The following is a 72,089-nucleotide window of genomic DNA, read 5'->3' as shown; positions in this document are numbered from 1 at the left end:
CCACCCTCCCACTCTGCAATAGTACAGGCTTCTCCAGTCGCCGAGTTTTACGGGGCCAGGTAGGAATTTTTTCATCTTAACTGATTGGCCATGGTTAGGATGTTTTTCGCCTACCTTGTACTGTTTGCCTTGAGGTTGGGTTAGGTTTTGGTAACTTTATTTGGTGGGAGTTTAATTAGGTATTCAGGTATTTGGTGTGCACCCATGGTTTTCCTGGTTTTTAGGGAAGTAGCGGAATTGGACAGCAGCGGGGCTGTACGGCTCTCTGCTGTCTTGCCCGCTATAGGGTTCCCTCCTCTGGCAGGCCGTTCCTGGGTGGGCGGCAGTACCACTTGGGGGTATACCCGGCCAGCGCCGGCCTGGCAGCAGCCGGTTTAAACGGGCTGCTGCTGGGGGCTGGGTGGCTCGCCCATCCAGACAGGGAAGTGTCTGGTGTGTTTCCCTTGGCCTGTCCAGCAGTTTTTAGGTTGCCCCAGGCTGTTCTGGTTCAATAAAGTTGCCCTGTTTATTACCCAACATACCGTGTTGTCTCTATCTTCCAACTGGGGGGGCAAAGAGTACATTAAAGCTCTTTACTATTATCAATACAAACATGCTTTACTCTAAAACTTTTCATTCATTTGTTTTCATTGCCAAACAATTTGTTATTGACCATTCATGAACATTATTGATTTCAAGGAAAAGAACAAACTTGAAAAAACCAATCAGCAGTTTTAAGCTCATCTGATTCTCCCCTCTCCACCATGGGAGTAAGGGAATATAGCATCTGACAAATCCTATTGTGTTTATTGAAATTCATCCTGAGAATGATGCAGTCTATCCATGAAAGAGTGTTCCATTGTGTGGCATGTTAATTGATATATTATGTCTGCTGTGCCATTACAGGCAAAATCTCAGATGATACTGTCCTTGAAACTACAGTGTTGTGACTTTTATTAGTATCTTGATATATTAGAAGCTACACTGTTGTTAATTCAAATCAATTTTTGAAATTCGGCTATTCTTTGTCCACATTGCTTTTCATAAAATCCTCAATGAAAAGTCACAGTGCTTTAAAGCCACAGCTGACAGGATTCCTTTCTCAGTTTAGCAACCCTACATTGCCCCCTAACCATAGTTTCCATTCCTTCCATAACTGTCTGTCTCCTTCCATCCCCTGCTTCTCATTGGCAGGGCCGGCCCTAGACTATCTGGCACCCTAGGCAAAGCTATCTTCTGGCACCCCCTTCTCCCACACTGATAACCAATGTTCAAAAACAGATGAATTGTGAGAAAAATGAAAAGCACAATACTTGAAATTCCTTCCTGACCTGGATAGCTCAGGCAAGTCTGATCTTGTCAGATCTTGGAAGCTGAGCAGGGCCAACTCTGGCAAGTATTTGGATGGGAGACCTCCTTGAAATAACAAAGTTGGGAGAGCAGACTCTATTCAGCCACCTCTCTGAATATCTTCCAGGCGCATGCAGAGGCAGGCAAGGGTCATGGGCAATGTTCCCTCTAAGATCTGTGTGCAAAAATTTTCCTCATTGTTATTTCACTGAGTCACATGGGGGTGTCCAATTCAGTGCTCCCAGAATCACCTGGTTTGCCTGGCCCTGCTCCTTGGCTGCTCCTTTAGTCAACAATATGCTTTTTTCTATCTTCTGTACTCACAGATTCTTATCTTCTTATCCTCAGATTCAGGCCATTCCAACTTTATCTTGCTGTCTTCAGTCATCCTGTCTCCTGATTAGTTCTCCTAGCACTCCTGTCTCCAGATCATCAGTGGTATTAGCTTCTGTTTACTACATCACTTTGCTTCTTCTAGCTTTTCATTCATGCCTTATGACCAACCTACTTTCTTTTAGGTACTTTCCCTTAATTTAGTTTCCACTGTGCACCCTTTATTCAACCTTTTTGCTTTGACTTGATCTGTCCCATTACTTAGACATGATCATACTACAAATGTAAACTATGGTTCTTTATGAGTCAAGATATGAAGAATCACCATATAGGACTATATGAGGATGATTTTGCTCACCTAAGTAGCTCTTTGTAAAATCATAAACAAATAATTTTAATGTACTTACGCAAGTGCTGTGAAGTCGTAACTTACTTATGGTGACCCCAACAAAGGGCTTTCAGTTGGCTTCCTTCAGGAGGCGCTGCCATCTTTGGTCTGACTAGTAATTTTAGTGTTATCTATTGTTATCTATGTTGTTTGTTTTAATGTTTTAACTGTTCCATATATTCTTATATAATTTGCTGCAACCTGCCCTGAGCCAACTTGTGAGGGAGGGCAGGAAATAAATAAAATCATCAATAAACAAAAAAAGTGAAAAACAGAAATGGTTTGCCATTGCATTCCTCTGATTCTTTTTAGTTACCAATGTCTGATGAGTTTGGGATATACTATGCTGCTTTCCCTCTCATATGTTCCTTTATATATCTCATAGTCCATCTTGATTTTCTGATTATGTTGCCTTCTAATAACCAGCACACCTGTGAATGAAGAAAAGAATTGACTAACCTGGAGGGTGAGAACTTTCTCCCTGGAAAATTATGGCTAGACCATGCCACCATAGAAAATACTGGGACAGACTGGCCAATGGTTTGACTTAATATAAGGCAGCTTCAGATATTCATATTTCCTCCTCCTAAGCCCTGGTGTCCAAAACCACTGAGCATGAATGGGCCTGAGTGGGTGGGAGCAGAGGAACATGTCTTTCATAGTTTACTGTTTGCTTCGCTGTTTGCTTCGCTGTTTGCTTCACTGTTTGCTTTGCAGCAGTGTTGTTTGTGTGTGTGTGGGGGGGGGGGTGGAGACAGACTGTGTCAGCTTCTTACAACAGGCCCTGAGGGGAGGCAGTAAAAATCATTAAGGCTCCAGGAGAACCTCTCAGCAGAGAACTATCTCATTCAAAGGTCAGTGGCCTTCTGATAGGGTTCTGGCCTGACAGGGCTGGCAGTAGGCGGGTCACAGAGAGGCTACTCAATGATAAGGGGGAGTGGTGACAGAGTGAAATGCCACTCCTGTGGTTGCCACAACTTTCAGTAAAAATTGAGGATTGAGCCAACACGTTGAGCTTTTATTATAGCTACTATGATGTTACATGTCAAAAAGTAAATGAGGTTGACAGGAACACCTCTGGGAAAGAGATGTTCTCTGTTTAACCCAGACTTATAAGCAATTTAGCAATTAACAGACAGCTTTTATTGCTTTATGACACTCTCACTATCATTCTCCCATTCTGACATGTTACTGTTTTATTGGTTTCCCATGCAAATGCTATCCAGACCAAATGTTCTTTCAATATGTTAATTTCACTATTTTGCTATCGGATTCTAACTTTGTACCACTTTGCTTTCTTAACCACTGCCCACCAGCTATATGTAGCTCTGCTCACTGTACCTCATTCCATTGTCTGAAGAAGTATGCATGCATACAAAAGCTTACATTCTGAATAAAACTTTGTTGGTCTTAAAGGTGCTACTGGACTCCTACTTTGTTCTATTGCTTCAGACCAACACGGCTGCCCACCTGGATTTATATGAACATGTACGTTGATTAATTGAATTGCATTTATGATTTTTGGTTTAATTATTGTGGTCACAGCTACTGTCTAGCCTCTAGGCGGGGCCTAGAGATCTCCCACTTTTACAACTGATCTCCAGCTGGCAGAGATCAGTTCCCCTGGAGGAAATGGCTGCTTTGAATGGTGGACTTTATGGTATTGTACCATGCTGAGGCCCCTCCCCTCCCCAAACCCCACCGTCTCCTGTATCCACCCCAAAGTCTTCAGGTATTTTCTAACACAGACTTGGCAACCCTAGTCTGTTGTGGGGAGAGGAAGGGAAGGAGATTGCGAGCCACTCTGAGACTCTGAATGAAGGGCAGGGTATAAATCCAACTCTTCTTCTTCTTCGGGAAGTTATGAGCCACTGCTCAGCATGGTCCCACATCCCCAAATTCAAATACCTGACTTCCTTGTTTTTTACTTTAAGAATATTCCTGATCGCTAGTTCCCATTCAAATAGCTGATGGATATGCAATAATGTGCAGCACAAATTTAATCTTACCAGAGTGTACTTCTAAATTGATGTCCACCTTATTATACAAGTACTAGGTTTTTTGCGTCCCCCTTCCCTGATCTACCAAATAAATTAATGGCAACATATGTTGTGGAAAAATCCTAAAATAGGCTTTTGCTTATGGAAATCCCCTCCTTCATTTTTTGTCATCAAGTCAAATTGACTTCTGGTGACCCCTAGTAGGGCTTGAACATAAGAACGTAAGAGAAGCCATTTTGGATCAGGACACTGTGGCTAATAGCCACTCATGGACCTCTGCTCCATATTTTTATCTAACCCCCTCTTGAAGCTGGCTATGCCTGTAGCTGCCACCACCTTCTGTGGCAGTGAATTCCACCTTTTGGGTGAAGAAGTACCTCCTTTTATCCTTTCTAACGACTGCTCAGCAATTTCATTGAATGCCCACGAGTTCTTGTATTGTGAGAAAGGGAAAAAAGTACTTCTTTCTTTACCTTCTCCATCCCATGCATAATTTTGTACACCTCTATCATGTCACCCCGCAGTCGACATTTCTCCAAGCTAAAGAGCCCCCAGAGTTTTAACCTTTCTTCATAGGGAAAGTGTTCCAAGCCTGTAATCATTCTAGTTGCCCTTTTCTGCACTTTTTCCAATGCTATAATATCCTTTTTGAGGTGCGGTGACCAGAATTGCACACAGTATTCCAAATGAGACCGCACCATCGATTTATACAGGGGCATTATGATACTGGCTGATTTGCTTTCAATTTCCTCCCTAATAATACCCAGCATGGTGTTGGCCTTTTTAATTGAAAATGCACACAGTCTTGACATTTTCAGTGAGTTATCTACCACGACCCCAAGATCTCTCTCTTGGTCAGTCTCTGCCAGTTCACACCCCATCAACTTGTATTTGTAGCTGGGATTCTTGGCCCCAATGTGCATTACTTTGCACTTGGCCACATTGAACCTCATCTTCCACATTGACACCCACTCACCCAGCCTCAACAGATCCCTTTGGAGTTCCTCACAATCATCTCTGGTTCTTACCACACTGAACAATTTAGTGTCATCCGCAAACTTGGCCACTTCACTGCTTACTCTCAACTCCAGATAATTAATGAACAAGTTAAAGAGCATGGAATCCAGTACTGAGCCCTGAGACACCCCACTGCTTACCGTCCTCCACTGTGAAGACTGCCCATTTATACTCACTCTCTGCTTCCTATTAATTAGCCAGGTTTTGATCCACAAGTGGACCTGTCCTTTTATTCCATGACTCTTGAGCTTACTAAGGAGCCTTTGATGAGGAACTTTATCAAAAGCTTTCTGGAAGTCAAGGTAAACAATATCTATCGGGTCTCCTTTGTCCACATGTTTGTTCACCCCCTCAAAAAAATGTAACAGGTTAGTGAGGCAAGATCTTCCCTTACAGAACCCATGCTGAGTCTTCCTCAATAACTCGTGTTCATCAATGTGCCTACTCATTCTGTCCTTGATAATGGTTTCTACCAACTTTCCCGGTATTGAAGTCAGACTGACTGGCCTGTAGTTATCTCCTCTGGAACCCTTTTTAAAGATGGGGTGACATTTGCTACCTTCCAGTCCTCAGGAACGGAGGCAGATGTCAATGAAAGATTACATATTTTTGCCAGAAGATCCACAAGTTCAACTTTGAGTTCTTTCAGAGCTCTTGGATGTATGCCATCCGGACCTGGTGACTTATTGGTTTTTAATTTGTCCGTTAGTTGTAGGACCTCCTCTCTTGTCACCTCAATCTGGCTCAGGTCTTTCAACACCCCTTCCAATAGAAGTGGTTCCAGAGCAGGCAAACACTTCTCATCTTCCACAGTGAAGACGGAGGCAAAAAATTCATTTAGCTTCTCAGCCATTTCCCTATCCTCCTTCAGTAATCCTTTGACCCCTTGGTCATCCAAGGCCCCCACTGCCTCCCTGGCTGGTTTCCTGCTTCTAATACATTTGAATAAATTTTTATTGTTGGTCTTTATGGTTTTTTTTGCAATATGCTCCTCATAGACCCTTTTTGCCTGCCTGATTTCAGTCTTACATTTGATTTGCCATTGCCTGTGTTCCCTTTTATTAATCTTACTTGGATTAGCTTTCCACTGCTTAAAGGAGTCCTTCTTACCTTTTACAGCTTCCATTACTTTGTTTGTTAACCATGCAGGCCTTCTCTTATACCTGTTTGTACCTTTCCTAACTTGTGGTATATATTTTATCTGTGCTTCTAGGATTGTAGTTTTAAATAGCCTCCAAGCTTCCCCAAGGGTTTTGACCGTATTTACCTTTCCTTTCAGTTTCCTCTTCACATGCCTCCGCATCTCAGAGAATTTACCCCTTTTAAAGTTAAACGTGGTTGTGCCGGTCTTTTGGGGCAACTCCCTATTATATACAAATGGTGAAATCAATAACGTTATGGTCACTGCTCCCAAACAGTGTGATCACTTTTACATCACTCACCAGTTCTTGGGCATTACTTAGGACCAAATCCAGGATCGCCGCACCCCTGGTAGGTTCTGTGACCATCTGTTATTGTGACGGTCATTGAGAGCATCTAGAAACTCAGTCTCTTTCTCTCGACCAGAACACATATTGACCCAATCAATCTGCAGGTAGTTAAAATCACCTATGACAACACAATTTTTTCATCTAGCCACCATCTTTAAGCCTTTTGTCATATTATAGTCGTCCTCTGTCTTTTGATTTGGTGGGCGATAAACTCCCATAGTTAAATTGCCTTTTGGGCCCTCTATTTCAACCCAAAGCATTTCTATAAGGGAGTCCAATTCTCTGACCTCAGTCTTACTGGACCGTATGCCCTCTCTGACATACAGAGCCACCCCACCTCCAACCCTTCCCTCCCTATCCTTCCAGTATAACTTATATCCAGGAATCACCATGTCGCACTGATTCTCCTCATTCCACCAAGTTTCTGAAATTCCCACAATGTTTATGTTTTCCCCCAACACTAAACATTCCAACACACCAATTTTACTTCGAAGACTTCTAGCATTTGTATACAAACATCTATAATTTCCCAGGCAAGCTAGGCCTGCCACCTTCCTCCTGCCACCTGGAGACTCTGGCAGGCAGTCTATTCCATTACCTGGTAGAAGAGTATCAGCTAACCCTTCATCTCTTTGAGATGAGTCTTCACGAACCAGAGACATTTCATCTCCTGTCGGCTTTCCCCCTAGATTTAGTTTAAAAACTGCTCTGCCACCTTTTTGATTTTAAGCGCCAGCAGCCTGGTTCCATCCGGGGACAAGTGGAGACTGTCTTTTTTGTACAGCTCCCACTTGTTCCAAAAAGCATCCCAGTGCCTAACAAATTTAAACCCTTCCTCCTGGCACCATCGTCTCATCCACACATTGAGACTTCTAATTTGTGCCTGTCTCTCCAGCCCTGCACGTGGAACAGGTAGCACTTCCGAGAAGGCTCCCTTGGAGGTCCTGGCCTTAAGTCTCCCACCTAGCAGCCTAAATTTTTCCTCCAGGACCTCACGACTGCATTTCCCCACATGGTTGGTGCCAACATGCACCATGACCACTGGCTCCTCCCCAGCACTGTCTATCAGCCTATCTACTACACGCGTAATGTCCGCTATCTTCGCACCAGGCAGGCAAGTCACCATACAATCAGTAAGCGGTTTTGCCACCCAGCTGTCTACTTGCCTAAGGATCGAATCACCAACTACCAAGACCCTCCCTCTCTCCCTGCCCAGGGATGGTTCCTTGGTGCGAAAGGATACCCGCTCACCAACCGAAGAAGAGGTCCCTTCTGAGGGTGCATTCCCCTTATCCTCAGCCCGGTGCCCTGTTCCCTCTCGACCCTCATGCTCCCTGGCAGCAACGGGGCTGCCATGTTCAGAGCGGGGCTCAACTAACATGTCCCTGAGAGTCTTCTGCGAGTTCCTAACTGACTGTCTCTGCTTCTCCAGGTCAGTCACCTCAGCCTCAAGGGTACGAACTCGTTCCCTAAGGACCAAGAGCTCCTTGCATCAAGTACACACCCAAGACTTCTGTCCTGTGGGCAGATAGTCATACATGTGACACTCAATGCAAAACACTGGAAAGCCCCCACCCCTCTGCTGGCATTCTACCTTCATGATAGCTTTTTAAAAATATGCAGTCCCCTTTTAAACCCTGTTTGTTTATGTGGCTCCCACCTGGAGAGTCTACTTACCTTATTGTGAATGCAAGGAAAATAGGGATCTGGGTTCCTGGTCCTTACACAGCCCCCAGGCCAAGAGCCCTTTAGCTCTCGCCCTTCGACTCACACCAAAGGCTCGCGCCTCTGGCAAGGTACAGCTTAATAATGCAAAGAGGTTGGGCAACACAGCCACTCTAATCAATCAGCCACAATCACCTTCACCTTCAGCCCTTCACACGAATTCAAAAGTTTTCAGCAATTCCCCCAGCTGCCAAGGTCTCTGCAATGTGCTCAGTCTCTGGCAAGGCACAGTTTAATAATGCAAAGAGGGTGGGCAACACAGCCACTCTGATCAATCAGCCACAATCACCTTTGAAGGCAAAGGGACATTCAGAGGTCACTTGCTATCACCTGCCTCTGCATTATGACCCTGGTAATCCTTGGAGTCACCCTTCCAAATACTAGCTAGGACCAGCCCAGCATAGCTTTCAAGTTCTGATAAGATTGAGCTTGCCTGGGCTTGCTTATGAAATCTTGTGTCACAATAAATTCATTAGTGTTCAAAGTGCCACAAGGATATTTGCTATTATGTTCTTAGACTATAATGTCTATTTCAGCACAGATTCAATGATCATGATGCTCCCTGTCAACCTTCAAGCCATCACTCCCCCCCAAAAAAGGTCACATGAACTGGCCTTTCAAAAAAATCTTCACTGACAAAGAATGCCTATAGATGGCACAGTCAGCATATAGGTCTTAGGTTAATGTTAGACGCTAGGATATCCATGCCATAATTTGTTTCAAGAATGTAATAACCTAATTCGGTGCATGTCCAGTACATAAGTCAATAAAGTGATGTATAATGAATTAGCTATCTTTTTCAGTGGTGTTTTTGGCTTAAAATATGACAAGTCTTGTACAAAAAATGACTGGTTAATGAAAATCTCTCTTGAGTGTGAGCAAATTGAATTATCAATTAATATGGTGTCTCCAAAAATCATCTTCTTTTACAGCTCCCCTTCAAGTTCCAGACTCATTTGTCAAGATCCAGTGATAGATGCCCATGTTGTGCAGTGAAGCCTGCTGCCTGATGAGTGCCATTTTCAGCTCAAGATCCAAACACAAGTAAGCTCAGATAAATCAGTCTCACGAAATAGCATGTAATAGAAACAAAGCCAGAACAAATGTTTCTTTGGGTTAATTTGCTTCCAAGTTGAAACTTCTGGGTTGAGGCTATAGGGTTTTACTAGTTGGCATATACAAACCATTTCAATGTACCCAAATGTATCCTGCTTTTAAAAAAGAAAATACAGATCTAGCTGTAGCTTGAATTAGCACTTAAAAATTAACTGATTTATCACTGTCAGCTGTCAAGTTTTAGTTTAATGCAACATGGTTTTACTTTGGATGATGCAGATGATGTTGTAACAAACATAATTAGGCTCTTTCTTCTCTTGTCCTGTGCATAAGTACAGCTGCAGAGATGCATATATGGTTCGTTCTGCCACAACTGAACAGAAACCTCACGCCATTCCTGTCCAGTGCCAAAAGCAGCTGTGTCTCCTACCTGCTCCAACCATGGGGTCACATTTCCTGTCTATCATTTGGAAATACTTCCATGCCCTCCCCAGTGGCCCCCATGTGGTGAAGTGCCTGGTGTGCCATGCCCATGCCCAGAGGGGCAGGAACATCCAACACCTATCCTCCAGCATTCTCCTGAGGCACCTGCAGAGGAGGTACCCTAGAATGTCAGCAATGGAGGAAAGAGTGGAAGCCAGGGGGTGGTGAAAGAGGCTCACTCCCTCTCAGCAGGGAGAAGCAAGGGGAACAGGAGGCTAAAAGAAAGGCTCTGGGTACCATGACCCCAAGGCAGGTCACCCTCCAAGAGGTCATGCCTGCAGGGATGCCAACACTGCCAGGCAAAAGGACAGGGGGGGAAGGCTAAGGAAGCAGTAACTTGTCTCATCGGTGAGATGATTGCCATGGATGGTCAACCCTTCTAACTTATGGAGGGTATAGGCTTTCACTAGATGTTGCACCACCTGGCTCCCTGGCATCCCATGATCACATCAAGAATGACCATGAACTGGCAAGTCTTGCCCACCATGCACACTCTGTGGTTGTGCAGGTCAAGTCCAAACTCTCCAGAGTGCAAGACCAAACTGTCCACTTCATGCCAAACCTCTGAAGTGTCTGGCAACATCACTACCCCCTCATTGCCCACTGGTAGCAACTGGAGGACCTCGCTGTCCAGATTGTCAACTCCCATCCTTAGGAGGGGATAGTTCTGCTATTTGGCTACAAGATCCCTCTGGGATGGATGCAGACCACACAGTGGCAAACATCACTACCATGATCCAGAGTAGCCTGAGGGAGTGGTTGGATGACACAAACATTACTTGTGGCTATATGGTCATGGATGCCAGTGTCAACATGCAGGCAGTGAGGGCTGCATGGCCTCAAGGGCATTGTCTGCCTGGTGCACATGCTTCGCCTAGTGGTGAAGGATGCTCTGGGGCTTGGGACAAACCAAACTCCAGAACAAACCCTGGGAAAAGCCTTGACTATGCATAGCAATCACCTTGCCAGTGGGGCAAGTTAGAGGCTGACTCAACCCTGAGTCCACCCAACACCCAAATCCAAGCAGGAGGGAGGGAAGGAGGAAGAGAGAGAGAGCACTGACATTCAGAAAAGGTGGCTCAAACCGGCTGCCAACTTCCAGTTTGGGAAGGGTCTGCAATCACTTTGCTAGTGATTTAAGTAAAAGGGGATGGCTCTGGAACGATGAAGCTAAGGAAAGACCACAGACTCATGGATGTAATATGTCATCCTCCCCACCCTCCCCCCAGGCTCTGGCTTGCAACTGGTATAAGAAGGATGCAGTCACTCAGATTTACAATCCCCAGCAAACACCACAGAAAGATTGGTCATGCACTCCAAACACCCGGCCAGTGACATGTGTAAAAGGGGATGGCTCTCGAGCCCTGGAACAAATGAAAAGCCCTCCATACCAAACACCCTATGGGTGTTTTTACATTCAGTTTGATCCAGAGTTTTAGAGTCTTCAAATCACCTGCCACTGTTCCGCTTTAATTATTTTCCTTTTACATTTAAGCGTTTCAATTTGGGGGGGTGGGGAGTCTCTGATCAGAGGGCAGCTGGTGATTAGTTAAATGTATACGATTGCTTGGAAATTGTGTCAGCACTGCAAAAACAATACAAATTTAAATCACTAGATGAGGCAAGCAATGATATGTAAAAATTTAAAGTGCTGTTAGTTCTCATGCAAATTACTGCACCTTGTGGTGGCTTTTGGAGGAGTCTTTTAAAATGCAGGAAAACGTTTACAATACAAGTTTGAAACACCCATAGAGAAAAGACCAGACCAAAACTAGTCTCAAGAAAAATGCTGTTGTGGTGGCTTCAAAACCCATCTCACTGAAACAAATGTAAATGCCTTGGGAAGCAACGATGGGAAACAGTTATGAGAACATTATGTAATGTAAAAGGTGAGTTTACAATGTGAAGATAGAGAGTCGCAAACTGCCAGTGTAAAAAAACCCTATGTTGTACCCACCACCTATACTCTGGCTTGCAGCCATATAGGAAAGATGTGGTGGCTGTGACTCAGACTTGTGAACGGCACTGAACATTCCAGAAGGATTGGTTATGCAGTGCAATAACCTTTCCAGTGGTGCAAGTGAAAGGGGGTGGCCTAGAAAAACTCCCAAATGCCCTATGTGTCCTGGGTCAGCCAAGGCTCAACAATAGTGAAGACTTCTCAGGAGAAGAGGAGCCTCATGTAACCAGCCTTGAATTAACAGTTGACCAGCAGGAAAATGAGCTGCAGGCTTGTCAAGATTCACAGTCAACTGCTGGTGTAGAGTCACCAACACCCTCCAGCCCTGATTTAAGAGGTGAACCTATTTGTTTTAGAAATGAGACAAAGACCTGTGAGATGACAACCTAGAACTGGAAGGAATTTATAGGTCCAGTGAAGGAGTGAGGTTCATAGTGCAATCCTAACCAGGTGCCTAGACTTTTCAATTTTTTTTTTGGGGGGGGGAGGCTGGGGCCCAGCCAGAGGCATTTGATCCAGTGACATCATAGGGAGGACTCAGTGACATCACAGGGAAGGGCCTCCATTGTCGCTACCTATGAATTTATGGAGAAGCCCCCCCAACAATGCTCATGGACCGGGCCAAACCCAGGAAAAGGTGGGGGTTGGCCAGTGGTTATAATGGTATCTCAGAGGTCTCTTGCTATCTCCTGTTTTTGAAATTCACTTTTAGAATAGTCACTTTAAGATCTGCAGGTATACATATCATGTGCTCATAGAATTGGACCCCTTGGTCCAATGTTTTTGAAACTTGAATGGTGTTTTGAAGAGAGGCACCAGATGCTATGTTGAAAATTTGGTGCCTCTACCTCAAAAACCAGCCCCTACAGAGCTCCAGATACCCACAGATCAATTCACCATTATACCCTATAGGAATCGATCTCCATAGGGAATAATGGAGTGTCCAGCAGACATTTCCCTTCCCCCTGCTGTTTTCTGATGACCCTGAAGCAGGGGAGGGCCTCCAAACTGAGGGATCCCCGGCCCCCAACTAGGGATTGAGCAACCCACAAAGAGCAACACGGATAATAGAGCAGGGAATAAAGGTGAACACCTCCGTGAAAACCAGCCTCTAAACTGAATGCATAAATATCACAGTTTAAACAAATTCTAGAAAATTATTCGAAGTGTATTCAAAATCAATAAACATTACTACAGATAAAGAACATATACCCTCACCCCAAAGTCATTCAAAGACAAACCGGTGTCCACAAATTTTCTGTCGCTGGATGAAGGTAGAAATTCGAGTGATAAAGTCTCATATGAAGAACGATGCTTCCAAATTTTCGATGAAAAATACCATTTCAGAGAACTCTTCTTCTGTACAGCAAGATACAAAAATTGTAAAACATGATACGGTAGTACTCAGATTCCGCTGCTGCTGAAGCATATTGTAAGCAGCAGCATTGTAATGGAGTAAAGATTTGAAGAATGCTTGTAGAAGCAAGAGTGCGAAACGTGGGATCTGAGTACTAGTAAAGGTTTGAAGAAAGCTTGTAGAAGCGAGAGTGTGAAACATGGGATCTGAGTACTACCGCATCGTGTTTTACAATTTTTGTACCTTGCTGTACAGAAGAAGAGTTCTCTGAAATGGTATTTTTCATCAAAAATTTGGAAGCATTGTTCTTCATATGAGACTTTATCACTCAAATTTCTACCTTCATCCAGCGACGGAAAATTTGTGGACACTGGTTTTTCTTTGAATGACTTCGATGTGAGGGTATATGTTCTTTATCTGTACTAATGTTTATTGATTTTGAATACACTTTGAATAATTTTCTAGAATTTGTTTAAACTGTGATATTTATGTATTCAATTTAGAGGCTGGTTTTCATGGAGGTGTTCACCTTTATTCCCTGCCCAACTGGGGATTGGCAACCCTATGCCTAGATGGTGAACAATTGTCAATACACACCTACTTGACCAAGTATTTAAGAGTGTAGACATTTTGAGGGAGAAAAAAAAAAGGCTTGCTGGGGCCATTAATTTTCAAAAGGATCTGGTTCAACATCCACTTAAATGAATGTAAACAATCACAGACTGGAAGAAGACACAAAATATCTATATGCCAAAAGAACCCCAAAATACTATAGTAATATGTATGTAACATAGCAATACAGTGTTATTCCTCCCCCCAACTTCTTCTCCAATCATTAACTAGTTGAACAAAGTTTGAGCCCAGTAACACCTTTAAGACAAACAAAGTTTTATTCTGTTTTAGCTCAATTAGCATTTCTAAGAAGCTGAGGTTGTAAAGTCATTAATACCACTAACTTCTTTGCAGCCCAGAGGGAAAATCACACGTAGATTCTACCACCCCTTTCATGACTTTGAAGATAATGATCTCTCCTCCTTGAAAATTTAATTTGGAAGCCCCCAAGTCCTGTGTTGGTTGCTTGGAAGGGGCTCAGCCCCTGCCAGGAAAATCTGGGGATGGGGGCTCAAGCCCCTGAACCCTTGCTTAGTTTATGCCTATGATCCTAACCAGAACTATGCCCCTCTAAGCTGATTTCAATAGATGTAAAAGGGTATAACTACCTTAGATTGCACTACTACTCTGTTCTGGTAAGACCTCACCTGGAGTATTGTGTTCAGTTTTGGGCACATTTTAAGAAGGATATAGACAAGCTGGAATGGGTCCAGAGGAGGGCAACACAAAGATGGTGTGGGATCTGGAGACCAAGTCCTATGAGGAAAGGTTGAGGGAGCTGGGGATGTTTAGCCTGGAGAGGAGGTGACTGAGAGGTGATATGATTACCATCTTCAAGTATTTGAAGAGCTGTCATATATAGGATGATGTGTAGTTGTTTTCTGTGGCCCCAGAAGGTAGGACCAGAACCAATGGGTTAAAATTAAATCAAAAGAGTTTCCAGCTCAACATTAGGAAGAACTTCCTGACTGTTAGAGCGATTCCTCAGTGGAACAGGCTTCCTCCGGAGGTGGTGGGCACTCCATTCTTGGAGGTTTTTAAACAAAGGCTAGATGGTCATCTGACAGCAATGAAGATCCTGTGAATTTGGCGGGAGGTGTTTGTGAGTTTCCTGCATTGTGCAGGGAGTTAGACTAGATGATCCTAGAGGTTTCTATGATACTAAGCTACTAATAGGACATTTTGGGAGCCCGAGCAATAAAGTTATTAAGATGGCTGCTGCTTCTACCATAATCCAAACATTGTGTTGATTTTCTCCTTGCATCTTATGCCATGTATCATTATGTAAGTTTTTCTCTAGGAAACTGTATGAACTAGAGTTTCCAATTAATGTTTTTTAGATAAATTATATTTTGCTAATATTAAATTACTGCCTCTCTAGCATGGAACCTGATGCAGTTGTTGGCCCAATTTTCACTTAGGTTTGTGTTTATCACAAGCACCAACACAGTTAATATATTGTTGTATTGCACTGGACATTAATAATGAGTAGTGCAAAAATCTGTTTTTCCAGAGTATCTGTCCACCAACACCCCTTCCAAAAAACACTTCCTACTGTCTCTTAATTTTTGAATCCCTTTACCTTCTGGCATAGCCTAAAGATATTTTGAGCATTATTTGCAATAAGAGTGAAAGGTTTCTCTTGGGATAGTTCTGTGAAGCCATGCAGTGACTCATTTTTTCTGTATATCAAAGACTGGAATAGATCAAAGGAAAAACAGTATGAGAAATGTTTCACTATCTCTTTGCTTCTGACTTGGAGAGGTTGATATATGGTTGTTTAAGAAGAAAAAATGACCAGTCTGTGTACCTGACACATTGCTCTTGTCTCCACACTATGATTAAGAATAATATCCAAAACCATTTTCAGACCCAGTTAGTTTCATGTGCAATTTGGACCATGATTCAGATTGATACATGGTACATTATTAATTGCATACTGTGACAGGGATCATGTTAGACCACTGGAGGTGGAACCTCTTGAGAATGTCTTGTCAGTCAGAATTGTACACTGAAAAGATACACTGAAACAAGAATATTGGTTGAGGTTTTTATTTTGCTATTACCTATATTGCCTATGCACCCAGAACAAAGACACAAGCCTCAAGTTGTTGAGTTTAAAAGAGGGTTGATATACAACAACAAATGTTTTTATATACAACAACAAATGTTACTTTTCCAGTACGTGTTACTCTATCCTTCAGGTAACTTTAGAGACTAGATATATCCTAGTGTTTTGATTGCCTAGGCAGTCCCATTGAAGTAGGGGTACCAGATCTTTACCTCTCACTGGTGGGGGGCTTTGGGAGCATTTCAGGAGGGGTGGGGACATCCCCATCATGAAGACATCACACATAAGTGATGTGATCATGTTGGGGATGCAGCCCCTTGGAAGGTGCCCGCAGTGCCCACTTGCAAAAAAATATTTAAAGGGAACATTCCCTTTAAATGGTTTGCGAGCAGGGCTGGCACTGTGCACACCTGAACATATTCACCATTTGGAATTCAGGTGCTGGTGGCCTCCACTTGGGAAAGAAAAAAAGGAACCTTCCCTTTAATCTGTGTGTGTGTGTGTGACCAGGGGCAGCCTCCTCTTGAACGCCAAGTGGCAAATTAATCTCTTGGAGTTCAGGCATGTGGTCAGCAGCCACCCCTTCCCTCCTGTGTTTTCCTGTGAGATTTAAAGGGCTCTCTAGCTGATCGATGGGCATGTGATCTCACTGATCAGTTGGAGGACCCTTTAAATCTTGCAGGAGGGGAGGGAGAGTGGTAGCTGCTGGTGGTTGCTATTGTGGGTAGGACTTCCCTCACTAGGCAGCTGGCCGGTGGCAGGCTGGAACTCCAGAAATTGGGGGAAACCTGGACTGGACTGGGGGTCTGGCAACCCTACATTGGAGCTCCAAGCTCAGTACAGCACATGTTTTGTACCTTACTTTCCATTGCTTGTACATCTAAAGCTATGGCAAGAGGAGCACAGTGGAATGATCCCCCTCCCTAGACTTGGTATGTAGAACAGATTAAACAAAATTGCATCCCCTACCCCTAGAAAATAGAGACTGAAGTCCCAGAGATTCCTGCTTGGTCCATTGAGTCTGTGCTTAGAAGGGTGGCATATGTGCCCCAGAGGCAAAATTATTAGCTGGGCTGCATTAACCTTCATTTTCAGCAACTCACCACTTATATCTTTGTGCCATCTTCCATTTAAGAGGCCATGGTAAGACTACTGACCCACATCTCTTGGCAGGGAGCAAGATTGTGTCAGTAATTATTACAGTACCTTGCAATAAAACCTTCTCTTTAAAACTTAGTATTCAGACACTGTACTCTATTTTTATTTACTCCCTGTTTATGTAAAGGTGAAACTAGGTCTCTGGTGCTTTCCATTATTTAGAATGGGAAACATTCATTGGGGAAAAAAAACCTGATTTCCCCATTTTAACCCTGCAAGCAATCCACAGAAACCTGCCAATCAAAGGGATTTGATTTTTGCAGAGTATTTTAAGAGCAGAGAAGTTAAATGCTGGCAGAAGAGGTCTAGGCTATAGCTAAAAGTGCACCATGTTGCATTTTGGCAAGTAGGAGACAGGCTCTGCCATCCCTGAGCAACATAAGTACTGGGAAACTTTTTTAAAAAAACCCTGTAGAAATGTATACAAATATAAACAGGGTGAGAGCTGGCTAAATACTGTAGAATTTCAGCTAAGGATTTATGTGTAACAGAAGAAAATAAATTGAATATGAGCCAACAGTGTGATGCCTTTGCAATAAACCAAGTAAAGGTGGCACTAGAACCAGTACTCAGGAAGCACTATAATGATCTCACTGGAACAATTACACTCAGTTTAGGGACTCATGCTTCAGAAGAAAGCTGGCAAACTGACAAAGATTAAAATGGAGGGAAGATTAAAGGGATGGGATATGCTTAGCTTACAGAAAATGTGGGTTAGGGATAAATATTGACAGCTTTCAAATGTTGAAAAGGATGTTTGTAAGAAAGGTCTGAAACACTATTAGCCACATCCACTGGGAACAAGGCATTAAATAATATATTTAAATGAGACAAAATTTTGGCTTCAATTCCAAGAATTTGTACTAGGAAGGGGGAAAAAAGGATTTACTTTTGAATTACCAACATATAACCAAGTCTTACAGCAGAGTCTGGCAAAAAAGTCCAATGAGAATTAGTTTTTGTTGTACATAAAGTGGGAATCTTTGAACAAAGTTGTCCAAAGTTAGCAGCATCACTCACTGAAAACCTTGCCAAAACCCACCTCTTTCTGAACTCTGGTGATCACCCAGTTGCCCTTGATTCCTATCAAATGGTGGTTGCAAATGTCTTGGTAACACTTCATAACTGTCATTGAAATCCTGTCCATAGATTACAGAAACCCAAGAAACTGAACAGTATACTTGACAGCAGCCTTTAAAAGTATTGGAGCAATACCTATTACTGCCTAAGAAGATTGCCTATCAAACCCAAACTGTGAAAGTTTACTCAACAATAATTCCCTGGGTTCAACAAGGATTATTCTCAAGGATCTTTGTCTAAAAACAGCTTGTAGCCTCTGAGAGTTCATCCAAAAGAAATATATATACCTATGAGGGATTGTTTAGGTACAGGAAACTTATTTTTCTAGATGACCCAGTTCATTTACTATGATCTTTTTCACACAGCCTAAGTATTCCGGTATGCCAGCTGGTGAGTTACTGAACAGTAACGGGTTTCTGCTGGCATTTCAGACAGACCCGATTCAGTAACTGGCTGCTACCAGAATACTCTCATCTTTTCACACAGTCCCGCGGCTGTCCCGGTAGTGAGGCATGCCTGAGTCGTTACTAACAAAGAGCAGCTTCTTCCACTTTTCAACCCCTTCTTCCGGGTTGAAATCGCTATGGAGTGCTGTGTGAAATGTCCAGTATCTAACCCGGGAGCAGTTTTCACGCCCTTTTTCGCCCGCCGGCGCGTGCGATCTCCGGCTTTTTTTTTTTTGGAACATCGGGCTAAGATCGCTATAGTGACGTATCACAACAGCATCACCTTAGGGATGCCTGGGCTCCATTAAGATGCCAGATATCGCCGCCACTGAAACCTGGTAACTTATCTCAATAGAGCCTAGCCATCTCTATGGTGCTGCTGTTGTGATACGTCGCTATAGCGCTATAGAGATCTTTGCACGATGTTCCAAAAAAAAATAATAAGCTGGAACCGGCAGGCAAAAACGGCTGGCGCTGGTGGAAGCGAGATAAGAGCGGAACAGTGTGAAATGGCTCGCTTCAATCACGGAACCCTATCGGGAAAAAAAACATGTGTCTGAAAACTCCCATCCCTGTCTCGGATTACTGCAAGGCAGCACAATACCGACTCCCTTCCGGCTTCCACTGGTAAGTGTGAAAAGGGCCTTAAACTATTTGTGTCTCTTCTTTCCTCTGGAAGCCTTGGGACAAGAACACAAGTTATTGAGGAAGACTCAGCATGGGTTCTGTAAGGGAAGATCTTGCCTCACTAACCTGTTACAGTTCTTTGAGGGGGTGAACAAACATGTGGACAAAGGGAACCCAATAGATGTTATTTACCTTGACTTCCAGAAAGCTTTTGATAAAGTTCCTCATCAAAGGCTCTTTAGTTAGCGCGAGACTCATGGAGTAAAAGGACAAGTCCTCTTGTGGATCAAAAACTGGCTAATTAATAGGAAACAGAGAGTGAGTATAAATGGGCAATCATCGCAGTGGAAGACGGTAAGCAGTGGGGTGCCGCACGGCTCAGTACTGGGTCCCATGCTCTTTAACTTGTTCATAAATGATTTGGAGTTGAGAGTAAGCAGTGAAGTGGCTACGTTTGCAGATGACACTAAATTGTTCAGGGTGGTAAGAACCAGAGGGGACTGTGAGGCACTCCAAAGGGATCTGTTGAGGCTGGGTGAGTGGGCGTCAATGTGGCAGATGAGGTTCAATGTGGACAAGTGCAAAGTAATGCACATTGGGGCCAAAAATCCCAGCTACAAATACAAGTTGATGGGGTGTGAACTGGCAGAGACTGACCAAGGAGAGACCTTGGGGTCGTGGTAGATAACTCACTGAAAATGTCAAGACAGTGTGCGATTGCAATAAAAAAGGCCAATGCCATGCTAGGAATTATTAGGAAGGGAATTGAAAACAAATCAGCCAGGATCATAATGCTCCTGTATAAATCGATGATGCGGTCTCCTTTGGAATACTGTGTGCAATTCTGGTCACCGCACCTCAAAAAGGATATTATAACATTGGGAAAAGTGCAGAAAAGGGCAACTAGAATGATTAAAGGGTTGGAACACTTTCCCTTTGAAGAAAGGTTAAAACGCTTGGGGCTCTTTAGCTTGGAGAAACATTGACTGCGGGGTGACATGATAGAAGTTTACAAGATTATGCATGGAATGGAGAAAGTAGAGAAAGAAGTCCTTTCTCCCTTTCTCACAATACAAGAACTCGTGGGCATTCAATGAAATTGCTGAGCAGTCAGAGTAGAATGGATAAAAGGAAGTACTTCTTCACCCAAAAGATGATTAACATGTGGAATTCACTGCCACAGGAGGTGGCGGCGGCTACAAGCATAGCCAGCTTAAAGAGGGGTTTGGATAAAAGTATGGAGCAGAGGTTCATCAGTGGAACTGTCTGGGGCAGTGATGCTCTGTATTCTTGGTGCTTTGGGGGGGGGGGCAAAGTGGAAGGGCTTCTAGCCCCACTTGTGAACCTCCTTTTTTTTTGGCCACTGTGTGACACAGAGTGTTGGACTGGTTGGGCCATTGGCCTGATCCAACATGGCTTCTCTTATGTTCTTAATCACTCTCTGCTAGAGATCAGTAGCCATTTGTTATATATGTGATCAGTAATGTGTCTATTATACAGAGTTCTTGCCGGGCAAAGAAGTCTTGCCTGGCTCATTGGAGCCTGTATGACTGAGCTTGAAGACTCAGGAACAATGGGCAGTAGGATCCATATCCCTGTTGCCCTGCTCCAATCACGGGCCCCCTTTTGGTTTGAATGGTCCAATAGGACGCTAGCACAGGGAACATGGAATGTATATATAGTTGGCCCTGTTGAACCTTATCAAAAGTTAGTCTTTGAGTGCAGCCGTATGTTATGCTGCACTAAATAAAGAGCTATGTTCACTACCACCTCACCTCATCATTGCGTGGAACCCACTACATTATAGTGGCTACAAGGATGGGAACCTGGTGAGTGAGTCCAGCAACTGGCACCACACTACGTCTCTCTGCATCTGCATCCAGCTCCGCACCCCGCATCACCATCGCTGGTGAAATGGCTGCTACACCAGGAACGATTCCAGAGTTCAATATCGCCAACCCCGAGCGATGGGAGACCTGGCTGGAACATCTGGAAAACTACATACAATATCATGAGGTCGAAGGGCCCAAGAAGAAGGCACTGCTGCTCAGCTCTTGCAGCATGAACACCTTGGAGTTGGTGCAGGGCCTCATCACAGCCATCACGCTCAAGGCGGCAGGCTTTGATGACATCATCTTGGCCCTCAGGACCCACTTTGCACTACAGCCAACAGTCCTGGCATGCCGCTTCGATTTCTCAGAGCACCACCAGCAACCCAATGAGTCCATGGGAGACTACATTGCTGCCCTATGCTGGCTGTCGCTCCGCTGCGATTTTCCCCAGTTGGACAAGGCTCTCAGGGACTGGTTCATCTTTGACCTGGAGGACAAGAAGCTTCGGCCAAAGCTGCTTGGTAAAGATGACACTGACATCACCAAGGCCATCAAGGAGGTGACCACATATGAGAAATCATGGAAGGAGTGAGCGACAGCCTCCGCACATTGAGCCACTTCCTCATCTTCAGACTCGGGAGGAGATGACACTCTCAAACTCCATCATGCAGCTTTGAAGCCAGCCACCATGTGCAACTGAGACTATGCCTGCCTGGAAGTGTGCCAGCTGTGGGGAGCCACATGAGCACCACTCTTCAAAGTTTCAGGACTCCATCTGCCACCAGTACAGAAAGAAAGGACATTTGGCATCTGTCTGCTGCTCCAGATTGACTTGCCCAACCCAAGATAGCACAACCCAGCACAAGAATGGCCAACAGCACGCCGTCGTCCTTGTGGAGGATATCCATGCCCTCACCACATCAGTTGGACAGGTATGCGAAATTACCATGCCATCCCCAGATAAACTTTAAACAATGGTATTCATTGAGGTCACTCCATGTAAAATGGAGATTGACTCGGGGGCCACCCATTCAAGTGTCTCAGCCCAGACACTTAAGAAACTGTTCCTGCAGGGGTGACCCCAACCATCCACCATTGTCGTCCAGGAATTCCAAAAACAGGCGATTGGTGTTCTAGGGGCCGGGGTGGTCAATGTAAAATATGGGAAATTCTCGAGAACCCTTCTCTTGCTGATGACGGAGGGGAACCTCAGTAGCTTGTTAGGTAGGGCTTGGTTTGCTCCCTTGGGGATTCAGGTGACAGGGACCCATCTCACGCCCACTAGTATGGACTTCCAGAGCATCTGCGGGGAAGTTCCATTGGTATTTGATGGTACTCTAGGAACTTACACTGGACCCCTCATGTCCTCACAAATTAACCTCAATGTATAGCCTGTACAGCTGAAGGCCCGGCACATACCCTTTGTTCTGAAAACTAAAGTTGAGAAGGAACTGAATTGCCTTGTGGAGCAAGGGGTCTGGGAACTGGTAGCCAACACACAATAGGAAACCCCTATCGTCACCCCAGTGAAGCCCAACGGCAGCATCCGCATCTGTGCAGACTACAAATGCAATATTAATAAGGTGTTGCAGGACCACTCATACCAGGTCCCTGTGATCAGCCATGTCCAGCCTTCCTTAGCAGGCACCAAAATTTTTGGCAAGCTGGATTTGCCTCAAGCATACCAGCAGCTCCTCATGGATGCTGCCATGGCAGGGCTCAAACCATTGTCACATTCTTTGACAATGTGCTGATTGCCGCGGCCACAGAAGAATTTGTCTTCTGCCTCCGCGCAATGCTCCAGCAATTCAATGAGATGGGCCATAAGGTAAAGAGGGAGAAATGTATGCTGGGGGGTCCCCACAATAGACTTTTTGGGCTACACTGTGGATGTGAGTGGAATTCACCTGGCGAAGGACAAAATAAAGGCCATTTGTGACACACAAGCCCCCACCAACAAGGTCAAATTACAACCTTTCCTCAGCCTCCTAAATTTTTATCATGCCTTCCTCCCCAACAACGCGGCAGTAGTGGAGCACCTGCATAGGCTCCTGGACCAAAGGGCTCCGTGAGTTTGGTGTTACTGGCAAGCCTCCACCTTTCAGGCAGTAAAGGACATTCTTACATCTAATAACTTGCTGGTGCAATTAAATGAGTGGCTGCCCAGTGTCTTGGCCTGTGACGCTTCCCCCTATGAGGTGTGCGCAGTCCTGGCCCATGTGCTGCCAGATGGCCGTGAGGTCCCGGTAGCCTATTATTCAAGGACACTACAGAAACTGGAGCACAATTATGCACAGATCAATAAGGAGGGTCGGGCTATCATGGCGGGAGTTTAAAAATTCCATGATTACGTCTATGGTCGGCCCTTCACCATCCTTATGGACTATAAGCCCTAGCTAGGCCTATTCACCCCTAACTGCCGAACAACCCAGATGTTGTCACCCCAGGTGTTGTGGTGGTCTATCTTCCTTTCAGGGTACCAGTATGCTCTGCAATACCACCCAGGGAAAGCAATGGGCCATGCGGATGCTCTGAGCTGCCTGCCGCTGCCATCGGAGGACCTGAATCCTGTCCTGGTACACCAAATCTGGCTGCTGGAGTCCCTCCCAGACTGCCCAGTTCACGCTAGGGACATTGCCCACTGTTCTGCTAAGGACAAAATCCTCTCCCGGGTTTTGGACTGGGTGTGGAGGGGATGGCCACCAACCAGGTGGGCCTGGAATTTACAGCATTCATGTCCCACTGGGATGAGCTATCAGTTCATAAGGGGTGTTTGCTGTGGGGAAGCAGGGTGGTGGTGCTCTCGATGCTGCAGCAGTGAGTCCTCACAGTGCTGCATGAAACCATCCGGGAATTGTGCAAATGAAGACACTCAGCCGCAGCTATGTTTGGTGGCCCGGGATCGATGATGTGATCGAGTCCTGGGTTGCCAGATGCCAGCCCTGCCAGGAGACCTGACTGGCACCTCCCCACACACCAACTAAGCATTGGGAATCCACCCACAACCCCTGATCCTGCCAACATCTGGACTTTGTGGGGCCCTTCCACTCGAAATGATTGGAGGTGCTTCCTGTGGCTTCCACTTCCTTCCAGGCCACCATTTGTGCCCTCTGCTGGGTCTTTGCCACACATGGCCTACCAGACACTCTGGTCTCCGACAATGGGATGGCAATCACTTTGACGGAATTCCAGGATTTTTGCACCTGTAACCTTATCAGGTATATCTAGTTTACCCCCTTCCATCCATCCATCAATGGCCAAGCCAAAAGAATGGTGTGAATGACTAAGGAATCACTTGGCTGTATCATCCAGGGGGACTGGGAGGCCTACCTTGCAGAGTTCTTACTGGCCCAGCATGCGATCCCTTCCACCGCCACCAGCCGCAGTCCAGCAGAGCTCTTAATGGGCCAGTGGTTGTCCACTTTACTGGACTATTTGCAACCTGGACCAGGCCTTGGACATTCAGGAGGTACCCGAGGTAGTCAGGCGCCCTGTGGGCTAGATACAGGGGACCTGCTGCCCTGCTCCAATCACAGGCCCCCTGCTGGTTTGAATGGTCCAATAGGACGCTAGCGCAGGAACCTGAAATGTTTATATAGTTGGCCCTGTTGACCCAGTAGTTAGTCTTTGAGTGCAGCCCTATGTTATGCTGTACTAAATAAAGAGCTATGCTCACTACCACCTCGCCTCATCATTGCGTGGAATGTGACTAAGAATACTAAAAAAAAATCTACAAAGCTGAAAAGGGGAGGAGTTTTTCTTTAGTCATTACAACAAGTCTTATCAATTTGGTTCCTTCCTTTTTATCTTTAAAACTTCCACCTGAGTAAGAAATTGAATCAACAAATGAATTCTTAAGGAAAAACTAGAGGGATAATGGAAATATCAATATAAAATCAATATTGCAGCTTAGAAGATAAAATATGTTTTCAGGCTAGGCCTAGAGTCCCAGGAGCAATGATACAATTACTTATTGGCTCTTTATCCTGATTACAGAAATCAATCTTCAGCTAGAGTAAAGAGTTACCTCCCATCCCATTTTTCTTAAATGCTTTTCCTTTAAATCCAGGTTGTTTTGCATTCTCGAGTGGTTCTTTCATCAGTTTCAGCATGTAGATCGCAAATACCATTTTTATAAAACCAAACAGCGGAATCAAATGTATGTTTTACAGCCTGTGACTTTTGTAAAATGAGTTTTGATTTTGTGTCAACTCTCAAAAGAACTAAAACATAATCTTTATACTGTGGAATGCAGGAGAAGCACATAAATTGCAAAGTAGAGCTCATGAAACTAATTAGACCAGGGTTTTCCAAACTTTTCTTTCCCATGGCCTGGTTATTTTTACACTTCTCCTTCATGGCCCACTAAAATTTGGGGGTGGAGCCGGGAGACAGAAATTATGTCATTTCCTGTGGTGTCAAGGACCAAATGCTGTCACTTCCAGGGCACACTGAACCAAAACTCCACCTTTTCCTGTGATGTCACTTCCAGGGCACACCCCCAAACCTGACTCTTCTTTGGAAGTAGATTCATTTTCAGAAAAATCTCTCTGAAACTCATGCTGAACCAAAATGGCGGTGGAAAGTGGGTGGTACTCTCTTTTCACCCCCACACCTGCTTGCACCTATCTGTTTGTGTATTCTCCAGCTTGCAAGCACTCCTAATGCCCATGTTCAATTGCCTACACCACCTACACATTCCTTCCTCAAAAGTACTGGCCAGTGTATGCAGTTGGGAGTGCTTTTGCCATTGCCATCAGGAATTCCAGCACTGTGTACTGCCCACACTGGGCCCTGGCAGTTGCTCTACCTCAAAATATGCTGAGACATTTAGTAGGCCCTTCCTTCAACTGCTACTACTGGAACCCTGCCTCAAGCTACAACCAAGCTTGCTTGGTTTCAAGAAAAAACTTTTGACAGCTATTTTTAATACTTTTCTTTGGGAAATTGCTGTGAAAGGTAGAAGAGAATTGTACTGCAATTAATGAATTAATTTCAAGTTATATGAAGCTCATACAAGCTTTTCTGCAGTTATCCCAAAAAGGATATTTATGAGGGGCTTGTAGCTTTTTACTGGCTGTGTTTCCCATGCCTTTAAAAGCAACCTGTTGTGCAAATATTTAGCCAGTGAACTACTTTCATCCTTTTTAATATCTACAGGAGGAGTTTAATTTTGGTGTCAGACAGCTGTTAAAAGCAGGACCAATAAAATGGTGCCAAGTTCATAGTACCATCTCTTCCAGTACTGTTGAGATATACCACAGTAATCTCCAGTAATCTCTTTCTGCCCCACACCTCTTACTCTCACTTACTCACACAGAAATTTCATAGAAGGCCACCTGGCTACAACTGGGGGTGCCAGCTTTTCATTGGCAGAGCTCCTATGTCTGCAACAACAGTGTGATGAACAGAAAAGTTTCATCCAGCAAAAATAGAACGAAAGAAAGAAAGGGAAAGAATGAAATGGAAGGAAAGGAAAGGAAAGGAAAGGAAAAGAAAGACATGGAAAGAAAGAACATAAACATAAGAGGAGCCATGTTGGATCGGGCCAGTGGACTATCAAGTCCAAAATTCTCTCATACAATGCCCAAAAAGCACCAGAATGTCCACCAGTGGGGCCAGGGCATTAGAAGCCCTCCCACTGTTGCTTCTCACCCCCAGCACCAAGAATACAGACAGAGAATCACTTGCAGAGAGAGAAAGAAAGAAAGAAAGAAAGAAAGAAAGAAAGAAAGAAAGAAAGAAAGAAAGAAAGAAAGAAAGAAAGAAAGAAAGAAAGAAAGAAAGAAAGAGGGCAAAGAAAAAAGCCTTCCTCACCATCAGATGACCCCAGCAAAAATTCTGCCCAGGGGTCATTTGGGAAAAAAAAACAGCTACTGAAATGCCCACTCCCTGCCCCTCCCAGCTGAAAACACACACACACCCTTCTTTGCCGCCCAGGCCTCCCGGGGAAATCTCCCCAAAAGAACATACTGCAAGGCACATGAAAGCTCATGCCTTAAAGAACACTTCATGGGTCTAAAGTGCCAATGGATGCCAGCTTTTCTCTCAAACACTGGGAGCAGGGGAGAAGGAAGGAGAGGCAGCCCAGCTCATCTCTGCACAACACAGAGGTGGGGTGGGGCTAGCTTTGCTGGGGGTGGGGCCAGCTTTGGCTTTTCTTGTGACCCGGTAGTGAGGCTTCTGTGGCCCGGTACTGGGTCACAACCCTGCAAATGGGAAACACTGCCATAGGGTATAATGGAGAATTTATCATGGATATCTGGGGCTGTAGGGGAGTTGTTTTTTGAGGTAGAAGCATCAAATTTGTAGCTTAGCATCCAATGCCTCTCCTCAAAAAACCCTCCAAGTTTCGAAAAGATTGGACCAGGGGGTCTAATTATGTGAGCCTCCAAAGAAGGTGCCCCTATCCTTCATTATTTCTAATGGAGGGAAGGCATTTAAAAGGTGTGCAGTCCCTTTAAACGTGATGGCCAGAACTCCCTTTGGAGTTCAATTATGCTTGTCACAACCTTACTCCTGGCTCCACGCTCAATGTCCCCAGATATTTCTTGAATTGGACCTGGCAACCCTAATAAGTGCATTATTTAGTGTGTGTGACTGCAGATAGAATGAAATAAAAAGACAGAAAGACAGATACAGAGAAAGAATGAGAGAAAGGGTGCTACTGGAGCCTACCCTAACTATGGAGGCCCAGATAGCAGCCACTGCCAAGTCCGCATTCTTTCATCTTAGGCGGGCAAGGTAGCTGGCCCCTTTCCTGGAGGACGGCGACCTGGCAACAGTGATCCATGCAACGGTCACCTCGAGGCTGGACTACTGCAATGCCCTCTACATGGGGCTGCCCCTGTGCCGAACCCGGAAGTTGCAGCTAGTGCAGAATGCCACTGCCCGGCTGTTGTTAGGGCTCCCTAGACGGGAGCACATTCAGCCGGGGCTTCAGGGACTGCACTGGCTGCCGATAACATACCGAGTTTGGTACAAGGTGCTGGTTATGACCTTTAAAGCCCTTTATGGTCTGGGACCTGCCTACCTTAGGGACCGTCTCTCCCCACATGTTCCCCAGAGAGTGCTGAGGTCGGGGTCTCAGAACCTCCTTGTAATCCCTGGGCCAAAGGAGGCCCGTCTGAAAGCGACCAGGGACAGGGCCTTCTCGATTGCAGCTCCCGGTTGGTGGAATCAGCTCCCGGAGGAGGTGAGGGCCCTGCGGAATCTGGAGCAGTTCCGCAGGGCCTGTAAAACAACCCTCTTCCGGTTGGCATATAATTAATTGTGATCAGGATGCCGAATATTAAATCTCAAACATCAGATTACTGAATATTGGAAATTGAAGGACTGATTTAAGGAAAATGTAGCATAGTGTATATCGATGTGAGTTTTATGTATTTTTAGGTTTTTATGTATTTTATTGTATAATTTTAATCATATTTAAACCGATCTCTGTTAGCTTTTACTGTTGTAAGCCGCCCTGAGCCCGCCTCGGTGGGGTAGGGCAGGATATAAATCGAATAAAATAAATAAAATAAATAAAAATAAAGAAAGGAAGGAAGGGAGGTAGAAAAAAGAGGGGGGGAAGAGTGAAAGAAAGGAAAATGAGAAGGAAGACAGAATGAAAGAAAAAGACAAAGGCCCTTTCTCTGTTCAGCTTTGCTCCAGATCTAGTGAGCGCTGAATCCACTTGCTACAAACTTGCATCATTCAAAACACTTCCACATTTAAAAATTTGCTCTTCATTTTTTGCTGAGTTTTACATCTACAATTACAAAAGAAGGAAGAAAGCCTTTGGGCCCTCACCCCTCCCAGAGGCTGGAAGTTCAATTCAGCTGTCTCTCAAGATTGCCTTGCCATAGGTTGTGGGTGGGGGTTGAAACCCCAGTCAAGGTGCTGCTATCATACGTACACTCTCAACCACCCAAAATGGGGTTTGCTTTGGGTCTGGTTGGAACAGGGCTTTTATTCCAGGAGTGGGGAGTAGAAGTGGTCACAGCCACCAACAACCTGAATCAGGGGAGAGATGCCGCCCCAGGCAAAGACCCCCGCCCCTGCGTGGCAGTATGCGCATTGCTCCCACATGCTGCCTCTTTCTCCTTGCAAGGGAAGCTGAGCTAAGAGGAGAAGAAGGCACCCCACTCAGCTGCTCTCACATGAAGGCGAGAGCATCTGGGCAGGCTGGGTGCACTCTTCTCCTCCAAGCTTGGAGGAAAAGAACATGTCTTACTCAGCTGCTCTCTATTTCAAGGCAAGAGCAGCTGGATGGAGTGCAATCTCCTCTGAGTCCAGCTTCCCTTGCAAGGGAAGCCCGACTCGATGGAGAGTGCCACCAATGCACCATCTAGTCACTCTCAGCCAAGAGCGGCAAAGAGGGGGTGCCCCATAGGTGAGGTGGTGCCCTACGCTGCCACCAACCTTACCTACTCTCATGCACCAGCCATGGGTCCTGCCACCCCAAGCAAGGACTCCTGCCCCTCATGGTGGTAAGCACATTGCTGCCGCGTACCACCTCTTTCACCTGCCCAGGACCCAGGCAGGTTAAGGGGGCAGCTGGGTGCCTCTCAACCACTCAAAGGCTGCTTTCATTTGCAAAGGAAGGCAGCCTCTGAGCAGTGCACATGTCACCACCGCCTCTTTTGCCTGCCTAGGATGTGGGCAGACCCAGATCTAAGGCCTTGGGCACTCCAAGCCAGCATCTGCCCTGCGCCCCCCCATGTCTACCCTGCCACCGAATTCCCACTCATGGGAAGAGCAGGCAATGGGGTATGGAAAGAGGGCTGGGTGGGCTCTGGTTGAGCCAGGCCTGTTCAGTGTGTCCTCAGAGGCATGGAGCACCTCCGAGAGCACACTGCAGAGGTGTTCTCTGAGCCATGCTCAAAGAAGCTGCACTGATGCCCTGCCTAGCTGCTTTCAAGGAAAGAGCAACCAGGCAGTGTGTTCTTCTCTGAGTCAGGCCTTACTTGTGAGGGAAGCCCAACTTGGAGAATCTGAGCCGATGCCTCACCTGGCTGCTTTCACCTTGAAGGTGAGAGCAGCCGGGCTGGGCATGTTCCCCTCCAAGCTGGGCTTTCCTTGCAAGGGAAGCCCTGCTTGGGGAGAATACAGGCTGATGTGCCTCTGAGCAGTTCACCGAATGACTTCCTAAATCAGTGCTCTCACAAGCCAACAATGAAATGTGGGACAGGGCTTTTGGGAGGAGTTTGAAAACTCGGAGGGAAAGTTCTACAATAACAACCTTAGATCTGGATTTTTAGGAAAATTCCTGTTCAAAAGTACACTTGTAAATTGAGGGGCAACTCCTGGGTGAAACCGTTTTCAATGCCCATTCAACAAACTGAGTGTAGAGGACATCGGAAAATACAAAGCAAGACAGAAGTTAAGACAATATGCAATGTAGATGATAACTTTAAAATGAGCACTGAGAGAGAATCTTCTGCCAAGTGTAGAAACAGCCAAAGACAGAGAGAGACCAAGAAAGAATGAGAGGAATTAATAAAGTGAGATTTATGTAAAAGTTTGGGAGAAAGGAATAAAATAAAGGGAAAAGAAGGAAGGAAGACAGGGAGACAGAAAAATGACAGGAAGACAGGCAAGCAGGCAGAAAGGCAAGCAGCCATTAAAAGTCTGCCTTTCATCCCCTCCCACTTGCAGCTGGGGGGGGGCAAAAAAAGAAGAAGAATTGCGGATTTATACCCCGCCATTCTCTCTGAAGCAAAGACTCAGAGCGGCTTACAATCTCCTATATCTTCTCCCCCCACAACAGACACCCTGTGAGTTGGGTGGGGCTGAGAGGGCTCTCACAGCTGCTGCCCTTTTAAGGACAACTCTTGTGAGAGCTATGGCTAACCCAAGGTCATTCTAGCAGGTGCAAATGGAGGAGTGGGGAATCAAACCCGGTTCTTACAGATAAGAGTCCAGGCACTTAAATACTACACCAAACTGGCTCTCAAACCTTCAAATGGCTTCCTGCCTCTTAAAGCAAGCAGCCCACTGTAGCCTAATTTAAATAGTAAGAATGAAGACTATTTGCAGGTGGAAAGGGGGCTTGAGTATAGAGAGTACAGAATATAGAGTCTGTTTCTCTGGTGCTGAACTTCCCCCTCCCCCCATCATGATGGAAGATTCCTTTTCTGTCCGTTGAAGAGATTTAACTGTTTTCTGTCAGAGTTTGCTTCAGTGTATATAGTTATTAAATGATGTTCAATGATATTTAAGCAAGTATGTCTGCCACATGATATTAGTTCACACTGGATTCAACCACAGACTGTGCTGTAAATGAAGAGGTGGAGTATTGCCCCATAAGGAGGAGTTTCTGGCATATTTATATATACCTCAACTCAGAAGATGAGAGCTGCCAAAATAGAGCCTTGAAAGACATATGCAGTTAGGTTCAAAAGGGAGTAGCTAGTCCTTCAGATATATTGGTTCCAAACCATAAGGTTTTGAAGGTCAAGACCAGTACCTTGAGAATTATGCCTGCATATCACAATGCATCAGTCTATAGCCAGGCAAAAAAACAGATTGAAAAGGATCCAAACAATCCTTAGTTAACTTCTTTGTCTTTCAATCTGTCTGTTCTTTTTGGAATCCTGTTGCTGTATAGGGTGGACATTTCCCTTAGAAAGCTAAGAAGCATGGAGACAAGATATATTGTTGTTAGGGAACCCACAACATTTATCTGGAACAGATCCTCACTTTATTTTTCTTGCACAGTAAAATCACACAGCATCCTAGCCTGGATGCCTTTTGACACCAGTGATTTTTAATTTATCCTTCACTTCCATCTCAGTCCTGTAGGCGTGCCTAGCAACCAGTATGCTTCACATTAAGAAAAAAGAGCAACAACTTCTATGTACAAAAAAGTTAAAGGGAAAGGGTAAATTTGGGTTTACTGAGTTTAGCAATTTTCAGCAGAATTGCTATGTGAAACCAGTTGACAAGCACAGGATATGGGGAAGCAGAGACAGACCAGGACCAGGAGTAGAAGAAGGAGAAGCAGAGAGCAAGGTGGTAAAAGCTGAGCAAAAACAACTAGAAAGAGAAATACATTTGGCACTCACACATCCACCCACTTAACTTTGTATATATTTCCATCTTATGGCAGACATCTCATTATTTAAATAGATGGCTGGATCCAAATTATCCTAAGAAATATATAACAAAAATACTGACATTCATTTCTTTTGTGGTATTGAAGTAAAGATAAACGTTTTCTAAAAATCCAGCATAACTCAAAATTGTGTTTTTGATTTTTAAAAAAAATTAAAAGAGAGAAACCATGGCTGATAGGATCAGATGCATGGAGAAATTTAAAAAAAACTTTATAATTTAAAAAAATTAAAAAACAGGATGGAGAAACCAAGCAAAAAAAAATCTAAGTTCTTAAAAAAAAAAACAAAGCAGGGAAAGAAAAAGAGTGAGATGGTACAGAGTGAGAGATCAGAGGCAACAAGTAGAGTGAGTCCAAATAATTCAGGGCTTGAAAAAGTAAGCAGCAGTAGTTTTATTGTACTCGTTATAATGGGAATCCAGTGGAACAGCAGATAAAGGGACATGATTGTAGTGCCATGCTAGAGGGATAATGTGGGCAGTAGGATTCTGCTCAGAAATTAAAAGTTTAAGGTAGGAAGATCAGAATAAAAGCTGTCACGGTAATCCAAATGAGAAATGATTAAAACTGAAAAAGGCTCCTAGCAGAAAGAAGGGGTTTTGTTCAACATAAAAGAGGAATGGAAGATCAGGCAAATTAGAGAATGGGAAGAATCTATGACTCTTCAGATCTGCCTTAGTGAAACAAATTAGTTCTTGGGAGAGAAAACAAGCAGTCTGTTGTCATTATTAAACTTAAAGTGCTATTTTTTATTTTTGTTAAAAAAGGGAATTGTTGCATGATTCTAGGACAGAAACGGATCAGAAGATATTCAAGACCATGTATATTAATCTAACAAAGACATCTCCATAGAAAAAGCAGAAAATAGCTTTTGTTTTAAAGTTTGATGAATGAGGGAAGACAGTTCTCTCTTTCATTCTGGGATTCTGCCATTCAGTGTGGACAAACTTTCACACAAGCTTGCAGGTATGAGTTCCTGAGGACAGAAGGTGGCTCTTGTTTTACAATCCACATGTTTCCTGTCGATTTGTTTTTCTTTTTGGTCTTTTAAAACAGATGGAAAGAAAGAGAAGTCAGATTATGTTCACATACTTGTGTAAAGAGGCTGAAAGGGAACAGGAAGGTTGTCCTACCTATTTTTTTACTCCCATTGATAAAGAAATTGCTTATCAAGCTGAAGCCCACACTGTGACAAAAGATTAATACAAAAAGCAAAGCAAGTTTTTAGCAGAAAATATAGTGATATAGAGACAGGCCCATAGCTACAAGGGAACTGGGGGGGGGCGGGACTGGCCACCCTATTCAACTCCCCTTAAAGCTCTGTGACCCCTCCATTGGGCAGAGACCCCAGGCAGAAGCTGCCCCCCCACCAATTAACTGATTGACAGGTAAAATGCCGCTGCAGCAGCTGCCACCTCCTCCCCTCCAGCAGCTCTGCGCCCTGCCCCCCCTCCCTGCAGTGCCTCCTCCTCTTTCCTTCACACTTTTAAGGCCCAGGAAAGGGGCGGTGAAGCACTGCTCCAGGCTCTTTAAAAGGCGCCCTCCCATGATCAGCTGATTGGTAAGAAAACCCATGCAGAAGGCTGGCTGCTTGGTTCCTACGCCCCTTTGGCATGCTCATGATCAGCACTGGGGGCATGAGTGGCCAGCTTTCTGTATGGGTTTTTCCGCCGATCAGCTGATCAGTGTGGAGGGGCACCTTTTAAAGAGCCTGGAGCAGTGCTTCACCACCCCTTCCCTGGGCCTTAAAAGTGTGAAAGAGGGAGGAGGTACCACGGGGAGGGGTGCTGGAGTGCAGAGCCACAGGAGGGGAGGGGGTGGCAGCTGCTTCAGCGGCATTTTACGCCCCCCCACCTGAAAATTTATCTGCTGGGCCTCCCCATCAACTTTTTTTAGCCATGGGCCTGTATATAGATATACAGAGAAAGCATATAGATATTTAAATATTTTTAAACTGATGTGGGGGTTTTTTTTATGGAAGATGATGTTTTGAGTTCCAAAAGTAAGACCTATTGCAGGCAAACAGGATCAAAGCAATTAAATGCAATATCAACAAGTCCCCTAAACATCTCTATTTATTTGTTTGTTTGTTTATACACTCATAAACCACCCTCCCCTGTGCACAGGGCTCAGAATGGTGGCAACATTTCCAACAATAATTCAGAATCCAGTTAAAACAATTAAAACACAATAAACATTTCAACAACAATTTACAGATGATGCTTAAATCCACCAGTTAGTATCATTATTCCATGGAAGGGGAGAGGAAAGTAGGCTTCCCAACCCTCCCGCCCTGGTGGGGGACCCCAGGATTTACAGCCTCTTCCCCCGCTCTCCAAAAAAATGGAAGCAAGGGGAGGGGGGAAACGGCGCCAAGGAGCATGGCGAGCCGCCCCATCTCAGAGGAGCAGCTAAGGTGAACCAGAGAAGAGGCGGCAGCAGCGTAGCTGCATTGCCCGCTCCACTCCGCCTCTGAGGTAAAATCAGAGAAGAAAAGGGTGGAGGCAAGCCAGGAGCGTGGCTCGCCACAAATCTGGGTCCTTCTAGGACCCGGACTTGCGGCTCGCCACGCTCCTGGCCTGCCTCCACCCTCCCCTTCTCTGATTTCACCTCAGAGGCGGAGCGGGCGACACCACTGTGCTGCTGCCTCTTCTCCGCTTCACCGTAGCTGCTCCTCTGAGATGGGCTCAGCCTGAGCCCATCTCAGAGGAGCAGTTACAGTGAAGCGGAGAAGAGGCGGCAGCAGTGCAGCAGCGTCGCCCGCTAAGCTCCGCCTCTGAAGTGAAATCAGAGAAGGGGAGGGTGGAGGGAAGGAAGACATTTAAAAAGGTGTGCCGTCCCTTGAAATGTGATGGCCAAAACTCCCGTTGGGGTTCAATGATGCTTGTCACACCCTTGCTCCTAGCTCCACCCCAGTGTCTCCTGGCTCCACCTCCAAAGTCTCCTGGTTCCACCCCCAAAGTCTTCAGAGATTTCTTGAATTGGACTTGGCAACCCTAGAGGGAAGGAAGGAGACAGGATAGATGGAGATTGTTGCTATCAGGTCTGGTGCTAGGCCTCTGGTGCCCCAGGCTGGCACCTGCCCCAGGCTGCCCCCAGTGCCTGTCCCACTGCTGCACCTCTGCCCATGGGGAGAGCAGGCACAGTGGCATGGAAGGAGGGCTGGAAAGGCTCTGGCCATGCTGCACCTGTGCAGTGTGCTCTCAGAGGTGCAGAGCACCTCTAAGAGTGCGCTGTGCAGGTCTTCTCCTCCAAGACCAGCTTCCCTCACAAGGGAAACTGAGCTCAGAGGAGAACACACCCTGCCCAGCTGCTCTTGCCTTGAGGGCGAGAGCAGCCAGGTGAGGGGGCATTCTCCTCTGAGGAAGAAAGGGAAGGCCCTTCTCTGTTTGGCTGCTCCTGCTGCTGAGGCTGGGCTGGCTGCAAGAAGCAGCCAAGCCCTGGGCTCCCCCCAAAAAAATTTCTGGCTATGGGCCTGAGTTACAGCAGTCTAGCTGGTGGTGACTGTTGTATGGATTACTGTGCCTAGGTCAGGGTGAGACATGAAGAGGACCACATGCCTAATCTGGCATAACCAGAGGGATGCCAGAATAGCTACATTGTGATCTGGGCCTCCACTGATAAAAAGGCATCCAGAAACACACCTAGTTGGTACCAGTGTTAAAGGCACATCACTAAGGGCTGGGAGTTGGCACTCCAACCCTGAATCTCCCCTCCCAGTCACAGACAGGCCCTTAGCCAGGATTTTTCATTTTGTGGGGCAATTTTTTTGTGGGGCATCCATTATGCTTAGACTTTGACTTATAAATAATAAATAAATAATAAAGACAAGTCATTCTCCTCTCAAGTATCCATCAGATATATTTCCAGTTTATTTCAAAAATGCTAACCAATACAGATCTTTTGGTGTGTCACATGCAGTTCTTTTTTGGTTTATCACAAAAATGCTACCATTGCAATACTTGTTCCATTTGTCACTCAAAAAAAAAAACTGGTTACCATTCTAATACTCATGAGTATTAGCAAAACAACCTTTAATTGATGTCAATGTTCTAAGCCGCGTTAGACCTTGACCCTGCCCCAATAAGATCTGAAGGTTACCCTGTCAAAATAGATTTTGTAATTTAACGCACTCACATTCAAAAGGGGGGAGTAACTGTTTCCCCTGCTCAAAAAACAGTCTTTCTTTCTAGGATTTCCCACACAGTGGGCACAGTACATGTATCTGTATGCTTGTAACCTCCCCTCAGACACTGGTGAAGGCAACAGGGAATATAGCCAAATCTGTGTAAGCATCAAGTAGTACACTCTAACAGTGGCTAATGCTGCCTAGACATATGTGACTCTCTTTGCTTTGCACAATCACTGCCTGATTACTCAGAGAAGCACAAACAGAAACTACGGAGCAAGTCCTACTATGTGTCTTCACAGGACAAGGACAGAAACCTATCTAAATGCCTGATAAGTTTTATTAGTTGGACATAAGATAAGTTTTCAAAGATTTCAGGTTTTCACGGCTGGTAACATCATTAGGGTTTGTAGAATCTTTCGGGCTCAAGTGCTGTGTTCTACTGGAGAAAGTTTTTCTTCCAGACGTTTCATTCTCGGCTGCGGAGAACACCCTCAGTGGCGTTGCAGCCGGAGCAGGAGCTCTGACCTTCTTGGCTGCTGTTCATTGAGTGAGGCCAGGGCTGCTGGAGAGCTGCTATTTCTAGGCTGGAGGGGGGTGGTGAAAGGGCAATAGGTTTGTGGATGTGCCCATTGTTTGGTGGGGCTTCCTGGAAGGGTAGTGATAAGGAAACTGGCTGTTGAATGTGACCATTGTTCTGTGTTAATTGCTGGAAGGGTGGGAAGGGGTGTGAAGATAAGGAAGATGGTTGTTGACTGTGCTGATTGTTCTGTGGAATGTTCTGGTTGCTCTGTGAATTTCTGCAATGTATAGTCTGTAGGGTGTTTTGCAGAGCTGGATACCAAGATTGGTGGATGGAAATGCCTTCTTCCTTTCTGTTAAATTTGTGCTGGTGTTTGTAAATCTCAATAGCTTCTCTGTTCAGGCGGGTATGATAATGTGAGGCCAAATCCTGTCAATGTTGACCTGGGAGAGTCAGCTGAAGTTGTCAAGTACTGAATCAAAAGATAGCAAAGGAGTCTCCTGTTCACACTCTGTATCAATGTTGGTAGTCAGGTCATGGCAGAGTGTCAAGACTTTATCTGCAAAGAAGCTTGCAAAAGTCTCACAGCTAATGACTGAGTTACTAATGTTTTGAGTTCTCTCTGTAAGAAAAATTAAAGACTTGATTATTCCTGATTATCCCAGACCAGGCCAACACAATACCGGAGATCATTGGGCTGGGGAGTACTATACACACCTCTCTTATTAAAAGATACTTAATATCACTATCAACTAGCTAATATTCAGTTGCAGATAAAACACAAGTTGGTTACATTAGATCACTCACTAGCAATGTTCCCGCTTAGCTGCAGCATCTCGTGAGTAAAAATTCTACTTTGTGAGCTATTGGTAGTCAAGTTGTGAGCTACTGGCATTAAAGTTGTGGGCTACTGCATAAATTATTGTGCTCTGGGCCATTTTTCCTGAGCTAAGACAAAAATGTGTGAGTTGGAGGCTAAAAATTGGTGAGCCAGCTCATGGTAACTCAGCTTAGAGGGAATACTGCTCACCATTCAAGTTCTTATAAAAATCAGATGCGGCACCAGGAACAGTCACACAGTTACAAAAGAAAAGGCAAACATGAGCATTGTGTAATATGTTTTGCAGACCTTGAGGAAGTGTTTGTAGGATAGCACTGTAGATTAGAATTGTAGATTAGAAATGAGACATGTGTTATGATTAGATGGTAGAGATGAAGAGAGTTAAGTGTGTCAAGCATCGATATTTCTCAATAGTGTCTTTTGTTATTCAATCAAAAGTTGCTTTATTGTAGAAACTCCACAGCTTTGCCAAGGACAGAATCCTTGGAAGTAATGATGTATACAGACTTACATAGTTACTTTATAGGATAGCTTCAAAGAATAACATAAAGATGCAATTTGAGTCATGGGTTCAAAGGTTACTACATAGTATCTCTTTTACTACTCAGGAATGCAGGCTATTACAAACATCTCCCTTTCTCACACTTTCTCTGAGAGCAGGTAAGACCCGGCTGTGTGAATCTGGGGGAGAGGCACATCCCACCATTCACAGCAAGGCTAACCTAGACATCCTTGGGCCAGATGGATTTATTACTTGCCCTTAGGTTGTAAAAGAAGGGGGGGGGAGCAGGAGAGGTTGGTGTTCTGCTCTTGTCTTATGGACTATCATGGCACACAGAAATATGCCTGCTTGACATAGTGGATGAAAAGATTATATGAAGTGCTGTGAAGAGTGAAAGAAATCTATGTTCTTTGAGGAAGTTATTAGCCTACAGGGCAAATAAGGAAAATAACCCTTTATGGCTAGGTCTATTTAAAGAGTCTCAAAGAAAGGAAAACTGTACCTATCTGAAACTATTACACTTATGAACCATACTGAAAATATTATGCAGCTATACTTCTAAATAAACTTAGTTTATATTTAAGAGAAAACAGCTGTTTTATTTTGAGTTAAGAATCCCCTTTACCTTAGAACCACTCTCACATGTTGCTGACCCTTCTGTCATTCTACCAAATATAACCAAGTCAATTATGTTCTTTGGGTTCAACTAAGGTGAGAGTCTTTGGTGAAAATAAGTAAGAAGCACTAAGGAAGTTAAGAAGGCAGCTTAACGCATGAAATCTTACAACATAACAAAGATGTGCTATAATAGGTATTACATATAAGGGATCTTGGAAAAATAGCAAAACATTATGGAGTGTAACTCTGCTTTCTATGGCACTGTAATCATTGCCTTGTGTTGGTGTACAGCCATGATAAAATAATCTATGTTTATTTTGTCATGGCTGTAGCATGACAAAAAGCAACCAATACATAATACAACCAATGTCTGTAGCATGTCATAAAGCAACCAATATTCACTTTACTGTGTAGTGTGTGAGAAACTATCATGGATAAAGTTGTAGTCCAGTAACACCTATAAGACCAACAAAATTTTATTCGGCATGTAAGCTTTCGTGTGCATGCACACTTCATCAGATGATGAACTGGGGTACAATGATCAGTGCTACATATAGCTGGTGGGCAGTGGTAAAGCATGCAAAATAGTACAAAGTTAGAATCCAATGGCAAAACAGTGAAATTAACAAATTGAAAGAATAGTAAGATTGGCTTAGAATGAGCACATATGCATCTCAGTGATGGGCACAACGTAGACAGAGCACCTAGCACTGCTGGATGAGTGCCTGGTGGAAATACACCACAGAGAGATCAAAGTCCACACTTTGTGGCTGACCTCTATCAGATCTCAGCCTGCACAGGAAGACCAAACCCTCCATGGGATCTCAAGGAGCAGCTGCATATGAATAGGTAAGCAAGACTCCCTGTCCCTTACCGCTATACCTCCCCTGGGCCTACCATAATGGTAACAAGCTGAAGTGGACATAGATAATAGCTAGTTAATAGTGATATTATTTTAACTATCCTTTAATCAGAGACGTTTGTATGATACTCCCCATCCCAAAGATTGCTCTGCTCATTCACAATCTTTGGTGAACTTTAAAATATCTTCTGATGTTGAAAAGAATAGGGCAGACCCTACTCAATTAGAGATCAAAATGCACTTCTGAAGCACATAGGGTGGCCTTAAAATGACAGCCAGTTCTGTTCTTAAGCAGCTGCATCATTTTTGCTAGTACTCTCGCAGAGAGTTCAATTAGATATTGTAAATGAAAATGGCAAGACAAAATTATCCACTCTGTAACTGAGAATCTAATACCGTATAATGGTTTGGGTACATTTCATTTGCAATATTTTGCCCAAGAACTGCAGAGGAAAATAATATATTTTTGAAAATTTATACAGAAGAAGGGGGAGCTTCTGTTTCTTCACATATCTCAGTCTTAATTTAACTGTATGACAGAATCTGCAGTTTAACTATCAAAATTTGTGAGGATTAGAAAGAATATCAACACATGTTCCATACAGCATACAATAAAAAGTGTCTTTTCTTTTTAGGAAAAAAATACCATTCAGGCATTTAATTAAAACTTCAAAAATAGATTAATTGTAAATGAAAATGTAACAAATATAGTTTGGGCTTTTTGCTAAGGGAATTTAAATTAACATAGTTAATGAAATTACTTTCTTCTTTCTGCTTTGTCAGGAAACTAAATCCTTTCCATAGCTCTCCACTTGAAAAACAAATAATCTGCTAAAGTAAATGATCTGTTTTTTCACCCAGGGACTGCAAAAGCTATTAAGGCAAATTCCAGGAAACTACACTGACACTACTTTAGAAGTGAACTTTTAACACCTTTACAAATGTTATTTTGCTTTTGGAAAATTAGTGTTTGCTCCTTTGTATGCTACAGAGACTTTAGCAGTGTAAGCTAGAATCAGGGATTTTATGATCCCCTCCCTTTTAAATCCAGATATTTCACTGAGAGTATTTTAAATTAGGAATTTTTGCTAAACTTTTCAAACTTATTTAAAGCTGCTTAAACTAAGAATACTAAATGAAGCATGGATGACCCACATGAACCTGAAAATATTTGAAAGCATGCTCTCTTCTACTCTCAGGCATACTTAGAGTGCATTCCTAAACAGAGTTACACCCTCTAAGTTGATTGAAGTCAATGGATTTAGAAAGGGGTAAATTGGTTTAGGATTGCATTGTTAGAAACTGACTTTAACTTGCATTTGCACCATGTCCCCAAACTGGTGTCTGGTTAAAAAGCTATTTCAGGAGGCTACAATCCAGAAATGAATGAGCCCAATCGTGTTCATGCATATTCCTTAGATAGAATCATAGAGTTGGAAAAGACCTCCAGGGTCATCTAGTCCAATCCCCAGCACAATGCAAGAAATTCACAAGTACCTTCCTCCTGCACGCACACATACACACACACAGTGATCCCTGCTGAAGGCCCAGAACATGGCAAAACAAAACAAAACAAAACCCAACAACCTCTCCAGGATCCTTTGCAAAAATGGCCTGGAGAAAAGTTGCTGACTGACCCCAAGTGGCAAACAGCATTTCCCTGGACATGTAAGAAAGGGAACTAAGCATTGATGCAAACCTTCCTGTCCTCCTTCTCATGATCTACCTAAGTTTACAGAATCTGCATTGCTGTCAGATGGCCATTTAACCTCTGCTTAAAAAACCTCCAAAGAAGGAGAGCCTACCACCTCCCGAGGAAGCCTCTTCCACTGAGGAACCACCACTTTGTCAGGAAGTTCTTCCTAATATTAAATTGAAAACTTGTTTCATCTAATTTCAACTATTGGTTTTGGTCCAACCTTCTGGGGCAACAGAAAACAACTCCACACTATCCTCTATGTGACAGCCCTTCAAGTATTTGAAGATGGTGATCATATCACCTTTCAGTCATCTTCTCTCCAGGCTAAACAAACCCAGCTCCTTCAACCTTTCCTTGTAGGACTTGGTCTCCAGACTCATCACCAACTTTGTTGCTCTCCTCTGGACATGTTCCAGCTTGCCTAAATCCTTCTTAAATTGTGGTGCCTCAAACTGAACACAATTCTCTAGGTGAGGTCTAACCAGAGCAGAGTAAAGTGATACCATCACTTTGTGCCATCTGGACACTGCTTCTCTTGATGCAGCTCAAAATCGAATTTGCCTTTTTAGCTATCACATCACACTGCTGATTCATGTTCAATATATGATCCACTTAGGCCACTAGATCCTTTTTGCACAAACTACTGCCAAGACAAGTCTCCCCCATCCTATAATTATGCATTATAGGAGTAAAGTGATGCCATCACTTTGTGTAATCTGGGCGCTATACTTCTATTGATACAGCCCAAAATCGCAGTTGCCTCTAGAAGGACTCAAGAAGTTATTTTGACAAACCACCTAATAGATAGACCAGAGACTCTAGAATCAATTCACAAGACCCAGTCCCCTTACACACCAGAACTATCAACACCAAGATGAGTAAATGAAGAAGGTTGTTTGAAGAATATCAGCTTATGGGTGGTGTTAGTGGACCAATAGCAGGCAATGAACCACAAGGGGGGATTTGTGGGATACACCTTTAGTTAGGAAGTCCACCAGTCTGTAGAAGCAACATCTTTAAGAGTTAACACTCAGGCTTGGCTAAAAGAAATGGAAAAGTTTGTCAGGCACAGATGCTGAGACCAAGACAACTAACGTACCACCCTCATCTCTAATAGGGATATAACTTTCACTACACCCTATTGAATATCTACTTCATTTCTAAGTAACAAAAGAAGTAGGGGGTTCTTAGACCCCAAACCAGGTTTAATCGGTCAAGACAGATGCACTCATATTGAATTTTTTTTGCTATGCCACAGTTTGTAGCCAATGAACTGATGCCAACTTGATAAAATATATTAGTAATGTGTAGCTGACTCTCGCAATGAAATTATGCTGAATGCTGCAGCCAATTTATGTGTATATATGCAGGGCTTTTTAATAAAAAAAGCCCAGCAGGAACTCATTTGCATATTAGGCCACACCCCCTGATGCCAAGCATTTCTGCTCAAAAAAAGCCCTGTGTATATGCCAACATGTGCCAATGTGTCATCAAGACTATATCAAGATCTGACCACCCTGAAAGTTTGTAAAACAGTTTGGTATGCAGATCTTGGCTTAGCTTTGGTCCACAATCTATTGCAATAATTCCCCCCCCCCCTTCTCACATGGACTTCAGCTGCATGTCTTTTATTGACAAAGACATTCAGATTATAGACTTGTGTAACACCACTGCTAAACCAGCCAACAATTCTTAACATCTGATAATTTAGCCATTTTGTGAATTGAAAATATTTTTGTCCCATATCTAATAAATGAATTGGGATGGTGAATTTAGCAACATACGTGGCAGCAGGGGTCATTTCATAGAAAAAGAGGTGCCAGAGCTCATTAGTACAACTCATTTACACAACTCATTTGCATATGCTACACACCCCTGATATCACTGGAAAGTGTACTAAATTATATCAGCTAAGAATCTACCTTAAAATGTTTCTTGAATTAGAATTGTTATAATAAAACCTTACTCTCATCATACTTTTTCAATAACTTTCTCCTAGGTGGCCACTGCGGTATGATTTATTTATTTATTTATTTATTTATTTCTCGCATTTATATCCCGCCCTCCCCACCGAAGCAGGCTCAGGGCAGCTAACAACAATCAAATCCAAACAATAGAACAATAAGCAAACAATTAAAATTAACAGCCATTATCAATTAACAGTTTAAGGCAATTTAAAACAGTTTAAAATAATTTAAAACAATTTTTGGTGCTAGTGTTAGTACCATTACATTCAGCGATGTTGGGCATCTACTTATACTGTAGTTAACTAAAGGTAAGTCAAAATAAAACTGTTTTACAGGCCTTGCGGAACTGGGCAAGGTCCCGCAAAGCCCTTACATCTTCTGGGAGTTGGTTCCACCACTGGGGGCAGCAATTGAGAAGCCTTTATCTCTGTTAGCCTTCAGCCTCGCCTCCCTCGGCCCAGGGATTGATAGTAAATTCTGCGATCCAGATCTAAGTACTCTCTGGGGAACATGTGGGGAGAGACGGTCCCTAAGGTAGACAGGTCCTCTACCATATAGGGCTTTAAAGGTAATAACCAGCACCTTGTAGCAAATCTGGAATACTATTGGCAGCCAGTGCAGTTCCCGCAGCCTTGGCTGTATGTGCTCCCGTATGGAGAGACCCAATAACAGTATGGAGAGACCCTGGCTGCTGTGTTCTGCACCAACTGCAATTTCTGGATCTGAGACATGGGCAGCCCCATGTAGAGGGCATGACAGTAGTCTAGTCTCGAGGTGACCGTTGCATGGATCACAGTTGATAGGTTGCTGCGCTCCAGGAAGGGGACCAACTGTCGTGCCCTCCTAAGGTGGAAAAAGGCGGATTTTGCAGCGGATGCTATCTGAGCCTCCATTATCAATGTGGGCTCCAGTAGCACCCCCAAGCTTCTGACTTTGGGCACCGGTATCAGTGGTGCCCCATTGAAAGCTGGTAGAGGGATTTCCTTTCCCAGACCACCACGACTCAAGCAAAGGACCTCTGTCTTCATCAAATTCAGCTTCAGACAACTCAGCCTAAGCCACCCTGCCATGGCTTGCAGCGCCAGGACTAAATTTTCTGGGGCAGAGGCCGGCCATCCATCCATCAGTAGATAGAGCTGGGTGTCATCAGCGTACTGATGGCAACCCAGCCCAAATCTCCAGACATTCTGGGCAAGGGGGCGCATATAGATATTAAACAACATCGGGGAGAGCACCGCCCCTGAGGCACCCCACAATTAAGCAGATGCCTCTGGGACGATTGTCCCTCGATTGCCACCCTTTGTCCCCGACCGAGGAGAAAAGAGGAAAGCCATTGCAAGGCCAACCCCTGAATCCGTGCGTTGGCAAGATGGTGGATCAGCAACTGATGGTTGACCGTGTCAAATGCCGCCAACAGATCCAACAACATCAGCACTGCCGACCCGCCTTGATCCAGATGTTGCTGAAGATCATCTACCAGGGTGACCAGCACTGTCTCCGTCCCATGGTCTGGGTGAAAGCTGGACTGGTGTGGGTCTAGGACGGAAGCGTCCTCCAGAAAGCTCTGCAGCTGCAGCGCTACTGCCCTCTCAAGGATTTTACCCAAAAAGGGTAAATTGGAGACCGGCCAATTCGGCCGGGTCTAATGATGAAGATTTCCATCTGTCTGCTTTATATGTTTTGGCTATTTTCCCAATTTTTGTGGGGGAAAATATTAGAAAGTTTGTCAGATTTTAGAGTTCAGCAAAATTCTTCCAGGGAATTTGGATATTGGAGCCCAGAAGCAAGTATTGGGGGAGGAAAGAAAGAGCACAATAAAATTTAGAGCTTCTGGAGCTCCATTCCTGTGAGCTTCTGACCAAAATAAGGCAGCAAAGGAAGGACATAAATTTATGCTCTGTCCAGGGTTCACCAGTGTCATAAGACATCCCTGATTGCTGTTTGCATGATCTAATACAGACTGTGTTTAGGATTGTACTAGAAAATGTATAGTTCTTTCACATTGTTTTCACAAATGAGACTCAAATCTTTATGAAGATATCTTCTAATTATGATAGGTGCCTATATTGAGTAAAAAAGTATAGGCGTACGGCAATCACAGTTAATCAGCTTTTGGTACCAGTTATGTAAGCCTGTGCTTAAATCTCTCCCGCTGAAATCAATGGGAATATAAAGCCCTTAACTGGGACCTTACGGTGTGCTACACTGTCTACTTTCCATCTAGCACAAACAACATTTCCAATCTAAGAATATTCTCAGCATCACTCACAAAATATCTGTTAAGTAAGAAAGACATGTCAGTTCTTAGAGGTATATTAGATGTCTGCAGATATATTTGCATATAAATGATTTGCTTGTATAAAATGTATTTTTGTGTGGAAATTAATTTTCATGGGTTTTTTATCCTGCTCTAACTAAGCATTATCATAAATCTAATTTTTATATGGTTGATCTCTCCATTACTTGATGTATACTAAAAAAGGGGGGAGTGTTTTTATTGTAATTGTTTCCAAGAAGCTTTTTTAAAAAGGCAATCAGGCACAGAGTATAGAAATCTAACCACTAAGACCCCATTTTGAAAATTCCAGGAGAGAGAATAATTTTATCTATTAAGAAGAAACAATTATATGTGACGTATTCTAAAGAAAACTAGAATTCTAAGTTATCATCAGAATTGCTGCTTTTTGATAGAGTAGCTCTAAGGTGGATAACATGGATTTCTGACTCAATTATCTGGAAATATTAGTCTGCTTGGTTAAAGTAAAAAAAAAATTAAAAAGAATTATTTGTCAGGCTTTGAAATGGATTTAGAAGTCCACATTGCTATCATTTAGGCATCCATTTAATGTCAGTGACTAGAACAGAAAATGTCTAATGACTGTACTATTTTATATATTAAAAGTTATTGTATAAGTTCATTACTTAAATTATTAGAATTACTTATAATTATTAGAATAATGTGATATATACCTGTATATCTACTTAACATCTGCTGGCTATAGAAAAAATCACGACAGAAACAGGATACAGAATGACCTTGATAGACTGGAAAACTGGGCTAAAATCAATAAAATGAATTTTAACAGGGATAAATGTAAAGTTCTGCATTTAGGTAGGAAAAATCCAATGCATGGTTATAGGATGGGGAAGACTTGTCTTAGTAGTAGTATGTGCGAAAAGGATCCTTGGGTCTTAGTGGATTATACGCTGAACAGTGTGATGCGGTGGCTAAACAGGCAAATGCAATTTTGGGCTGTATCAACAGAAGTATAGTGTCCAGATCACGTGAAGTGATGGTATCGCTTTACTCTGCTCTGGTAAGACCTCACCTGGAGTATTGTGTTCAGTTTTGGGCACCACATTTTAAGAAGGATATAGACAAGCTAGAACGAGTCCAGAGGAGAGCGGCCAAGATGGTGAGGGGTCTGGAGACCAAGTTCTATGAGGAAAGGTTGAAGAAGCTGGGGCTGTTTAGCCTGGAGAGGAGATGGCTGAGAGGTTATATGATCACCATCTTCAAGTACTTAAAGGGCTGTCATATAGAGGATGGTGTGGAATTATTTTTTGTGGCCCCGGAAGGTAGGACCAGAACCAATGGGTTGAAATTAAATCAAAAGAGTTTCCAACTCAACATCAGGAAGAACTTCTGGACCGTTAGAGCGATTCCTCAGTGGAACAGGCTTCCTCGGGAGGTGGTGGGCTCTCTTTCCTTGGAGGTTTTTAAACAGAGGCTAGATGGCCATCTGACAGTAATGAAGATCCTGTGAATTTAGGGGGGAGGTGTTTGTGAGTTTCCTGCATTGTGCAGGGGGTGGACTAGATGACCCTAGAGGTCCCTTCCAACACTATGATTCTATGATTCTTCATGATAGGCATGAACTGGGCTGGTTGCTCCTCTTACACTATCCCTCACATACCTAGCATGACTGAAAGCTTTGGTTTTAAAAGCTTCTAGGACAGAAAGAAACTTCAGTTTGCTCCAGTAGATGTAATCAGATATCATGGAAACTTGGAGTTTGATTCAAGGCTTTGAAATGAACCACATGGACTATATTTCTTATGGCTCCTGATACCAAAGGAACTATGGTTACTATACAGTAACAGTTTTGTGGCTACCTCTCACTACTACTACCCAGCTTTTTAAAATGTTTGTTCATGCACTGACCACCTAGATGTGTATCTGAGCATATCATCAGACAGGAAGTTAAGTATTTGCTTTGGTCAGCAGACATTTGTATGACCATAGACTATGTTATAAAATTTTAATATTTGCAACAGAGCACTAGCAGAATTGTTTGTCTTCTGTTCAAAGTTATCTGGCTGAAAGGGAGAGGACAGAGAACCACATAGAATTACTGCTGAGAATCTGCCACCTCTCTTTCCACAGATTGTTTTAAGATCCAGGGCTTGCCAGGTGTTCACACTTTTGGCGTGAGCCAGAAAGTTTTGCCCTGTGGTCCTGATTGACTGAAGCAACAGAAATCAGCATCTGCAGGAAATGGTGCAACAAATTTATTTATTTTTATTTTAGTATATTTCTATTCTACCCATTCCCCATAGGGCTAAGGCAGAGTACAACATATAATAAAACAATAAAATACAATGAAAACATTTTATAAACAGACAGCTCAACTGCACTCAGAAAATTTTCCATATCATCAGATATTGGCCAGCCTGGCCATCTCACATCATGATAAGATGCTATCCCATAGAGATGGCAGATATTATTCCATTTTATAGTACAGGTGACAGTGCTGGCAGGGGAGGCCAACTAGATCAAGAATAGATGCCTGCAGCCTCAACTAAAAGCCTGGTGTAACAGCTCCATTTTACAGGCCCTACGGAAGGCTAATAAGCCAGGTAGGGCCCGGATCTCTGTAGGGAGCTGATTGCACCAGGTCAGGGCCAGGACTGAAAAAGCCCTGACTCTAGTTGAGGCAAGGTGGGCATCTCTTGGGCCAGGAATGGCCAACAGATGTTGAGAGGCTGAAGTAATGACCTCCCAGGCATATATGGGAGGAGATGGTCCTAGGCCGCATAAGGCTTTAAATGTTAAAACTAAAACCTCGAAGCAGATCGGGTACTCAATATATACCTGGGATGAGACTGGATCTACACAAAAGGGGCCCCACCCACCCTCATTTCTGCTGCTGGATCAAGCAATACCAGAAGCATCAGGAGCAATAGCTGCCAGATCTGTGGAATCATACTGCCACCCAGGACCATAGCCAGGTTTTAAAATTTGGTGTGACACAGCAAATATTTTTGTTGGGGGGGCAGGGGGCTGCCCAGTTTGGGTCCCCAGCTGGGCTCTCAGCACTGGAAGGCAGGGAGATATGCCTTCAAGAACACAGCCTCCAACCTGGAACTCAGAGGAAGGATCCACACACACCCTCCTCCCCAGTGGACAAGTGCACTGAGTGGCCCTTGGCCCTGAGCCAAGATGCACCATGAAGGGGTAGGGAGGGCATTCTGCCGGGACCAAAGCCTCTGGACAGAGAGGCGTGGGGGAGACAGAAGCAGCAGAGGTGGGATAGCAGGAGAATGGTATTCAACACAAGCTCAGGGTTCGGCAAGCTGGTGTAGTGGTTAAGTGTGCAGACTCTTATCTGGGAGAACCGGGTTTGATTCCCCACTCCTCCACTTGCACCTGCTAGCATGGTCTTGGGTCAGCCATAGCTCTGGCAGAGGTTGTCCTTGAAACGGCAGCTGCTGTGAGAGCCCTCTCCAGCCCTACCTACCTCACAGGGTGTCTGTTGTCAGGGAGGAAGGTAAAGGAGATTGTGAGCCACTCTGAGACTCTTCGGAGTGGAGGGCAGGATATAAATCCAATATCATCATCTTCTTCTTCAGGAACCTCCATGGGCTCAGTTGTGCTACCAAACTTTGTCCTCACAGAGCTCTCTCATACAGCAACCCTCACACAGTAGGTAGAGTTAATGCTCCCCAGCAGTTTAGGAAAGCAAAATTCACACTCACCTTGTTAGCAGTTCTGTCCCTGCTCCTTTCTCCAGCACAGCTGAGTCACTTCAGCTGTGCTGGGGAAAGTCATTAAAAACAGGTTGGTTTTTAGTGTTTTTCATCTTCTGTTTTAATATTTAGCAAATTGTTTTCACATTGTTACCTGACTTAAGATGCTCATGAGAAAGGCAAGGATATAAATATAAATATTTTAAATAAACATACACATAGCTATTCTGTGAATGTGAACACAACAGTCCTATACTATGTGGATTGTTGGACTGGCCACTTGCACGACAAGCTGACAATGGTATTATATTTCACAGTACCACTGTTTCAGTCCAAAAGATCCATGTTCCCATTGGGTTTCTCCCTTATGCATCAGCCCCTTGAGTCTTTATTTTTGCAATATTTTCTGTTCACTTTCATGACATTTTCCCAATAAAAACGATACTTTTAAAGCATTATTTTTGTATTATTCTAAATGGCAGATAATGTGCAGATGGCATAAAAATGCTTTTTTAAAAGGCTGTAAAACTATCTACCCAACTGGGAAAACCTGCCAAAAAGGCTCATAATAATAGCATACAAGCCAAAAAATAAAAATAAAAGGGTCATATTGGCGCACTTATAACTTGGAAGAAAGTTTATCTGTGCATCTCAGAGGGCAATCTAGGTTTGGAATGCTGCTAAGTGACAGAAGAATCTTAAGGAAAGTAATAGAAGAATTTTTTGAGGAAAGTGACAGAAGAATCTTAAGAACAAAGTTTGAGTTCAGTTCCTGTGTAAGACCAGCAAAGTTTAATTCTGGGTATAAGCTTTCATGTGCATGCACATTTCTTCAGAATTAAACTTTGTTAGTGTTACAGGTGCCCCTGGGCTCATACTTTGTTCTATTACTTCAGTTACCCAGCAGCAGAACCTTACCTTCATGAAGGGTTTCCAATAGCTCAATAACCTTCCATTCTTGTAGCCAAAACTATCATTTTGGAAATATATGCACAAAGCATTTTAAACACATTCTAACAAAACCAAACTAAGCCACATATTTCAGGAAACCAAAGTATAAATCCTTTCATTTAGAAATGCGCACAGTAACTCTGATGGATAATTTCATTGGATTCCATTGATTACCTTTTACTTATTCTGAGATAATTGTTCCTTTTGGGGTGCCTTATCCCAGTCAATAGAATGATTCTTGTAACAGAATGTTTGCCTTTCTGAAAGAAATGTTCCACTCTATTGTCCTTCCCAACACTGGTGTTATGGGCATGAAAGGTAACTGTTCTTCCTGGAATCTTTCACAGGGGAAAGCTCTATGTTGCTAATGAAGTGTGAGATGCATCCTTCCTTTGTAACCTGTAGTTCTGAAGTAGTTAATGGGGAAATAGTTTTAAAAAACAACAACACTAGTGGTGGCTGCAAAACAAGGTTTGGAATAAATAATTCATAGGCACTTCTGTTTTATGACTTAAAAACACACATATTGCATGTTTTGTTTTAAAGTCCCCATTAAAGCACTTGATTAGATCAGCATTAGTATTGTTATCATCTCTCTTCTTTCTGATATGGTTTTTGTCATGTTCTGTTATAGAGTTAAATTAATTAACAGGTAAATTCTTTTGATACTTTCAGGATTTTTTTTGCACTAGGGCATATGTTTTATCACTGAAAGAGAAAGGTGCAAACAAAGCAGACTGAAGAGGCAATGTTCACCTTGCATATCCCCCAGTCAGCTATAGGAAAATTACTTCAATCATGTTTGTTTCAGATATGTGATTTGTAAGGTTTGACCAGCTTGGCATTCTTGGCCTCCATTTTAAAAGGGCAAAATTCTATCTTGGCAGTCAGGAAAGCAGCTAGCCCTAAGGGAAATGTGAGTTTCTTTGTCAGAAAAAAAACTAGATGGAACTGGCTATTCCACTGAGTGATTAGGACTCAATGCTATCTGGGCCTGGAATTCCAGATTTCAATGCTAATATGTTTGCAGTTAAGCAGCAATTTGTGTTACCTGGGCTGATTACATACTGGCACTTTGGGTCAACTTAGAGATGCCTCTGAAGTCAACCCAAAAAATTTATACAGATGGTAACATCTGCCAGTCATCCTCCTCCCAACCTCACCCTGTCCTCAAAAAGCTACAACTTTCAAAGTGGTAGCAAATCTTTGTTGGGGAAGGGCACAGGAGAGGCAACTTGGCAGTGTGAAACTGCCAAGCCACCCCAAGCTGTTCTCAGGATTTTTTTTTGTTATGAAACCATTCAGAGCGCTGGAGTGCTTGTGCACATGAACACTGGCCCCCCGAGGAAAACAAATGGAATCCAGTTTCTGGGGCACCTTCCTGCCTCCAAGCCACCCCAGAATGCCTGTCTGTTCTCAGCCTTGATGTCTCTACTTGACCAGTTGTAATTAGTCCAGAGTCCATTAGGAATGCCAGCCTCCAAGTGGGACCTGGGGATCCCCTGGAATTACATCTCATCTCCAGACTACATGGATCAGTTTCCCTGGAGAAAATGGATGCTTTGGAAGTTTAACTCATTGCATTATACTTCACTGAGGTCCCTGACCTCTCCGGGCTCCAATCCATCCCCAATCTCCAGGTGTTTCCCAGCATGGATCTGGCAATCCTAACCCCTATTCCATGGGGGACCTGGCAACCCTACTTGTTATCAAGAGGGGAAGTTTCTGAGTATTTAAAAAAGAAGAATCAGGAACTCTCTCTCACTCCCTCGCACTTGCTTGGTAGCTAGCTAGCTTTCTTCTCCCACTGTACCTAATTCCCATCTGAAGCACAGGCTGTAACTGCTCCAGATCAGAGATGGCTTATAAAGAATGTCACAGATGCCACAGAACTCTTGAAATATGTATGCAAGTCTTGATAGTCCCTACTGCCATCCAAGCCAACAACTGAAGAAAGGATTCCACTCTCAGGTCATTCCTGTATTTTACTTTGTTTTATGCTATTCAGTCTGCTGTTTTAAAATAAATTCATCTTAAAAATAAGTTTTATCTAAATGCTTTCTGATTTTCCATTCACAGTGTATGATAGTGCCTATTTAGATTGCTAGGCTGGATTGCATTGCTGAAAAAGACGTCAAGCTCAGGGGGCATTCTGGTGGCCAAGTTGGTAATACTGGCAGTTATGGAAAAATAGACCTTGTTGGTGGATTAAATTGCTAACATCTTGGGCTGAGTGCTTTGCTCCCATGTAAAGGCACTTAGGAGTTTAAGATAATTGATACAGGGGGGTTTAAAAAGTGACACATGGGACAGCATAAATAAACACACTTACAGAAAACTGCTATGGAATTCAAAGGAAAGCAGATGTAGAAAATCTTCCTGAACTTGTTTCTGTTTATATGACTGAATCATTATTGTAGCTTCTGCTTTCCATCATCTACATGTAGCTACCATGTGGCCTGTAAACTGGTGCTGAGGTTACACAGAATTATTTCTCTAAGGGACCACTAGATCTGTGCCAAAGACAGCCTTACTAGAATCACCAGAGCTCTGTCCCAAGGCTTCAGTATATTAGCTTGCATCTACTCCAGAACTGCCTTCAGGCACCAGTTTAAGGTTTCTATAGCCTCCCTGGGCTTGGCTGGGCATGCAAGCTGAATATGATCTGCATATAGCTGGCAACATAGCCAAAATCTCCTATTGTTATTGTCTTGCTGTTATCAGGAGTTGTGATCACTTCGTCATTATATTAAAGGTCCAACACATCTAGCTGGCTGTATGCTAGATTTTTAAAAATTTATTATTCTGCTGTGGTTTAGAAACAGGTTATATATAACAGGGGTGGCCAATGATAGCTCTCCAGATGTTTTTTGCCTACAACTCCCATCAGCCCTAGCCAGCATGGCCAATGGCTGGGGCTGATGGGAGTTGTAGGCAAAAAATATCTGGAGAACTACCGTTGGCCACCCTTGATATATAAATAAAGACAACATTATAACAGGAAGCTGTTAGGAGCTACTATATTTAAATACAGCCAACAATGTCATAATATTTCCATATACTTCCATTACGAGAGAACAAATTAGTCCAGAGTATGACAGGAGGAATCACCCATTTACTTTGTTCCATCTTGACCATTTCAAATTGAAGTACGTAACATTGGCCATCTTTCCTCCAAAGAGATTCAGAACAGGGCAGACTGGCCATTGAATTCAATGAGAAACTCCCTGGTGGTCTGCTACCCTCAAGGGCCAGTGACAGAGGAACCTTCCCACACCATGGGCTGGACAAAGTATGAATGTGGGAGAGCTCTCTGATGTCCCAAGTCTCCTTCTCAGAGGTGTGGCATAGCAGAGAAATTTCTATTGTCCTAGGGAGGGGGCAATATGAACAGGGAAAGGGACAGAAGACTTGACTTATAGTCTTCTGAAGTTGTGGAGGGGATTGCAATTAATGGCAAGGTGATATCAATATTTCAGTTCTTGTTGCAAGGGCAGAGTACCTCCCTCACCTGGGGTGCGGTCACACTCACCATTAAATCCATCTGCAACGCGCCTGTATTATAATCCGCACAACCAATTTTCCGATCAGACAACAGCCAGGCTCCTGTTTTATCCCATGTGGGTCCCGTCGCTAGTCGATCAGAGTGCTCTACCAGACCTCATTTCATGAGACATCAATCTGCATTAGCGCAGGCGCAGTGGTGCCCGCTATCGGCAGCGCGTCGCTTTTAAATGGGTCAGATCACTAAAGTTTTGCTAGTCCGTTGGCACTACTTTTCCAGCACGAGCACTACGCGTGCAGAAAAGAACCCAGGAATTCAAATCAGTTCACATCTAGTTCACATCTACTTTCAAAAGTGATTTTTGTTTCCGGGCATAAGGGCGGGTAAACGATTTATCGAGCCAACATTTGCTCGCTCATTCACTGGCGCAGTGATATCACTTGCAGGGCCTTTGGGAGGGAAGCGGTGGTGCGCTTCCGACGAGTCGCCAATGATGGAGCGTTCAAACAGAGAAACTCCGCTCAGGAACCGTCAGAAGGATTTTGTTCCTGATTTAAAGCAGTATCAAATTAGTCTGCGCCCCAGTCATCTCAACGCAGGACTCAAACGAGCTAACCACCATTCGCAGATGCTGACGTTTGGACAACCGCTTAAAATCCGACATGCTTCCGGACTCCACTCATGCTCGTAGCGGGATTTTATGAACGTCTGACCTCACCCCTGGAAAGTCTTATTCTGAAAGGCTACTACCCCCTGAATCACTCTTGCAGAGGCTTGCTTTTTTTTAGTAAAACCAGAGTGTTCCAGCCATGGCCTTGACAAGATCATTAATACAGATAGAAGTTTTGAACATCTTCAGGACTGAAATTCTTAGTATATTTACCTGAGAGGCTGACTTCAGAGCACACATTTTGTGAATTCCATTGTTGTCTAAGTGGAATACAAAGACATGGGGGCATTATAATGCTTTTAGGGGATGACATTTTTACATCCTGGTGGTGCAGGGTATTACAAATGATTAACTGTCTCCTCTCCCCCCCCCAAGCTTTTGTGAGAAAGAGTGCATATTACCTTGTGTACATCACACTTATTCTCATCATGAATCCTCCCCTTACATACACAAATGACACCACTTTTAAGAATTCCAGCAGCACAGCTGTGCAATAGACAGAATTGTGGGCTTTACTTTAGAACTGGAACATCAACCATAGATATATTTGTAATCTTGGCCAAAATCAACATTTATCTGAAAAATGGAATTAAAATTAGCATTACCATGTTGTGGAAGCAATCCATAAAGACTATAAAATGTTTTGCCCATCAATAATACAAACAGCTCGACCCCCGCCAGTGTTATTTACTTAAAGTACTAATGTTTAAAGGTACCCTTAACTAATAAAAACAAAAATTAATATTCTTCTTTTTTCTAAGACTTAATCATTATTGAAAATTGTCCAATGTCATTTTATTTTCCACTCTTTTTCTTCATATCTTCTGAACTTTTTCCACTCCATCTTAAAAACTTCTAAATCATGGTCTCTTAAAATTCTTGTTAATTTGTCCATTTCATTCCATGTCATAACTTTTACAATCCAATCCCATTTCTCTGGTATTTTTTCTTGCTTCCACAACTGCGCATATAATGTCCTAGCAGCTGAAAGCAAGTACCAAATTATAGTTCTATCTTATTTTGGATTTTTTTCCATTTGTAATCCCAACAGAAAAGTCTCTGCAACTTTCTTAAATTCATATCCCAAGATCCTAGAAATTTCTTGTTGAATCATCTGCCAATACTTTTTTCTCTTTCACAAGTCCACCACATATGGTAGAAAGAACCTTCATGTTTTTTACATTTCCAACATCTGTCTGGCATCTTATTATTCATCTTTGCCAATTTCTTAGGAGTCATATACCATCTATACATCATTTTAAAACAGTTCTCTTTAATGCTATGACACGTTGAAAGCTTCATAGAGTTCTTCCACAAATATTCCCAAGTTTCCATCTGTATTTCTTTATTTACATTAATTGCCCACTTAATCATTTGAGATTTCACTACTTCATCTTCCATAGACCATTTTAAAAGTAGTTTATATAATTTTGAAATTAATTTTTCGTTGTCTCCAAGCAGAACTTTTTCCATTTCTGTTTGCTCTTTTCTTATTCCTTCAGTTTTAATGTCATTCTCCACCAAGCTCTTTATTTGTTGCATTTGAAACCAATCATATTTATTATTCAGCTCTTCAGCAGTTTTCAATTCTATTTTGCCACTTTGTATTTTTAATAGTTGATTATATGACAACTACTTTTCTTCCCCCATCTCAGCTGTTATTTTTATCACTTCGGCTGGCACTATCCATAACGGTTTTCTCTCATCTCCATATTTCTTATATTTCATCCATGTATTTAGCAAGCTGTTTCTTATATAATGGTGAGAGGAAAAGCCGTCTATCTCCCCCCCCCCAATACATATAAGTGTGCCAGCCAAATTTATTTCCATGACCTTCCAACGCTAAGAGTTTTTTGTTTAACAACATTATCCATTCTTTTATCCATACTAATCAAACTGCTTCATGATATAATTTTAAGTCTGGTAATTGAAATCCGCCTCTTTCTTTTGCATCTGTTAAAATTTTCATTTTAATTCTTGGTTTCTTCCCCGCCCACACAAACTCTGAAATTTTTCTTTGCCATCTATTAAATTGTTTACTGTCTTTCACAATCGGAATAGTTTGAAACAAATACATTATTCTTGGTAGAATATTCATTTTAATTGTGGCTATTCTACCCAACAGTGACAAATTAAGTTTATTCCACTTTAACATATCTTCATCCATTTTATGCCATAGCTTCTCATAATTATTTTTGAACAAATTAATATTCTTCATTGTTATCTCCACACCCAAATATTTTACCTTGGAGGTAACTTCACAGCCCGTTAGTCTCTGCAATTCTTGTTGCTTATTTATTTGCATATTTTTACATAGAAGTTTTGATTTTTCTTTATTAATACAAAGTCCCGCCAATTCCCCATTTTCTTGTATTTTGGCTAACAACAAAGATGTGACTTGTATGGGGTTTTCATTTATAAACATTATATCATCTGCAAATGCTTTGTATTTATATGTAAATCCTTTTACTTTTAAGAAGACATTGGATTTATATCCCGCCCTCCACTTCGAAGAGTCTCAGAGCGGCTCACAATCTCCTTTACCTTTGAATCCTTCTGTTTCTTTATCTTCTTGAATTTGCATCAGTAATATTTCAAGAGTCATTATAAACAACAGTGGGGAAAGTGGACAACCTTGTCTTGTACCTTTACTAATTATCATGTCTTCTGTAAGACAGGAATTTATACATAGCCTTGCACGTTGTTCAGTATATATTGCTTTTATCATTCTTATAAAGCTTTCTCCCAGCTCCATTTTCTCCATTACTGCAAACATAAAATCCCAATTTAAATTGTCAAATGCTTTCTCTGCGTCCGCAAAGAATAATGCTACTTCTGTTTCTGGATGTCTTTCATAATATTCTACAATATTTACAACAGTTCTGATATTGTCTCTTATTTGCCTTTTGGGAAGAAACCCCGCTTGATCTTCTTTTATAAAATTTATCAAATATTGTTTAAACTGTTCTGCCAAGATTCTTGTATATATTTTATAGTCATTATTTTATAATGAAATTGGTCTATAATTTTTTACATTCGTAACATCTCTATCTTCCTTTGGAATCAACGAAATAACAGCTTCCTTCCACGTATTTGGTATTTTCCCTTTTCTTCTTATCATATTCATCAATTTCTGAAGTTTCGGGATTAACTCCTCTTTGAGGGTTTTAAAAAATTTAGCTGTATATCCATCTGGCCCAGGTGCTTTTCAATTTTCATTGCATTAATTGCTGCTTCAATTTCTATTTTTTCAATTGGATCGTTCAAAACTTTCCGCATATTTTCTGCTAAGGGTGCTATTTTTATCTTTTGTAAGTACTCACCCATCTTTCCTTTCCTTATTTTAACACCTTTAAATATCTTGGCATAATACTTAAAGAATTATCTTTTTATTCCTTCTTGATCTACCACCTTTCTTCCATCCACCACAATTTTATTAATAATTTTACTTTCTCTCTTTTTCTTCAGTTGCCAGGCCAATTATTTTCCGGGTTTGTTTGCTCCCTCGAAAGATTTCTGCTGCAATCTTTTCAGATTCCATTCCAGTTCTTTATTTAACAAATGTCTCATTTGCGTTTGTAATATTGTAATCTCCCTTATAATTTTCTTTTTCCCCTGGCCTCTTTCTCAGTTCCCTTCTTTTTTCTTTCTTTTTCTTTATTTCATTTTGAATGTCCAACATCTGTTTTTCTTTTGCCCTCTTGTCAAGTAATGGGGGGAGGGGTGGGTAGAAAGTAATATATGGGATAGATAAAAGAAGTTATTAATGATGCAAGAAATATAATTTGTTACCATATGTTACCAAATAAAATTGTTTTAACCCCCCAAAAATAAAAAAATAATAATAATACAAACAGCTCAGCATTTCCATTCTCAAATTCTTTAGAGGAAAACAGTGCCTGGAATGGGAAAGTCCTACATTTTGTCAGTTTTTCCACAGGACAGGATTTTTCTTGTCCCCAGTCTCCTATTTCCTCCTGTAGGACCACAGGAACTGGATGGTGCCAAAGATATGTGTATCTCAATAGCTCCACCCATATATTGGCAATTTAGACCCTATGAATATTTGTAAATGGGAGCCATTGTAGAGTTCAACTGTCTTCAACATTTGGCCTGATTCGCCTTTATGCCATGGAGATTCCTAGAGCACTTAAGTTTTGCCTGAAAGAATGTGTATTGTACACCTAAGTAAAAGTTGACTTCACATAATTCTAATTTAAGTTTTAATCCTTTTTCTTACATTTAACCCAAATATACAGGTTCAGCACTGTGCCAATTGAGTTAAATAAGCTATGGAATCATAGTCTGACCTTTTTTATGACATGGTGTAGTGTTCTCCTCCCATTCATTTAAAAATCAAGAGGCCATTATTCTACATAACTGGCAGCTTTTATGCTTCAAAGCCCCAGTAATTCAGTTGCCTCCTTTAATAGTATTATATTTCATAGATGTTGAATACACCCTTTATGCTTGTGTTGCTTCACAGGGAACATGCAGTTCAGAATAATGTTGTTTATTGCATCAGGAACGTTGGCTGTGTTCATCATTTTCTTCAGTAGTTTTCCCAATGTCAGAAGAGTTTGTAAAACACACTATGTTTTAATAAGATCTGAGTAAGTACAAAATGTGCTTGCAGATTAAGGTATGGTATGGTATATGAAATAAGCCTCACAAATATCTATATTCAAGGGTGCCTTCATTTGGAACTCAGTGATGGTGTTTCTAATACATTTCAGTTTTTAATATTATGAATGTAAAGATTTGTCTTCCTTAATTTTTTAGCTATCATTTTGAGGCAATAAGAGATTGCGAAGAGTGTTCAGGAATGATGAAATTATGCAAAACATTTGCTTTGCTATAATTAATTAGTAAATAATTATGGAGCTATTGTTACTGTACTTATTACAACTTCCAATTTAATCACAACATTAGCAAACATCAGCACATATAGTATTTGGAATCGCTTGGAAAAACCTTGTCAGAACTTTCACTCTGGCCTATTTATTTTACATGAAACACTGTATATGAAATGCTGATTTATGTACACTATTTAACTGTAGAGACAGCACATTCAAAAAAACCCAACCCAACCCACACACCTTTTGGGACATATGTTGTGTAATATGACTGGTAAACACTGGTGATTTTGCATGTCCATGTTTGAATATGGAGAATGTATATAGAATGATAGGTTAGTAAGGGGTCTTTCACACTGCCTTGTCAATAGAATAATCACCAATGGAAGTTAAAAAGTACAACTTGATTGGAGATATTTTATCAAGTGGAAAGTGGATTGCAGAGATTCGGGCCCTACCTGGCTTATTAACCTTCCATAGGACATCTAAAACAGAGCTGTTCTGTCAGGCTTTTAGTTGAGACTGTGGGTGTCTATTCTTGATCTGGTTGGCCTCCCCTATTGGCATTGGCACTGTCACTTGTCCTATAAAATGGACTAATATCTGCCATCTCTATGAGATATCATGATGTGAGAGCCAGGCTGGGCAATTTGTAATGATATGGTAAAGTTTTCTGAGTGCTGTTGAGCTGTCTGTTTATAAAATGTTTTTATTGTATTTTATTGTTTTATCATATGTTGTACTCCGCCCTGAGCCCTATGGCGAATGGGCAGAATAGAAATATGCTTAAATAAATAAATAAAATAACCAATGTACATACTGTCCTATTGATGCTAACTTGTAAGCATTTTCCAATGACCCCTGGAATTTATTCATGTTGAAAACATGAAATCTTCTGTTTATTATATCAATATGTGCACATTCTCACAAGGGTTTACGTACTTCCCCTATTGAATAAACATTAACTACAACATTTATGTAAAAATATAATTTTAGCTTATTGCAAAGTTTTTCAACCTATCTTTGACAATATATTGCAGTTCAGTTCAGTAGGACTAGTAGTACAAGGTCTGACATATACCTGTTACATTCAATAAGAGCATTGGCTCCATAACACAGACACGGAGAGGCTGACAAAGGGGGGAGGGGGAGCTAAACTCACTGTAGACCCTGTTTGTGATCCTGTGCAATGGGAAGAGCCAGTGAGGTGAAGAGTGCCCATGGTGGCAACATCCTTCATGGGGGGGGGGGGGCAGTCTGTGTGCGCAGCTTGGGGGCCAGGTGGCAGCAGTGATGAGAAAACCTGACACTCCCCTTCCCTGGTGGGCCTATGATGAAGCATAAACTGGGTCTGGGAAAGGGGGAAGAGGATGGACCACTGTGGGGGGATAAAGCATGTCATGCCACCCAACCTCCCCACCTGGCCACATTTGCCCACCCATCCCTTCCTATGTCTTGTGCTTGAAGGGAAGAAGGTTTTGGGGGTTTGTGGGGTTACATTATTGGAAGTGCATGTTATGCTCTAGTTCACAATGATTTCTGTTTTATTCTTTGTTGCAATTTAAGGCAGTATTAAAGGTAGTTCCTGTGCAAGCACCAGTCATTTTCGACTCTGGGGTGTCATTGCTTTCACATTTTCATGGCAGACTTTTTACAGGGTGGTTTGCCATTGCCTTCCCCAGTCAATTCCCCCTCCCCCAGGAAGCTGGGTACTCATTTTACTGCCCTCGGAAGGATGGAACGCTGAGTCAACCTGGAGCCAACTACCTGAATCAGCTTTCGCTGGGATCAAACTCAGGTCATGAGCAGAGGGCTCTGACTGCAGTACTGCAGCTTTACCACTCTGCTTCACAGGGCTCAGTGGTAAAGCTGCAATACTGCAGTCAGAACCCTCTGCTCATGAACTGAGTTTGATCCCAGCAGAAGCTGGTTCAAGTAGCCAGCTCCAGTTTGACTCAGTCTTCCATCCTTCCAGGGTTGGTAAAATGAGTACCCTGCTTGCTGGGGGGGGAGTGTAGATGACTGGGGAAGGCAATGGAAAACCACCCCGTAAAAAGTCTGCCATGAAAACGTGAAAGCAACGTCACCCCAGAGTCAAAAACAACTGGCACTTGCACAGAGGACTACCTTTACCTTTTAAAGGCAGTATTAGCATTGGGCCAGATCCATTTTAGGAAATGTGGCTTGCATGCTTGTTTCCTTGCATGTGGGGACCCTCTTAAGGGGTCCTAGGGAGAGGGCTTTCAGGGGCATGCCGATGGGCCATGCTGAGTTCAGGTGTTGCCAGTGGGTTACCCCCATACTCATATAGCAGGGGAGGCAACTTAGTGGTGGTCATCTATCAACCTGCCATCCCATTATTCTCCCCACCTCAGCGGGCAGGCTAGGTGGGATGGGATACATCAACTAGCAGGTGGGTCAGTCAATGCTAGGATCTGGTAGACCCATGCTGTGCCAAGACTTCTTACGACTGTAACCAATAGAAGTTGTGGCTAATTTATTCTACATTCTATTTTAAAAACTGTCATGTGTGTGATGTTATTAGAAAGTAATCACTGCCCTCTCTCCTTCTTTTAGGTGCTGGGGCTGTAAAAGCTGGTTTTATACAATGCTAGTCCAGGTTTAGATTACAGTTTGAGACCTAATTTTCACATAGAAAGGAAAGCCACTTTCTCTTTAGTGCATAATACTAGAACTTAGTGGGTGCACAATGAAGCCAATAGATAGTAGATTCAGGAGTCAGAGAGATAAAAGCATAATTAGTATGTGGCATGTACTAACGCTTAGGGCTCTTTAGCTTGGAGAAACGTCGATTGCGGGGTGACATGATAGAGGTTTACAAGATAATGCATGGGATGGAGAAAGTAGAGAAAGAAGTACTTTTCTCCCTTTCTCACAATACAAGAACTCGTGGGCATTCCATGAAATTGCTGAGCAGAAAGGTTAAAACGGATAAAAGGAAGTACTTCTTCACCCAAAGGGTGATTAACATGTGGAATTCACTGCCACAGGAGGTGGTGGCAGCCACAAGCATAGCCACCTTCAAGAGGAGGTTAGATAAAAATATGGTGCAGAGGTCCATCAGTGGCTATTAGCCACAGTGTGTGTGTGTGTGTGTGTGTGTATATATATATATATTTGGCCGCTGTGTGACACAGAATGTTGGACTGGATGGGCCATTGGCCTGATCTAACATGGCTTCTCTTATGTTCTTACTGCCACAAAATGGAGCAAAGGTTGACAATTTAGATGGCTTTAGAATGGACCTTGGCAAATACACAGATGATGGGTCCCTCAGGGACCATTAGCCATGATGGCTTCATGGAACATGTTTGTTCAGAGGCAAGGCAACTCAAAATAATGGCTGATAGGAGAGGACAACAACATAAGAAAGTTTTGCTCATTGTGGTCTGCTTACAGGCCTTTAAGAAGTTCATTTTGTTGGACTCTTCAAGAGGTAGGGTGCTGGACTGGATGAACCTTTTTTTTATGTAATCAACCCAGGACATTTTTTTTTAGAAGGAACACAGTTCCAGCTGGCTTGGCATCAGGGTGTGTGGCTTAATATGGAAATGAGTTCCTGCTGGACTTTTCCTACAAAAAACCCTACAAAAATGTGTTCATCAATGATCAATTAGACTTACATCACTAACATAGAGGGTCAGCATATAATTATTTTAATCCATGCAGAATGGTTACTGGAAACATATTTTGATAATGTTCAAACAGATGATATAGCTTTTGAAGAAGCAATCAGGATGAGAGTCTGGAAAATGCAGACAATTGTCCACATAGAAGCTCTTACCTGCAGCCTTTTGGTCAAGGACAAGGTCACAAAACATTTCTGGCTCATTTCTGAGTTGACTTACCAGTTGGTAAATTGCTCATATGATTGTTTCCATACTAGTACAATTCATAAACCAGTAGATTAAGTGTTTTTTCCAGACTGTGTGGACAGTAACTTAAGTGTATGTTGACAGACAAATGCAACATGATTATGTTAATTGCTTGGTATTTCATCAGTGCAAAGCAACTGGCATATCTTTTATCAAAACAGTTTTAAATGAAGTAAAGGGATTAAAGTTTATGGTGACTGTTGAGCATATTATTTGTTTATCCTGTTTAATTATCTGATTGGGAATTATCTGGGCACTATTCATGCTGCAAATAACTAGAAGAAATGTAATTTAAAAACAAATTTTAGTCTTTAGGCAAAGAGAAAGCAGTCATTGCTATAATCAAAGTGGCCTTTGCTATAAATGAAATGCAGGAAAGACCAATGTAGTAGCAGCTGTGAACTTGGACCAGAATCAGTGCATATTTGGTCTTCTGCCTTCTCTGCCAGCCATTTGAACAGGTAATACACAACAACTATTTGTAGTGCCTTTTATCTTCTATAGTTTCTGGTAGTATCACTATAGTTAAGTTCACATGAGAATTTCAATTTCTCCTCACAGAAAGGATTCTTTTAAATCTCAAAAACTATATGAAACACAAAGAAGTTAAGAGCCATGCTGAGAAAACTTCAAAGAAGTGGTTTCTTTGTTCAAATTAGCTTCAAAAAAGTTCCTTTAGTTCTTTTGTGTTTTAAAACTGGTTTTCAAATTTCCACTGTAATGAATAGAAAAGTCTTACACATTTAATTGGTACAGTGGAGCAAGGATGAAGCATTGCTGTTTGACATGGAAGACCATTCAGCTGGATATTTTTGGACAGATCATTTTTGTGAGTATTGTGTTCAAGGATACTTACTTAATTGGACACAATTGTAATAGTGCTCTGAATAATGAAATGAAAACAGAGAAGCTTGTCACAGACATCGCCAGGAATACAGAGGAACAGTTGCTGGTCTTGGTCAAAAATATCACATAGGATCATAGAGTTGGAAGGGACTTCCAGGGTCATCTAGTCCAACCCCCTGCTCCATGCCGGAAACTCATAAATACCTCCCAAATACCTCCAGTAGGATGTTTCTGCAGGACATAAAGTGTGCATTAGCTACTACCCCCAATATATGGTAAAGGAAAAACAGAGGGGGGAAGGAAACTTAATTTAAAAAAAAACCTGGAATAAAGAACCTGAGGAGTTAATATGCAACTAAAGGGCCAAAAATTTAAAGCAAAATATATAAAAAATCATAACCAAAAAAACATGTATCTGTGGTTTTTTGCATGGCTTGGTTGTGTTATGGTATACCATAGAGCAGGAGTGGCCAACGGTAGCTCTCCAGATGTTTTTTGCCTACAACTCCCATCAACCCCAGCCATTGGTCATGCTGGCTGGAGCTGATGGGAGTTGTAGGCAAAAAACATCTGGAGAGCTACCATTGGCCACCCCTGCCATAGAGTATGTTCCTCGTGGTTGTTTTCTGTAGGGGAATTGATCAGCTTTCTATTTCATTCTCCCTACCTGCAGCCTCTATGTAGGAAAAGGATAGTCCTCCACAGTGGAGACCAAAGCAGGAGCGAAGCAGTCTTAGCAGGTTATAATGACACAGAGTCCACCTGCAAAGCTGCCATTTTCTCTGGAGGAGCTGATCTCTGGAGAGCAGTTGTAATTCTAAGTGATCTCCATTCCTCACCTGGAGATTAGCAACAATGGTTCTCCATGAAGACGTGACATTGTACCTGTCTGAGGTCCCACTTTTCCTCAAACCCCACTTTCTCCAGACCCCACCCCTTAAATCTCCAGTAATTTTCTAACCTGGAGTTGGCAACCCTATCTCCTCCCATTTATCTTCCCCTCTGACTTCAGCTGATCATCGCTTTCCCCTTCCCTGCAGCCTCTATGTAGGAAAAGGACAGTCCATCTGTAATGTACTGAGAACCGAGATGGTTTGAAGGCAACATAGTTTATTCAGTAGCACATTACAAGAGAGGGAACACGCGGGCCGGCCCCACTTATATACAGTACCCGGAACAACCCCCTCCTCCGACCAGGCCAATCCTGGTCGGTCAAACTTCCTGCCACAGATCTTGATGGGCGGGGTGAATGGCGAGCTCCATCCGGGGACCCAGGGGGTTGCCTTTAGTAGCGATCGCCATGCGGCCAGGTAACTTATGTTCAATACATAACACTCCTCCCCCCTAGCTCAGGACACATAGTCCCACAAGTATGCGGGGGCCGTGCGCTCCCGGGTAGACCACCTTGGGATGACTGGTGGAGTCGAGGCGGTCGCCGGAGCTGCCGGGGCCGTGGCCTCTGCTGAAGCCGGGGCGACGGTTTCCCCTCGTGGGAGCACCGCCGGTCTGGGGTTGTCTGTACCTTGCAACGTGTCTGGTGGCCCCATTCCCTGGGAGTCGCCCTCGCTGCGGTTGGGCTCTACTTCCCGATTGGGTGGAGTGGTCCGCGGTGTTGGGGTAAACCTCTGTGGGGGCGCGGCTGTGAGCCCCTCTTCGCTCCGTATTGTGGCCGGTTCTTCCGGCAATGTGTGGCGACGTATTTGGTCAATATGCCTCTGCAATACATTGCCTCCCACGGTGGACACCTCGTAATGGCGGGACCCTATTACTCTCAGCATCCGGCCTTCTACCCATTCGGGGCCGCACCCACAGTTCCTGGCGTATACGGGATCCTCTGGGAAAAATCCTCGGGCTGCTTCTCTGATCTCCAGGGAATTTCGGATGTCGGTGGCTCGGTCGGGGTGCAGCCTGTCTAATCTCGTGATTAGCTTTCATCCCATTAAAAGCTCGGCTGGGCTAACCCCCATGACTGGGTTGGGAGTTATCCTATTATTGAATAGGAAGGCGGCTAGGCGGTGGTCCCAATCCCCCTGCACAATGCGGCCCAGTGCTTCCTTTGTGGTGCACACCATCCACTCGGCTTGGCCGTTGGTGGCTGGATGGAAGGGGGCAGACCTGATGTGTTGTATCAGGTATCTCTGCATGAACTCCTGGAATTCCCGGGAGGTGAAGGCGGTCCCATTGTCCGAGACTATGGTGTCCGGAATGCCGTGTGTGCTCAGGGCCCTTCGAAGCACCCGGATGGCCGCCGCCATCGAGGTTGAAGCAACCGGGATGACATCTAGCCACTTGGTGTAGGCGTCCACCAAGATGAAGAATATTTGGCCCTGGAAGGGTCCTGCAAAGTCTATGTGCAGTCTCGACCACGGCTTCCTGTGTGTTTCCCAGAGTTGCACTGGGGCGCTGGGCGGTTCGGGTCTGGACTCCTGGCACGTTTTGTACCTCTGGACCCACCCCTCTATTTCGTCATCCATCCCCGGCCACCATACATAACTGCGGGCTAAGGCCTTCATTCGTACAATTCCAGGATGTGTTTCATGAAGGGCCCCAGCACTTGTTTCCACAGGGGGGGGGCACCACACCCCTACTCCCCGATAACAGACATCCCTTGTGTGCTGATAGTTCTTCCTTGCGTGTGGTGTATGCTCTGAAATCATCACCCTGTTTTCCTTCCGGCCAGCCCCTCACCACCCAGTCGAGGACCCACGCGAGTACCTTGTCCCGCCCCGTGGCTTTCGCTACCTCTGCTGCGTGTAGGGGTCTCTCCGGTAGCGTTTCGATGAGCATCACATGGTGGGCTGGGGCTGGGTCAGGGTCTGTGGAGGGCAGCGGTAGGTGACTGAGAGCATCTGCGTGTCCCATCGCCTTGCCTGGCCAGTGGACCAGGGCATATGTGTAGGAATTGAGGAACTGGTTCCACCGCAAAACGTGTTGGGAAAGGATCTGGGGCGTTTGGCGGTCCGGGGCGAGAAGGCCTAGGAGTGGTTTGTGGTCTGTGGCTATGGTGAAACGTCTCCCGTACATGTAATCGTTAAACTTATGCACCCCTGCCACGATTGCTAGGGCCTCCTTGTCTATTCGGGCATAATTCCGCACCGCCGGCGTCAGGGTCCTCAAGTAGTAGGCTACCGGAACCTCCCTCCCGTCTGGGAGTTGGTGACCCAGGACCACGCCCACCCCGTACAGTGATGCATCACATGCCAAGATCACCAGTAGGCTCTCATCAAAATGGTGGAGTACATTGTTGGATACGAGCAGCCTTTTGACTTCATGGAATGCTGCATCCTGTTTCTTTCCCCAGACCCACGGGGCATTTTTGTCTAGGAGTCTGTGGAGGGGTTCAGCTAGGGTGGCTTTGTGGGGTAAGAATGAATGATAGAAATTTAATAACCCCAAGAAACTTTGTAGCTTCGCCTTGCTCTTGGGGGTGGGGGCTTCCACTATGGCCCGGGTTTTGTTTGGCATCGGGTGGATTCCAGCAGCGTCCACTGCGAATCCCAAAAACTCCACCCTTGGTACCCCCAGGGAACACTTTTCACGCTTGACTTTCAGACCGGCCTCTTGGAAATGGCGGAGGATTTCTCGCAGCCGGTTGCTAAATTCCTCCGCGTCTGGTGCGGCGATCAAAACGTCGTCGAAAAACGGTTGCACCCCGGGAATCTCTTTGAGGAAACAATCCATCAGGCTCTGAAACACCCCCGGGGCCACGCTCACCCCGAACTGCAACCGCCGCACCTTAAACACCCCCCTGTGGGTTACTATGGTTTGCGCTTCTGCTGTGGCGGCGTCCACCGGCAGCTGCTGGTACGCCTGGGCCAGGTCGAGTTTACCAAAGATTTTGGACCCCGCTAGCTCTGCCAGCATGTGGCTGATTACGGGAACCTGGTAGGGGTTGTTCTGTAGCACCTTGTTAATGGTGCACTTGTAATCGGCACATATGCGCACCTCCCCGTTCGGCTTCACCGGGATTACTATTGGGGTCTCCCACGTGGCATAGGCCACGGGCTCCAGCACTCCATGGGCTGTGAGGCGGTCCAGCTCCACCTTGATTTTCGGTTTCAGAGCAAATGGAACCCGCCTGGCCTTCAGCCTTACGGGTCGCATGTGGGGATCTAGGGGTAAGGAAATGGGAGGCTCCTTGTAGTACCCCAGGGCCCCGTCAAACACCTCCAGGAACTCCCGTCACACATTTTCGAATCCCCCCATCCCCAGTTGTTGCACCCCCAAAATCTTTATTCCCAGCGGCCAAAACCAGGCCAGGCCCAACAAGGTGGTGAGCTGGCTCCTTTTAACCACCAAGATATCGAGTTTATCCCTAAACCCATTGTACTCCACCCCCACTGTTGCCCACCCCAAGATTTCCACAGGATTTTTTTGAAAGTCCCGAAGCTCGAAGCTTGCCGGTCGCAGTCTAGGCAGGCCACGTGGGCACAGCTTCCTTAAGGATTCCTCCGAAATTATGGAGTTGGAGGAACCCGAGTCCAGTTCCATCAGGCAGGGGTTGCCCTTGATCCTGACCGAAACCTTGACCTTTTGGGGGCTGTCGTTGGGCAAGTTCATTACCTGCATGGAGGTTGAAGTGATCGAGTGGTCCTCAGTCGATTCCTGGTGGGTGGTCTGGCGGCGGCGGTTGCTCTTGACCCTGCAGGCCCTCGCGATGTGGCCCATCTTGCAGCAGGCCCTGCAGACCACGTTGCGGTAGGGGCAGTCCCGTCGCTCGTGTTGGTCTCCACAGCTGGCGCATTTGGTGGGGGCTGGTCTGTTGGTTGCTCTGGGTCACTGGGGCGCTCGTGGGCCCGTCCCCGTCTGGCATTGCAGCTGGAGTGCTTCTTCCTCGTCTGGTTGGCCGGGGCCCATCTCTTCCTGGTGGACGGCCTCATCCCTCATTTTGGGGAAGGTCTTCGTGGTCTGCTCGAACGCTACAGCCTCGTTGAAGGCGCTCTGGAGGGTGAGCTCCTCCCTCGAGCTTCTGTTGCAGTCTTTCATCACTCAGGCCCCACGCGAAATGGTCCCTCAGGGTCTCTTCCAGCTTTTCGTAGCTGCAGTTGCCCGCGATTTGGCGGAGGGCGGCTAGGTAGTCTGCTGCCGATTCTCCCGCCTCTTGATCCCTCTTGTGGAAGAGGAACCTGCGGGCAACGAGTGAGGGTTGGGGCAAGAAGTGCCCGGTGAGGAGTCTGATAATCTCCTCGTAGGTCTTCTCCGTAATCCTCGCGGGGGCCGAGAGACCCTTGGCGATCTCAAATGTGGCCTCTCCACAGATGCTCAGGAGGATGTCCCTCTTCAGGCTGTCCTCCGTTATCCTGTTCACTCGCAGGTAGCACGTGACCTGCTCCTTGTAGGTCTTCCACCTCTTTGGGGTAGCGGGGTTGAATTCTTTGAGCCGGCCCATGGTTCCACTCTGGTTAGCCATGGTGGCTGCGGCGGCGGGCGCGTCGGTCTACAACCACTTGCCTTCGATGTCTCCGGCCGGATCTGCTAAGCCCCTCTGGTATGGGCTAGCTAGCATCCCACCTTCGTCGCCACTGTAATGTACTGAAAACCGAGACAGTTTGAAGGCAACATAGTTTATTCAGTAGCACATTACAAGAGAGGGAACACGCGGGCCAGGCCCCGCTTATATACAGTATCCGGAACAACCCCCTCCTCCAACCAGGCCAATCCTGGTCAGTCAAACTTTCCACCACAGATCTTGATGGGCGGGGCGAATGGCGAGCTCCATCCGGGGACCCAGGAGGTCACCTTTAGTAGCGATCGCCATGCGGCCAGGTAACTTATGTTCAATACATAACACCATCCATCCAAATATCTTTATTGACATAAAAATAAAAGTAGAGTATGACAAATTTACAGAGAATTTCAGTTATAAAACCAGTCAAACATCAAGAAGGAGAGCTAATTTTTTGCTCCCTGATTGTTATGGCAGCCAAAAGGTACTTTGCAACTAAGCTTGGAGACATTGGTCAGATAGTGAGGGGAAAAAAACTCTAACATCACCCCAGGTAATCCATAAAGGTTAGACAGAATAGGTTTGATTATACAGTCCTGCACTTCCCCGTAAAAATCACAATGAAGTAAGACATGGGCGACCATTTTGAGGTGCCTTCCATTACATGGGCAAAATTTTTCCTGATAGGGGATGTTGGCAAACCTCTGAGACGATACCATTGAGGGTAAAACATTGAGTCTTGCTAACATAAAAGAGCGGCTTAACTGGGGTGAAATAATTTGGGGAAGGTATGCAGCAGGCAGTCCATAGTCTGAAAATATACCAAATGACTCATTTAAACTCATACCATACCACAAATTTTGTTAGTCTTCAAGGTGCTACTGAACACTTACTCTTTCCTACAGCTACAGGTGGACTAACATAGCCATCCATCTTGAATTGATTATTTGAAGGGTCTCCCTACTTGTGACTTGTTTATCTTTGGGTAAGTTTTTTTTAAATGGATTCATGTCATTACTCTCCTTTAATTATCTACATTGCTGTAATGGATGGTATAATTTCCTATTGAATTAGTCAGTGTTGAAGATGCAAATAGGTTTGTCAGAATAAACATATAAAAAGAAGCAACAACCTATGTATACCCATAACAAACCAAAGCATTATTGAGATGTACTTCTTGCCAGGTATTAAATGATCTGATACAAGAAAGCTAACTTACAGGAAAGTGTGTGCCTATATCTAAATCAGGCCTGACCAGAGTCATCCAGAACAGGCTTATTTCATAAGAATGTTTTTGAATTTGTTAAGAATATACTCAGTAAAATATAAATTTGATCGATTAACCATATATATGTCTCTCAATCAACATGAATTAATGCAACCTGGAAATTCCATGGGTATCTCTACACAAACATGATTTTTTTTAATGGAGTAATGCATTATTTTATAAACCTGTTATCCCCACAAACTAATCTAAAAGCAGTACACTATCCAGGAGCTTAAATTTACACTTGAAGTTTTCCTGGGTCTTTTCTCCTTACAACTTTATATTCAGCTTTTTAAAGAAAGGGACAAGTGGGGACCCACAAAAAACTCCTCCCTCTCCCCCTGCCACCATTCTCTTCCTTACACTCTTGCTGTCATGTCTTCTTATTTGAAACCCCCACTGCCAATGCCACCCCTCATTCTCCTTCCATCTTCTCCTCCTTCCATCCCCCAGCTTACCCATTTTCAGTCTCCTTTCTTGCTGCTCTTTCTTCCTTCTTCCCTTCAGCTGCTTTTAATGCAGCATTATTTACTGGGCTTGCTAAGCAATCCCAAAATAGAAGTTGAATTCTTTTTATGTAGCATTGAAAACTCTCTTCTCAGCTATTTGGGGGACTGGGTTAAATCCCCCACAATTTTTGTAACTTTTATGGTCTCTCCCTCCCAAACCTTGGACTTGCCCTACATTTGTAAATATGCCCCCTATCTGTACTGAGCCCCTTTGTGTGGATTTTTTGATATGCACTCTGGAGCCATGTTCAGCTTTAAAGTGTCACTATTATTCTATGACAATGATTTAAAAATTATGCAAATAAAAGCATACTAATGCTCTGTCCTAGAATCCAGCAGATGAAAAAGGAGTTAAACATCAGATTTAAGAGAAATTCAAGCCAACAAATCTCTGATTTGAACATCTCTATTTGTAAGTCTTAGACATTACAGAGATTGGGCAGAAAAATGAAAGATAATGGAATAAAGGTCAGGCCTCAGGTTGTAAAGTGTAAATTAAATCTGTTGTGGGCACAATTAATTTATGCTAGTAGTGTAGGAAGGCAATTTGCTCTGCTGGATAGCAGGCATAAAATTAACTTGCATCACTGCCCCATGCATCAGGCTATCCCATTTGACCTTGTTATTGATGAACTGCAGGGAATGTTTGTGTCAAGTAGGATGTTAATCTATGAACACCCTGGGTGGGAGAATTTAAAGGCAAGGTTGCCTTTGTTTTCTGAAGGCATAGCCTTTTGTGAAGCAAACACACATGAAAACTTTATTTTACAGCTATAGCCAAAAATAGAGCATTAAGCAAAAAATCTGTAAAGTTTGCATAAAAATCAATTTTCTAAGACAATTTTTTTGCTCTAGGTATTTGTCTGCATTTTTCCTGAGGCTATTTGTTCCAGTTTTAGGCTGTAGTCAACCTGATCTCAGAGGAGATAGAGGTGATAGGTACATTTTATGCAACTGCTAAACATTG

The sequence above is a fragment of the Heteronotia binoei genome, chromosome 8, assembly GCF_032191835.1.
Source record: "Heteronotia binoei isolate CCM8104 ecotype False Entrance Well chromosome 8, APGP_CSIRO_Hbin_v1, whole genome shotgun sequence".
Taxonomy (NCBI): domain Eukaryota; kingdom Metazoa; phylum Chordata; class Lepidosauria; order Squamata; family Gekkonidae; genus Heteronotia; species Heteronotia binoei.
This window is presented reverse-complemented; position numbering follows the sequence as displayed.